Source organism: Pan paniscus, chromosome 7, assembly GCF_029289425.2.
Source record: "Pan paniscus chromosome 7, NHGRI_mPanPan1-v2.0_pri, whole genome shotgun sequence".
Lineage (NCBI taxonomy): Eukaryota > Metazoa > Chordata > Mammalia > Primates > Hominidae > Pan > Pan paniscus.
In genome coordinates, this window is record NC_073256.2 from 82147136 (window position 1) to 82219224 (window position 72089).

At 41.9% G+C, this 72089-nt stretch overlaps 2 protein-coding genes and 1 pseudogene across 5 annotated transcripts; all 3 read left to right on the plus strand.

The window, feature by feature from the left end:
* The first annotated feature begins 19554 nt into the window (after positions 1-19554).
* RRS1 (ribosome biogenesis regulator 1 homolog) lies at positions 19555-21340 on the plus strand. The gene has a single exon (XM_003831367.7). The coding sequence runs from the start codon at positions 19743-19745 to the stop codon at positions 20838-20840; it is 1098 nt and encodes a 365-aa protein (XP_003831415.1). The 5' UTR covers positions 19555-19742; the 3' UTR covers positions 20841-21340.
* A 1703-nt stretch (positions 21341-23043) lies between these two features.
* Positions 23044-59339, plus strand: ADHFE1 (alcohol dehydrogenase iron containing 1). 4 transcript variants are annotated; one of them, XM_003831364.5, is made up of 14 exons: positions 23046-23189; positions 30770-30807; positions 33394-33440; positions 34958-35011; positions 35186-35340; positions 35797-35993; positions 37844-37921; positions 39442-39547; positions 42488-42640; positions 44592-44690; positions 47353-47431; positions 47606-47702; positions 50837-50994; positions 58798-59339. In XM_003831364.5, the coding sequence occupies exons 1-14, from the start codon at positions 23131-23133 to the stop codon at positions 58879-58881; spliced, it is 1404 nt and encodes a 467-aa protein (XP_003831412.3). In that variant the 5' UTR covers positions 23046-23130; the 3' UTR covers positions 58882-59339. The 4 variants fall into 4 exon arrangements, with proteins under 4 accessions (XP_054972588.1, XP_003831412.3, XP_034822059.2 ...); XM_008956727.4 differs by lacking the exon at positions 23046-23189 and adding an exon at positions 23206-23505; XM_034966168.3 differs by lacking the exon at positions 33394-33440 and having other exon boundaries at positions 23125-23189.
* A 10312-nt stretch (positions 59340-69651) lies between these two features.
* Positions 69652-72089, plus strand: part of LOC134730876 (adenylate kinase isoenzyme 6-like) — a 3616-nt pseudogene continuing 1178 nt past the window's right edge.

The following is a 72089-nucleotide window of genomic DNA, read 5'->3' on the forward strand; positions in this document are numbered from 1 at the left end:
ATAGAAAAGAAAGATATAATGGAGAGTATCAATTATGCTGAAAAGTGTTTTTTTGCAACTAATAAGACAAAAAACCCTCCGGTAAGATTGATCAAGAAGAAAACACAAATGGCAAAATGATATAAGGAATGAAATGGTAGCTATAACTATAGGTAAAGAGAAGTTTTTTTAAAAGAGACTATTATAAAACTTTTATGCCAACTAATTTGAAAAGTTAGAAGAAATTTCCGGGCGCAGTGGCTCACGCCTGTAATGCCAGCACTTTGGGAGGCTGAGGTGGGCAGATCACAAGGTCAAGAGATCGAGACCATCCTGGCTAACACGGTGAAACCCTGTCTCTACTAAAAATACAAAAAAAAATTAGCAGGATGTGGTGGTGGGTGCCTGTAGTCCCAGCTACTCGGGAGGCTGAGGCAGGAGAATCGCTTGAACCCAGGAGGTGGAGGTTGCAGTGAGCCAAGATCGTACCACTGCACTCCAGCCTGGGCGACAGAGTGAGACTCTGTCACAGAAAAAAAAAAAAAAAAAAAGAAGAAGAAGAAGAAGTGGAAAAATTCCTAGAAAAATATATCTTATCTAAGTTGTTTTGAAAAGAAGTCAAATGACTTCATCTTTTAAAATAGCATCAGAACATTAAAATCTATTCACAGTAAATACCAAGCCCAGATTTTATATGTGAATTCTATCAAACTTTCAAGTACCCAGATGTTCCAACGTGACACAAATTTCACCTCTTTCAGAAAAAAGAGGAATACTTCCCCACATATCCAATGCAGTTACTATAACACTTATATCCAATCTAGACAAGGATAATACAAAAAGAAAAAATTACAGGTCCACCTTACCATGAACATAGATGCAGAGATGCAAACCAAATGTTAGCAAACCAAATCAAGCAGCATTTTTTTTTTTTTTTTTTTTTTTTTTTTTTTTTTTTTTTTGAGACGGAGTCTCGCTCTGTCGCCCAGGCTGGAGTGCAGTGGCGCGATCTCGGCTCACTGCAAGCTCCGCCTCCCGGGTTCACGCCATTCTCCTGCCTCAGCCTCCCGAGTAGCTGGGACTACAGGCGCCCGCTACCACGCCCGGCTAATTTTTTGTATTTTTAGTAGAGACGGGGTTTCACCGTGTTAGCCAGGATGGTCTCGATCTCCTGACCTCGTGATCCGCCCGCCTCGGCCTCCCAAAGTGCTGGGATTACAGGCGTGAGCCACCGCGCCCGGCTCAAGCAGCATTTTAAAAAGATAATACATTGTGATTAAGCTGGGTTTATCCCAGGATGCAAAATTTATGAAATGTATAAACATAATTTACTGCATTAACAGATTAAGAGAGAAACCCATATGGTAATTTTCATTTATACAGAAAAGTTTTGATAGTATTCAACACTTATTTATTTAAAAAAAATCTCTGCAAACTAGGAGTTGAGTAGAATTTCCTCACCCTATACAGGGCATCTACTACAAACCTGTAGTAAACATCATTCTCCATGGTGAAACAGTAAAGAAGGATTCCTTTTTAAGGATTCCTCTGAAAATCAGAAATAAGACAAGGACACCTACCATTACCCATCCACTGAACTTTACACTGTTGGTTCTAACAACTGTGGTAAGATACAAAAATTAAAAGGTATAAGGTTTGGAAAATAAAAACCAAAAATACCATTATTGGCAGATGATATTATTTTTGTACCAAATACACACAAATAAATTATTAGACTTAATAAGAGAGTTTAGCAAGGTAGATGAATATAAAATCAATATTCAAAATCATTATTCAAAATCAATTGTACTTTTTTACACCATTAACAGTTAAAAACATAGCCTATTAAAAGATATCATTTATAATAGAAGCAAATATCTGGGGTGCCTAGAAGCAAATCTGAGAAAAGCCATGCAACACCTTTATGGAGAATTATTGAGACATTAAAGAAAGCCTAAATAAATGGAGAAATATGTCATGTTAATATATAGAAAGATTCAGTAATGTTGAGATGTCATAACTTCTCCCCAATCTCATGCAGATATCCCAACAAAAATCTCAACAGTGCTTTCTCAGGAACTTAAACCAACTCTAAAATGTGTATCAAAGAACAAAAGTCTAAGATTAGAAAAGGCATTTCTAATAAGAAGAATGAAACGGCATTTTCCCTACTGGATAGCAAGACTTATTAGGAAGTTATACTAATTAAGACAGTATTGGCATTGATGCAGAAATAGACAAAATAATGAAACCACATAGAAAACTAAGAAACAGAACTTTGTATATGTTAAAATGATATATGACAGAGATGGCATTCCAAGTTATTGGAGGAAAGAATGGACTTTTAAATAAATAATACTGCAATGACTGTGTATAAGGAAATATAAAAACTGGATCCCTATTTTACACCAAATACAAAAATCAATTCTAGATATATTCATGCGTAAAAGATAAAACTTAAGACATTTTCTAAGAAAAAAGGATAATATATTTATGATCTCAGAGTAGAGAATATTTATTGTATAAGACAGAGAAATCACCAATAAAAAGTTACTTTACACAAATGTGACTATAATTTTTTTTTTTTAAGACAGAGTCTTGCTCTGTCCCCAGGCTGGAGTGCAATGGCGTGATCTCGGTTCACTGCAACCTCCACCTCCCGGGTTCAAGCGATTCTCCTGCTTCAGCCTCCCAAGTAACTGGGATTACAGGCGTGTGCCACCATGCCTGGCTACTTTTTGTATTTTTAGTAAAGACAGGGTTTCACCATGTTGGCCAGGCTGGTCTTGAACTCTTGACCTCAAGTGATACACCCATCTTGGCCTCCCAAAGTGCTGGGATTACAGGTATGAGCCACCACGCCCAGCCAGACTATATTATAATTAAGAACTGCTGTCCATAAAAGATTACTATAAAGTTATAAAGTAATCCACAAACTGGAAATCCGTGTGTGTGTGTGTTTGTGTGTGTGTGTGTGTGTGTGTGTGTGTGTGTATACTACAGAGCTCCTATAAACTAACAGGAAAAGAGGAGGAAAATGAAAAATAGTCAAAGGATACAGAACTATGGAAAATAAATATATCACGAGATGCTAATTTCACTAGTAATCAGAAAAATGCAATGAAAAACAAATGAGATTTTTTTTTTTTTTGACACAGGGTCTCTTGCTGCTGCCCAGTCTGGAGTACAATGGCACAATCATGGCTCACTGCAGCCTCAACCTCCTGGGCTCACGTGATCCTCCCACCTCAGCCTCCCAAGTAGCTGGGACCACAGGCATGTGCCACCATGTCCAGTTAATTTTTAAAAATTTTTTTGTATAGACAGGGTCTCCCTATGTTGCCCAGGCTGGTCTCCAACTCCTGGGCCCAAGCGATCCTCCTCCCTTGGCCTCACAAAGTGCCAGGATTACAGGCATGAGCCATGCTGCCCAGCCAAGATGCCATTTTTTTAATCCACAGCACAGGCAAAAAAATTAAAACATTGATACTATTCGAAGTTGGCAAGAGTGTAAATTGATACAGTCCTTTTGGGGTTTTCTTGGTTTTTTATTTTATTTTATTTTTTATTTCATTGTATTTTATTTTTTATTTCAATAGGTTTGGGGGGAACAGGTGGTGTTTGGCTTCATTAATAAGTCCTTTAGTGGTTATTTCTGTGATTTTGCTGCACCCATCACCCGAGCAGTGTAACCTGTACCCAATGTGTAGTCTTTTATCCATCACCCCCCTCCCACCCTTTCCCCCGAATCCCCAAAGTCCATTGTATCATTCTTATGCCTTTGCATCCTCATGGCTTAGTTCCCACTTATGAGTGAGAACATACAATGTTTGGTTTTCCATTCCGTGAGTTACTTCACTTAGAATAATGGTCTCCAATGCCATCCAGGTTGCTGCAAATGCCATTATTTTGTTCATTTTTATGGCTGAGCAGTATTCCATGGCATATATATACTGCATTTTCTTTATCTACTTGTTGATTGATGGCATTTGAGCTGGTTCCATATTTTTGCAATTGCAAACTGCGCAGCAATAAACATGCGTATGCAAGCATCTTTTTCGTATGACTTCTCTTCCTCTGGGTAGATACCCAGGAGTGGGATTGCTGGATCAAATGATAGACCTACTTTTAATTCTTTAGGAATCTCCACACTGTTTTTCATAGTGATTGCACTATTTTACATTTCCACCAACAGTGTAAAAGTGTTCCCTTTTCACCACAGCCATGCTGACATCTATTTTTTTTTTAATTTCTTGATTATGTCCATTCTTGCAGGAGTAAGGTGGTATTGCATGATAGGGTCCTTTTGGATAATAATTTTGGAGTGTTCATCAAAACTAAATATGGAGTACCCTTTGATCCCACTATTCTGTTACTCAGGTATCTATCCCAAAGATGTACGAAGATATACAGCATATGCAAACACGTTCATTGCAACAGTGTAAGAATGAGAATGACTCTAATGTCCATCAGTAGAGATAGTTAACTAAATTACAATGCATTCACATTATGGAATGCAATGCAGTTATTTTAAAATTTAGTAGATTTAAACATACTGATACTGAAATAGCTGTAAGACATTCCCAGAGATCATAATGCTCACCAAATGTTATATTTACTCCTGTTTCTAACACCTCTTGCATTTAAGCAAGTCCACATGATTAGTTCTGGCCAACAGGCTTAGAAAAAAGGTAACGTGTCATTTCTGGGCCGAAACAGCAAAAACCTCATATCCTTCTCTGCAGCTGCACCTCTACTATGACAGCAACCAAAGAGGGTGCAGTTTTTAAAAGCGAAAACTCAAAAAGCCTAGGACCCTGAATAACTCTGTGAAGCAGCGATGCCCCACCAATCCATAAAATATGAATAAGAAATAAATTGTAATTGTGTTAAAACCACTGGAACTTTGTCATCAATTTGTTACTGTAATACAACCTAGCCAAACCTAATTAATATTTGTTAAGTGGTGGGGAAAAGCAAATCACAGGAAAAAAATTAAAAAGTATTATCCTATAAATGTTTTCTAAACTATATGTGTGTGTACTTTCTTATATATGAATGTAAATTATCAAAGGTTAACAATTTTTATCTCTGAGAAGGGGAAGTCAAAATCTCAGGAAGAGAAGAGATAAAATGATAAGGAATTCCATGCTTCTGTACTGCCTGAATTTTTCAAAAGCATATTTTACGCATTGCTTGTATAGTTAAATATTTTCTAAAGAAAAAAGCTAGATTGCTTTTTAAATATAATCTAGGATTGCTTCCAAATCTTCCAACGTTTCACATGTACCATCCCCATTAACATCTCTTTTCTACTCTCCTCTCTTCCTCAAATTGGAGAGTGGAAAACTCCAGACTAAGAGGCTGGCTCTTCGATATAAACGACTCAGAACCCCAACTGATAGCCTTTTCAATGATGCTGTGTGGGAAACAAGTTAGCATTATTACCGAACAGAAAGTTTACAGTTTGCATCACTTTTCTGACAATGCCTGGAATTAGCAAATTAATTAGACTCAGAATTAGAATCCATTCTTGTTTTGTTACAAGCATAATTATATCCCACTATCAGGAAAGATTCTTCTAGGCCAACCTTCAACATTCATGATTAAAGTCTAAGTCACTCTCTAATGAAGGATGCCTTGCACAATTAGAGTAAACTGGGGGAAAGTGCATATGATTCTTTCCTAAAGCATCGATTTCTAGAGATGCCAATCCTTCCCACTGATCCTTTTAACACTTTATTCTAAAGTACTCTTCCCCTAGGTTTTCTGCTATTTTCCTATCTTCACACTAAGAGGTCTGTGACATTATCAGTTATTGCAAAGGAAGCTTTGGGCAAAGTAAATGGAGAAGTCTTTTTATCTTTAAAAGGTTATTTGGCTAAGCAGTTTTAATATTTTTCCTAAATAAGAATGTAGTATATTTTATGGGATATGTAGTTTACTAATGTATTTTATTCAAGTCATCTACAACCACCTTTACCTCTTTTAAGTTCCTTCTGAAAGACTTCAACAATAATTCACATTCTATTTTAGGTATTTGTCTTTATGTGGACTTCCATGGAGTTAAGCTAATGGTCTTTTGACTATTTTTGAATATCACAATCTGGTTGGGATCATTTGCATATGAGATATTTTTAGAGAATAGTTTGAACCATAAATTTTAAAACTCCAGTTCTATTAAGCTGAGATTTTGATAACTCAAAATGAAGGAAATGTGAATGCCTGAAGACACCTACAAAATAGTAAAATAGCAGATAAACCAATCTGCTATTTAAAGGATGTAACAACCACATTCAATACCAAGTTCAATACTAGTAATAAAAGCTAACATGTAACAAATACTTTCTATGTGCCAGACATGGTGCATACATTATCATATTTAATCCTCACAATAGGATGAAGAAGATATTGCAATTTTTCTTCAGTTTACAGATGAGAAAAATGAAGTCTATACAATTTAAATATGTTGGTCAGTGTAGTAGTTTGCTAGGGCTGCCCTAACAAAGTAACACAAACTGAGTGGCTTAAACAATAGAAATTAGACCAGGCGTGGTGGCTCACGCCTGTAATCCCACACTTCAGGAGGCTGAGGCGGGCAGATCACTTGAGGTCAGGAGTTCGAGGCCAGCCTGACCAACATGATGAAACCCCATCTCTACTAAAAATACAAAAATTAGCTGCGCATGGTGGCATGCGCCTGTAATCCCAGTTATTTGGGAGGCTGAGGCAGGAGAATCACTTGAACTCAGGAGGCGAAGGTTGCAGTGAGCCAAAATTGCACCATTGCACTCCAGCCTGGGTGACAGAATAAGACTCAGTCTCAAAAAAAGAAAGGAAGGAAGGAAGGAAAGGAACTTTCTCATATTCTAGAGTCTAGAAGTCCAAAATCAAACTGTCAGCAGGGTTTGTTCCTTATAAGGACCATGAAGGAAGGATTTGCTCCAGGCCTCATTCCTTGACTTATAGATGGTTGTTTGTCTTCTCTATGTCTTCACATCATCTTCCTTCTTAAGTGTGCACATTCAAAGTTCCTCTTCTTCTTTTTTTTTTATTTTGTTTGGGTTTTTAAAATTATTATTATTATTATTATTATTATTATTATTATTATTATTATTATTTTAGAGATGGGGTCTTGCTCTGTTGCCCAGGCTGGAGTGCAATGGCAAATGTCAAAAATGTTGCATGAAATAGGACAGACATAATTTTGAATTCATAGTTGAGCTTTCATGAAAGGAAAAGATAGTTTCAGAGACCAAAAGCAAAGAAAGAACTAAAAACTAGAAAGAATGTTACAGCAGCCCTTGGAGGGTGGAAAGGATGGGTGCTGATCTCCAACACCTAGCGATCTGGATTTAACTGCTCATGGGAAAAGACCTCGGGCCACATGAGGTGGGAAATTAGAAACAACATCCCCAAATAGGCCTAGATGAAAGGGTAAACTAAAAAAATTAAAAATCCAACCAGTAATGGAAGGAAATTATAATAAAGAAGCTTGAATGGCATAACCTGGATAGGGTGTGAAAAAAATATTTTACCTGCGCTTGAGATGATGGATCCCCCATTTAACCTGATGTGATTACTACGCATTGCATGCCTGTATCAAAATCTCTCACATAACCCATAAAAATTAATTTTGAAAATATTTTAACTCAATTTTGCTATGGGCTCCTTCTTATGTGGGTTTGGGGCTTAGATTTACATAACCCAAATGATCTAGGAGCCCCTAAACCAAGTTATTAATTTTTAAAAAAGGTTTCCAGCTAACAATGAAGCAAATTCAAAACTTCTCTGAGAGGACATGCCCTTAATCCAGATTACATAGGATTCCCACAGATAAAGCCTTGCCAAAAACAAGTGCATAACTCAAAATTACCAAACACATGGAAAGTCAATCAACATACACAACAAAAGCAGTATTAGGCCTTCGGGGTCTTTAGATAATAGAGCTAACAGATGGAGACCATAATACATGTTCTAAGTAAAGACCTAAAAGACAAACTTTAAATATGAAAAAAGCCCAAGATACTATGTGAAAAGAACAGACTTGAAAACAAAACAATTAGAATTTTTACAAATCAAAAGTCTAGCGTGCTCATTAAAAGTTCAATTGATTATTTATTTATGTATTTATTTATTTTAGAGGCAGGGTCAAACTCTGTTGCCCAACTTAGAGAATCACAGCTCACTGCAGACTTGAACTCCTGGGCTCAAGCAATCCTCCTGCCTCAGCCTCCTGAGTAGCTAGGACTACAGGCACATGCCACCACACCTGGCTAATTTTTATAAATTAAATTAAAACCGCAATTACTTTTGCACCGACCTAATTTTTTTTTTTTTTTAAGAAATGATGTCTTACTAGGCTGCCTAGGCTGGTCTCAAACTCCTGGCCTCAAGCTATCCTCCCATCTCAGTCTCCCAAAGCACTGGGATTACAGGTGTGAGCCACTGCACCTGGCTCTCAATAGATAGTTTACAAAGCAGTTAATATAAATATGAAGGGAAAATTAGTGAACTGGGAAACCAACCTGAGGGAGTACCCTGAAGACAGCACACAGAAACAAAGCAAAACAAAGGCCTAATGTATTTATTTATATTCCTGAAAAAGAAAAAAGAAATGGCAGGGCAAATACTCAAAATGAGAAAGACTAATAATGTTAATGAAAGACATAATCCCTCTGGTTCAGGAAAGAGAAATCCTGAGTATGGTAAATACAAAGAAATCCACAGTTAGAACTATTTTGGTGAAACCACAGAACCCGAAGACACTGCGAAGACCTTGGATGAAGCCACAGAGAAAACAGAAGTAAGTAGACAATGAGATAGAGTTTTAGGTGCAAAATGTTTATTAGGGATCAACTCCCAGGAGAGGAAAAGGGTGGAAGGAGGACTGAGCGGAGGGAGAAATCACACTGTGGTGTGGCCTGACAAGGCCTCAGCCAACCCAGCAGGGAGCTCAGAGGAAATAGTAACCTTTCAGAGTGTCCTGCACTGGGCTGAAACGGTTGGCCAGGTCTGTCTATCCCTGCCACGCTCAGTTGCAGAAGGCAGGTATTCCATAGAACATGATTTCAGGGGAAGCAGCTCTCTGCAGCTGAGACAGATCTGAAAAGAGCTGACAGGTAGAGGCTGTGTGATGGTCACAGTCCTCCCCATCTGGACAGGAAGTGCCTCCTGGAAGAGGGATCTGGGAGGCACATCTCTGCATCTAACATAGGAGTAATCTACATGGAATGACAATTCAACTGACAGATTTTTTAGCAGCAGCAAGAAAACAAAACAAAATAAAACAAAAGATAATGGGATAATATCCTCAAAGAACTGAAAAAAAAAAAAGAAAAAAGAAAAACTGGCAGCCTGGATTTCGAATCCAGCCAACTTACCATTCAACAGTGAGGGTGAAATAAAGCCACAGGAACAAAGACTACAAGTGTTTACTACCAATTGACCCTCACCAAAAAAACTACTAAAAGATGTGTTTCAGGAAGAAGGAAAATGAACCAAAAAGGAAGGGCCAAAATGTAAGGAGTGATGAGCAAAGAAATATATAACCATATGTCCAAATTTCACTATATAAAATAGTGTTTTGAAGATGATTAATCTGTAGTGCCTAAAAACAAGATGGAACTAAAACTCAGGAAAATAGTAGTGTGTATGAAAAAGAGTGTCGTCAGAGTTAAAGCATTCAAAAATTCATATATTTGATAGGAGAAGGGTAAAGTTGTTTAACTTTAGATTTAAGTCAATTATGCTGTCAACACTTAAAGGATCACCCCAGAAGGATAGAAATACAGTGTTCAATTTCCAAACCAGTAGGAAGTTAAGGTTAAAATGTAAAAGAAAACTCAAGCGAGCTATTAAAACGCAGGAGCAGAGGAAAAAATAGAAATAGAAAAGTCCAGGTAGACAGATAGCACAAAATAAGATAGAAATAAATTCAATACATCAGTAATTACAATAAATATAATCTAACTGTATTAATTAAAAGTCAGATATTGGCAGTTTTTATATAAAAAACAAATCAACAACAAAATTCAGATATATATTGCTTAAAGAGACATATAGCTAAAGCAAAAGGATGCAAAGAGGTTGGAAACAAAAAATGAAAAAAGATGTACCAGGTACACACTAACTAAGAACAATATAGCTATAGTGTCATTGAAAGCATTTTCAGGAATAAAGATGTTCGCTATGTTATAATAAAAAGATAAAAGGAAAACACCACCAGGAAGATTCAGCAATTCAAAATGTTACGCTTTTAATATTAGAGCATCAAATACAGAATGGGAATTTATAATCAAAGTAGAAAGTTTCAACACATCTTTCAGTAACTGATAGATCAAGAAAACACAAAATTAGTAAGAACATGGAAGATTTAAATAATAAAGTTAAGAAAATACCATTGTGGTTATGTCTTCACTGGTCTAAAACCTTCCATGACTCCCTATTGCCTATAGCATCAAATTGAAATTCTTCTTCTTGATCCTAAAGTTGCACCACAGTTGGCACCATCCTGACCATTTGCCAAGCCTATTTCTTACCTGTCCCCAATACAAATCATCTATTCTAGGCAAATCAAATTGCTAGTGAACCAGAAAGAAGAAGCTTTATCATGTAGTGTTTATGTGCATGGACTCTGAGATCGGACTGCAAAGGTTCAAATCCTGATTCTACAAACTATTAACTGCATAGTAACTTAATAACTTAATCTTTATGACCCTCAGTCTTCTCATCTATAAGATGAGGATATTGATAACATCTACCTCTTAGGCCTGTTGTGAGGATTTATAAAGACAATCAGTGCCTGACATATTATACTTGCCATAAGAATTAGCTACATGCCTTTATTCATATTGTTACCATCTACTGGAATGCTCCTTTCCTTCTCCTATCTATTAAAACTCAGGCTCCAAAGCCAACTCAGGAACTTCCTCTTTCATAAAGCCTTCACCAGTTACTCCCTCCAGCCTTCATTTATCTCCCTCTCCTACAATACAGTAGTTCTTAACCTCGTGAAAGAGGGATAGGGAGTCACAGATGCCATTGAGAATCTGATGGGGAAAAATCTTCTACTCATAAAAATGCACATGCATACACACATTTGCATAAAATATCAAGGGATTCATGTCCCTCTGAAGCTCACCCATGGAACCCCAATTACGAACATCTGACTTCAAGTCTATGCTTCACCATCATCTACCCTGTTCTCCTGAGGCCATCTTAACAAAAGTACAGACAGCTAACAAGGAGCTGGAAGAGGCACAGAGAGAAGCTGGTGAAGCTCACTTCATACGTAAGGAAATTCACAGAGAGATAAAGTGACTGGCCAAAGCCATATACAACTATAGAGTGACAGAGATGGAGCTGGAGGCTGTCTCCTGACTACCCCTATAGAGTTCTTTGCAAGTGTGCTTGATGAACTAATCTCCAACTCACAGAACTCTAAAACTAAGAAATCATGTTAGCCCATTTTTCAGGTGGGGTGATGATCCCTTAGGGAATTTGTCTCCAGGTAATCAGGCCAAAAGTCACAAGACTCATACTCAGAATAATAATTACTAAACATACTAGTAATGTTTTGTTTTTGTTTTCTTTTACTTTACTTCCTTGTATTAACATTTCCTCACTAACTTTCTCTGAAGCAACATCAAACTAGGAAGCACAAACCTGTCCCAATGTTATTATTTGGGGAAGGTAATTTTGAAGCTGTCTTTAAAACTTGTCTGTAACTGTAACAATCAGAGGACATCATCAGTTCTAGATCTTGAGCTAGAAAAGAGATAGTCAATCCAAAATCTTTCCATTCTCAGATTCAAGTTTATAAACATAAATATTTTATAAATATCTCCTCTATCTTCTTCTCTATGACATTTTTCCAGAACAAGTAACAAACAATAAAATGGACTATACGCTGTCCATTCTCTCTTTAAGGGCAAGCAAAGAAAAAAGAAAAGAATTACAAATAAGCTATGAAACACAATAATCAGCCTCCACATAATTAAAAACTGATTGACATCTGTATAGTCACAGACTCCTTGTGCACACAGGAAGCTGTTTCACTAAGTGAAATCATACAATCAGCCTAGGAAATGAGATAAATGACTCAGAAAGAGGGGGAGGTTTGTAAAATGAGATATACTGGAAAAAACTTTAATCAACAACTAGGAAAGAAAGCACTTTATAAGAAAACAACATTGGAGCACCTGAAGTATGTAGGTTTGAAACAAAAGAAAAGGATCATAGAGATGAATTGTAAAGGCCACCTCTTCAAAACCCTTCATTCTCAAGATAAATAAGGGGAAGCCTGAGACCTAAACTTTGTTTCCTTTGAAATTCACAGGCTTTCCAGGGAAGAAAATCCAGGATACACCATAAGAAGTCAGCTTCCTCAGCTAAAAATTCACAGTATTTTGGATAATGAGGCAAGGCAAATAAACATTAGGAAATGCCAGGAACATTATTTATACATTCTAAATAAGTCCTATTTAGGCCTGGGGGAAAGCACCTACGCTACAAGCAACTGGATCTTCTGCATCCCCAAGAGGCCCAGGGAGCTGACAAGACTGGTGCACTCTCAGTGGCTGACAAGTACACAGTGACACCTACTTGCCACTAAGAGGTTCTTTCCTTTGCTGTCTTCTTTTGGCAAATAAAAACACTTCAAAAAGGAAAAGTGTAGGCTACAGAACTGACCACATATGTGGTCAGAGTTTTGGTTTTTCTATCCATTGTTTTCACTTTTCATGGATGTGTTCTAAAAAATAATGGGTTGATAATGTTTAGAAATAATTCATGGTTAAGAAGGGCCAGGAATTTGTGTTTATTAGGCATAATCACAACTTCATAACTTCCCTGTGTATTCTTAATATTGCTCTAGTGGGAAGTTTAAAAGAAAGATTTGATTGGCAGTCACTTCATTTAGAAAGGATTGATATTTCATACATGGTCTATGACTACAAAGGCAAATTGAAGGCTGCATGGCAACAAGGTTGCTTTCCTTAGGGGAAAGGTATTCCGGACTCAGCTGCCTCGTCTGGAGTAAATCTACTCTAAAGCAATTTACAAAAACTGTTCAGGTGTTACTGATTAATAAAAACCCAAAAGGATTTTTTACTCATTGTAACTTTAAATTCATAAATTAAAATGTAATTAAAATGATAGATTAATAAGCAGATCTAAATATTCTGTTATTAGATTCTTTGCAAATATCCCTAAAATTCTGGAAATTCAGCTTTCCATTTTATATCAATCTTTCATCCATGTAGCTGATCTGCTTATAGAAGTAAAATCTAAAGACCAATACCAATCTCATTCTCTTAGGATACAATGATGATGTTTTATGAATAAAAACTATCAGCTAGTGGTGCTTACTTACAGGCGGTAATAAGATTGTGGCAAATGCAAAAAAACTGCATCTAGCAATTTTTGGAAAATAAAAACCATTGTGTCTTTTACAGCATTGGAGCTCAGAAAAACAATGCCCCAAAGTAAGGTGCTTTGGTATGCTGAGTACTTTGAGCCGAAGGATACTGGAAGGACCCTAGAAACAAAGTCTCTCTCTGGGCTTCTCCTGCCCTCCTGTCTCCTGGTCCCCCTTCTACCCTAAGGCAGGCCATAGAAATCAGAATTCCTCTGCCCCACAGTGGGTCATAGAAACTAAACATATTTCTCTCAACTTCCATTGCCTTTCTGCATATGAGCTGGCCATAAAGAAATTCTCTGGTCTACCTTGTCCGATAGTAGATCATAAAACCCTTATTCCAGAAGGGGTCCTGCTCTATACCAGGGAGGAAGGAATGCCAAACAGAGAGGCCAAGAAGAATCCAAATAGACAGGCCTTGCTGGGTTGTTCCCCTTCAATCTATTACATTAGATTATTTCCTTTTTGTCCAATCCCATTTTTACATGGTTGTCCACTCTTCATTGAATCTAAGCATAAAAACGGACAGTTTTCCCTTGGGTCTTTGAGTCTTCATTGTGAAGGCTTCCGTGTCACGCAAAATTCTGACTGAATAAATTTGCCGTGCTTTTGTCTTGTTAACCTGTCTTTCATTATAGGAGTGTCAACCATGACAACCCCCCTCCTTTTTCTTTCTTTCTTTCTTTTTTTTTTGAAATGCTCCATTGGCCAGGCTGGAGTGCAGTGGCCCAATCTCGGCTCACTGCAACCTCCAACCTCCCAGGTTCAAGCGATTCTCCTGCCTCAGTTTCCTAAGTAGCTGGGATTACAGGCGCCCGCCACCACGACTGGCTAATTTTTGTATTTTTAGTAGAGAAAGGGTTTCGCCATGTTAGCCAGGCTGGTCTCAAACTCCTGACCTCAGGTGATCTGCCCACCTCGGCCTCCCAAAGTGCTGGGATCATAGGCATGAGCCACCACTCCCGGCAGCCATGACCCTTTTGAGGGCTGAAGAAAGGTATCACAGCATTTTCACCCTGCAACAGAGACCAAAACAACTTAAATCAGTTCCAAAAGTCTACCATCAATTTTACTATCCTAAAATCCAATGTTCTTTATAGGTGAATGTACAATATTTCATCGTTTTTCTATCTGCTTCTACATTAACTACACAAAATGCTGTATCTTCTTTGTTCCTCTTTAAAATAAAATAATAAACTTTTAGTACAGGTTTCTCACTAAGACTGAAATACATAAATACAAGTTTTGTCTATGATTAAGAAATTTTTTTCCTTTAAGTACTTCCAAATTAAAATCACAAATCAGTAAAAATGAGCCATGTGGAAATAACGTAAGCATTTCAAGGGCCCTTTTCTCCTATTTTATCAAATTACTGGCACATTGAATTTCCTAGACAAAAATACTTTTATAAACTATGTTCACAGCAGGATTAAAGAATGGTTGAATCATCCCTAACAATTTCCGCTACCAAAAAGAGGCAACAGAAAAAACAGACATTTAGAAAGTAAATCCAAGTTAATGTGGCATCAAAGAATGAAAAGGAAATTTCTTACAAAAATGTTTTACTGACCAAAGTAGTTAGGTTTTGAGGGAACATGAAAGGTATTGCTTTCATGGCTTTAACCTTCTTATTCCTGCTTTGGGAAAAACTCTCCCTTCCAGGTTCACTTTACAATAATTGCTGCTTTTTCTGCCCTGCACCTCACCTCACTTTTCCCTTTCTTGAGGAATGTTCTTAAGGCTCTAGAGAGAGCTAAGATAGAAAATAAGCGTGGGAAAGAAATACTTGGAAAACAAGCATAAGGAGGACTATCATGACATGTGACTACAAAAAAAGTTGCTTGGGGCCAGATCATAAACATCCAAGACCAAGAATAGTCATTATTTCATTAAGGAGAAAGGAGAGTCTTTGAGAAGAGTGATTTGGCCAGATGCACAAAAGGTAAAGCTTCAGGACTGCCCTGAAAAGAGTATGGAAGCAGGAAATGTTGGGATGCTCCTAGGATGGTTCCCAGGATATCAGTCAGGGCAGCAAACAGGCAGTGGTCAAGCTGGGTAATTTAAGAAAGATAAACAAAGAATACTTGCAGAGATGTGGGCAGTTTAAGGAAACTGACAATAACGGTAGTGCTGCATTAGCAGAGAACTATAATCACTCCTAGGCCTGCAGCAACCAAGGGAGCAGCTAGAGGAGCAGGAGGAAGATGGCTGCGTGGACAGGGCTACCTGATGGGAGCTGTGGCCTTTTGATGGACTTTTGATGGCAATCTGCATACGTGCCCTCACTCTCTTCATGCCTTCTGATCTTCTGTCACTGCCCCTGCTGGCTAAACCCAGTTGGAAGCCAGGGACAGAGTGGAGAAAGAATATGGAGAAGCAGATGAAAGAGATCCAGTCTAGGAAAATAGTGGCAAGGTCATGGCAGTGGGAATGGAAAAGGTACAATATAGAGATAAGCCAAACAAGACTTTTACATTGATTGGATTTGGAGATAGGAAGAGAAAAGTCAAGGATGATGTCATAGTTTCAAGCCCAAGCTCTAGACTAGAATGATGATAACATCAACTCAATGCCGGCATAGTGCCTCAGGCATCAAAGGCCTTCTATAAACATTTCCTGGGAGAATAAGAGGGGAGGGATGGATGGATGGATGGACGGACGGACGGACGGATGGATGGATGAAGGAGAAGCAAATCTGGGAGATGATGATGTGTTATGTCGTTTTAGCCATATTGAGTTTAGAATATGGCGGAAAAGCCCAGTAGGTAGTTGAAGATTAAATCCTAGAGCTCTGAAAAAGAAAGAAAAATGTACCTGTAAGAACCAGCTGCACAAAAGTGGTAGCTGGCACCATGCAAGTGGATGACATGTCACAGGGAGCACATAGAGAGAAAAAGTGGGATCTGATGACCAAACTTAGGATCTCTCTGTATTTACGGGATATAAGGAAGAAGGGAAACCAACAAAAGAAAAAGACAATATATACCACCATTTGCTGTACTATTAATATATATTCATATATATTTATACATCTCTGGTGGGCCTCCTTTTTCTTTTTTTAATGAAGGAGGTTTTTATTTATTTATTTCAGAATCAGGAGACGCTCTGTTGCCCAGGCTGCAGCGCAGTGGCACCATCACAGCTCAGTGTAACTTCAAACTCCTGGGCTCAAGGGAGCCTTCCTCAGCCTCCTGAGTAGCTGGGACTGCAAATGCATGCCACTACAGCCAACTAATTTTTTTACTTTTTGTAGAGACAGGGTCTCACCATCTTATTCACGATGGTCTCAAACTCCTGGTCTCAAGGGATCTTCCTGCCTTGGCCTCCCAATGTTCTGAGATTACAGGTGTGAGCCACCACGCCTGGCCAGAGCCTGCTTTCTCTGGACACTGTATAGTCTTGCCTAAAATAAGAATGATACAAATGCAACCTGGAGACCACAACTTACCCACTTACCTCAGTAAGATTTTTTTTTAAGCCCGAAATCCCAATCTTACTGTTTTTGCTCACCTTGAATCTAACACAATCAATAGCAATAACCTTTAATTAGATAACCCTATAATGCTTATGCTTTTAAACAATCATTTTATTGAATGCCTAATATGTGCCCAGCACTATGTGGAAGTAAAAATCAGTCTCTAGTCTTCAAGGAAATTAAAATCAGTTTAGACTATAAAAAACCACTGAATATGGCTGGGCGCGGTCGTTCACGCCTGTAATCCTACCACTTTGAAAGGCCAAGGTAGGTGGATCACTTGAGCTCAGGAGTTTGAGACCAGCCTGGGTTACATGGCAAAACCTGGCTCTACAAAAAATACACACACACACATGCACACAAACAGCCAGGTGTAGTGGCACGTGCCTGTAGTCCCAGCTACTTAGGGGGCTGAAGCAGGAGGTCCACTTGAACCCAGGAGGTTGAGGCTGCAGTGAGCCAAGATCGTGCCACTGCACTCCGGCCTGGGTGACAAAGTGAGACCCTGTCTAAAAAAAAAAAAAAAAAAAAACACTGAACATAAAACAGAGTTCAATTAAGAGCTGACCTGTATGATCCAGATCATACCATTTAACACTTGTCAACCTATGCTCTTTTTTTCCCAATTCAGAAGATTGACAGAGAAGCTAACTCCTACATAACTGGTACTTCCTATTAAAGGTCCAATGACGTTACATTATATAGTCAATTTCTTTTTACCTTTCTTCCCCAGTATTCCATAAGGTCTCAGTTATCTTTGCACCTAGTGTCTGGCACATGGTAGCCATTCAATTAAATGTTTGTCAAGTGAATGAATGAATGAGAAACCAAGCCAAGCCCATAGCAGTCATATCAATACACTCAACTCTCTCCTATGGCAAATCCCAAAGGTTTAAGGCTCAAGGCAGTTAGCTAATATGGTCTTTGACCTAGCCTTGGCTACATGGGATGACTGATGTTAAAGCCTTGATGCTGAATGTTAAAGTAGGTTCAAGGGAAAAAAAAAAAAAAACAGCAAATTCTAAAATGCTTCTGGATGAGAAAGGCTAGCACAATGCTGAAACTAAACTGAGTCTATTTGCTAATTGCTATTAAGTTAATTTCATTGGTTAATTCTCCAGCATAACCCCCTCTAGGATAAACCTGGCCCCCAGTGAAAGGAAAATAAACCCTGTAAACCACGCAATCAACAGTGCCTCTGATACTCAAATGTACATCCTAGTCACCTACAGATCTTATTAAAATAAAGGTTCTGATAAATTACATCTAGAGTGAGGCCTGACGTTCTGCATTTCCAACAAGCTCCCAGGGGATATTATGCTGCTGGTATGCAGACCACACTTTAATGAGTATCAAGAGCTTGGACGACATTGCAGAGAATAGATCTACAGACTTAAAACCAGAGTTAAGATATCTCTTGTTCTTATATTCCCTAACTGCATAACTTTAGATAGTCATTTCACCTCTCTGAGCCCTCCTTGTTTCATCTGTGAAAATAATATAGTTAATACAATAATTAATAACATAGTTAATACTAATAGCTAACACATACTGAGTTCTTACCATGTAGCAGAAACTAATGTTTTATGTTTGCCAATTTATAAATAAGGCTTAGATCAAACATTCTCTCCAAGTAATGGTGACCTGATACCTGATTGCAGGCCGTTTGACTCATACTTAACACCATGTAGCACTTACCTCCCAGAGCCTATGAAAATGAAATAATAATCGGTATTTGGCTAATTTGTACTGAGTACTCATACGCTCCAGGCCCTCGTTTAACCCTCCCTTGGACGATATTAACTCATTTATCTTATAACCACCCTAGGAAGTATTATTATCATTATCTCGCAGGCCTTAAAATGTCCTCAACAAGTAAAATTGCTGAAGGACCAACAGTGGCACAGTCAGGATTGGAACCCAGGCAGTGTAACTGCAGAGCATGGCTTAGTTTCAGCATTGTACTAGATTAATTGAACTAGACTAGGTTCTGTAACTGCAGAATCCCGGAGCTCCAAGTCAGCTAGCTCACTAGGGTCGGTGCACACCCGCGCCCACTCGGGGTGGCTTCATTGCCAGTGACTCCCAAAACAAAACGAATCTTCTACAATTAGCTCTATGTGTATCTTTGGGATGTCATCTTTCTCGGGCCACAACTAGGAACCCTGAAAGCCGATTATGACTCCAGTGAAACTATTTGGCCCTAAGAAGGGTGATTGTCTAAACATCTTCACAACGGATTTACACTGAAATTGTAACACGCACTTGATTGGAACCCCACACCACAGGCAGTCCCAGGAATTTGTACCCGCCCCGGTCCCGGACCGCGCCCCTGGACAAACCCTCCGGCCCGCCCCTCCGGATTGAGCCCCAAGACTGTCCCCGGACCACCATCCTAAGACCACTCCCTGAACTGCCCCCCCCAAGACCGCCCCCCGGGACCGCCCTCTCTAGACCGCCTGCGAGACTGTCCCCGGACCGCCCCCTGGACCGCCCCCTAGGCGGCCCCCCGAGCTGTCCCTGGACCGCCCTCTAGACCGCCTCCCGCCCCGCTGCATCCTGGGAATCGTAGTCCCAATCCTGCTCTGGAACTAGCCGTGCGGCCTGCTCGGGCCAGCTCCGCCTCTATCTGGCGCCAGCCTAAAGGTCCCGCTTCTAATCCCATCATCTCTCCATACCGCCCTCTGCCGGCCTTTCCTCTGGTCGCCCGGATTGCGAGCCGCTTCCGGGCGCTCCGGAAGCGAACCTTTCTTTTCCGGATTGGGCATCCCGGCATCTGCACGTGGTTATGCTGCCGGAGTTTGGGCCGCCACTGTAGGAAAAGTAACTTCAGCTGCAGCCCCAAAGCGAGTGAGCCGAGCCGGAGCCATGGAGGGCCAGAGCGTGGAGGAGCTGCTCGCAAAGGCAGAGCAGGACGAGGCAGAGAAGTTGCAACGCATCACGGTGCACAAGGAGCTGGAGCTGCAGTTTGACCTGGGCAACCTGCTGGCGTCGGACCGGAACCCCCCGACCCGGCTGCGGTGCGCCGGACCCACGCCGGAGGCCGAGCTACGGGCCCTGGCGCGGGACAACACGCAACTGCTCATCAACCAGCTGTGGCAGCTGCCCACGGAGCGCGTGGAAGAGGCGATAGTGGCGCGGCTGCCGGAGCCCACCACACGCCTGCCGCGAGAGAAGCCTCTGCCCCGACCGCGGCCACTTACACGCTGGCAGCAGTTCGCGCGCCTCAAGGGCATCCGTCCCAAGAAGAAGACCAACCTGGTGTGGGACGAGGTGAGTAGCCAGTGGCGGCGGCGCTGGGGCTACCAGCGCGCCCGGGACGACACCAAAGAATGGCTGATTGAGGTGCCCGGCAATGCCGACCCCTTGGAGGACCAGTTCGCCAAGCGGATTCAGGCCAAGAAGGAACGGGTGGCCAAGAACGAGCTGAACCGGCTGCGTAACCTGGCCCGCGCGCACAAGATGCAGCTGCCCAGCGCGGCCGGCTTGCACCCTACCGGACACCAGAGTAAGGAGGAGCTGGGCCGCGCCATGCAAGTGGCCAAGGTCTCCACCGCCTCTGTGGGGCGCTTTCAGGAGCGCCTCCCCAAGGAGAAGGCGCCCCGGGGCTCCGGCAAGAAAAGGAAGTTTCAACCCCTTTTCGGGGACTTTGCAGCCGAGAAAAAGAACCAGTTGGAGCTGCTTCGTGTCATGAACAGCAAGAAGCCTCAGCTGGATGTGACGAGGGCCACCAATAAGCAGATGAGGGAGGAGGACCAGGAGGAGGCCGCCAAGAGGAGGAAAATGAGCCAGAAGGGCAAGAGAAAGGGAGGCCGGCAGGGGCCTGGGGGCAAGAGGAAAGGGGGCCCGCCCAGCCAGGGAGGGAAGAGGAAAGGGGGCTTGGGAGGCAAGATGAATTCTGGGCCGCCCGGCTTGGGTGGCAAGAGAAAAGGAGGACAGCGCCCAGGAGGAAAGAGGAGGAAGTAATAGTTTCTAACTGTCGGACCCGTCTGTAAACCAAGGACTATGAATACTAAATGTTAAGTTCTAGGCAATTGTACGGGGACTCAGAAAGACCTGGCCGCTGCCTTCATTGAGTTTAAAGGGACAGGATTGCCCTTCCCTCAAGAAAGTATGTAAGTGTTGGACTGCACAAATTAATGTTTTTCCCACAACCGAGACTTTGGAGATTAAGAACTTATTTGAGGATTTAAGAATTAGGGAAATAATTTGGTGGAAACCGGGAATGAGTTCTATTCTTAAACAGACTTTTTTTTTCTTTTTAATGTTGGATATACGGTGAGGTAGAGTTGGCCATATTTCAGAGACTTAGATTGACGTATATGTTTCTGCATTATTTTTACAACAAGTTTGTGTATCAGAGCGGGAGTGCGGGGGAGGGAAAGAAAACAGTTTCAGAATTGAATAGGCAAGTGACTGTTTTAAAGATTAAGTAATAAAGATGTCTTATCTAGTGTGACTTTTAACTTTCTGACTACTGGGTAGAAATTGTACTTGAAGCCAGTTACCTGGATACCTGGTACAGATTATTTTTGTTTACTTTCTGAAAAACACAAAGCAGGCCGTGCGCAGTGGCTCACTCCTGTATAGTCCCAGTACTTTGGGAGGCCGGGGCGGGCGGATCACCTGAGGTCAGGAGTTCGCGACCAGCCTGGCCAACACAGTGAAACCCCATCTCTACTAAAAATAAAAAAATTAGCCAGACATGGTGGCTGGTACCTGTAGTCCCAGCTACTTGGGAGGCTGAGGCAGGAGTATCGTTTGAACCTGGGATGCGGAGGTTGCAGTGAGCCCAGATCATGCCACTGCACTCCACTCCAGCCTGGGCAACAGAGGAAGGGTCCATCTCAGAAAAAAAAAAAAAAAAAAAAGCAGTTCAATTATAATGGTTTCAGTGATACAACTTTTAAACTTATACTTCTTTTGGTATCAAATATAATATTCAAAGTAGTAAAACTGATGTCTGTTTTTTAAAAATATTTTATGCCTTTCAACACTGAACACATGGATTTCCTGTAAATGATCAATTTGGGCTTCATTGACTAATGGTAATAATCCTCATTAATCCAGAAAACACTTAAATCTTTCTCTACGTTTATATCCCCAGTTGTTTGTGTGTGTGTGTTTGTTTTTAAGCTTGACGTCAGGTATAGTTTTGTTTGGGGAAGAAAGAAACAGACCCATAAGATCCTTAATTAGGACATTATTATCTTTTTTTAAGTTCCAGAGTAGATGTGCAGGATGTGCACGTTTGTTACATAGGTAAACGTGTGCTATGGTGGCTTGCTGCACCTATCAACCCATCACCTAAGTATTAAGTCCCTCTGCCCCCTTCTATCCCCTGCCCCCAGGCCCCAATGTGTGTTGTTCCCCTCCCTGTGTACATGTGTTCTCATAGAACATTATTATTTTTTGATTCATTTGTCAAGTTGGCCTGAGCTGGTTTGATTAGGAGGTGAAATGTTTATATAGCTGTCCTTGGTCTTCCTGTCCATCAATCTTTTCCAGTTTGATCTCAGTAAATTCATTTCTGTAAAAATATTTCCCATAAAGGATTCAGATTTCATAATAACAGATTACTAAAAATGCAAATGTTTAGTTGTTACTGTCTTTGGATACTTTCTGATAAAGTTGAGCTTTATATTAATCAGCTTTTCCACTGGGACATGGCAGATATGGCACAGCCAAGCCCTCCCGGAGCATAGTCTGATCATGGCAAGTTTTAACTATTGATGTATGAGTTTTAACTATTGATTTTGCTTTCATCAAAAGCAAAGCCATTCACACAGTATTTAACAAAAACCCTCGGGCTCTGCTAGGTTCTTGTTTACTGTTAAAACAGTTTAAAGGCAGGGTCTTGATCACTTAAAATACTCTTAGAAGGGAAAGTAACATTTTAAAGGATTAACAGTGGGAAAAGAATATCCCTGTTCCTCTTCCTTCCCCCAAGTCCTCAACATGTGAAAATAGAGTTGATAAGTAAAGAGATTTAAGGCAGGACCCGGGGCCTACGGAGCAGTTTCCTTCTACGGCAATTTCAAGGGTGGATGGTGCGAGCGCCGCTGGGGCAGCTGGGGTTCTGGTTCTTACTCCGTGGGAAAATGGCCCTGAGCCCGACTGGGTTGAGGCTTAGACAGGTGACCCCGCGGAGCGGGTGGGCCGGCGCGGCCGAGGGGCGGGAGGCGGGCAGCCTCCGTGATTGGCCGGCGGAGGGGGCGGTGTAGGGACCCGAGGAGGGAAGAGGACTCCAAGCGCCATGGCCGCTGCTGCCCGGGCCCGGGTCGCGTACTTGCTGAGGCAACTGCAACGCGCAGCGTGAGTGCGGGGCCGGCGGGCGGGCAGGGGACCGCAGGATGCCCACGCAGCCCCCTGGGTGTGACCCGCTCGGATCCTGCGCAGTGTTCTCCGCTTACTTTCAAGAATTCGGAGAATTTGGATACCGCCCTGAGCTCCCACCGCGCGCCAGGCGGAACAGCGAGGTCACAGAGTGCGCGATGCAGCCTCGCAGGGCGCAGTGAGGCAGCCTTTACTCTGCTTGTCTACCGTTAAGGAAACTGAGGCCCAGAGAGGACCTGGTCCCACATCGTAGCAGGCAGTGGAGAGCTTGGCACGGTGGCCAAGACAAATTCATGTATGCAATTGACACATATTTATTGGGCATATATTATGTGCCAAAAACTATTCTAGGTTCTGGGGATACAAAGATGAAAGGCTCTGGAGCAGTTTGAGGTCTAGTGGGGAATGGGATGAGGGGACGAGGCTAAAACCGGCTATAGCAGACTGGGTGTAGAAGGGAAGGATGGATGTGAGAAGTCGCAGAGTCACACTTCCTGGCATGTACAGGGAGTCAGGGTATTCAATGTCATGACACGCCTGCCTCCCAGCAGAAATGTGAGGTACATCCTGGTCACCTGATAAATACTTGCTGACTGTGCAAGTGCACAAGTCTGCTTGGGAAACGTGGAAAAGTTTGAGCTCACAGGTGCAGATCAGTAGGAGGAAAGGCGAGGGACTGGAGAGGAACGTCAGGCAGAGAGAAGAGCAACACCAGCGATGGAGATGCAGTCCCAGGACACAAAAGACAAGTAGACCTACCTTTATAAGAGGAGGTAAAGATGGAGAAGACGGCTGATAAAAGACCATGAATAAGAATATAGCTAATATCATGAGCCCGGCAGTGTCTTACACACTTTGAATGGACTATCAGTATACTAGTAACTCTAATCCTTTCACTGACCCTATGACACACGGTATTGTCATCCTCATAGATACGGAAATAAAGGCATGGAGAAGAATTTGTCCAGTGTCACACAGCTAAGCAAATGGCACAGTCATAATTTGAACCCAGATACTCTGGCTTCACAGTCCTTGTTCTCAGGCCTGTAGTAAGGAATTTGAATTGTGTGCTGTAGATAATGGAAAGCCATTGAATAATATTTCTCACCATTAAACACTGATACCTTAAAATGTCCCAGGACAAAAGAATTACATGGCCAAATAAGTTTGAGAAGCTCCTTACTGCTGTATTGCCCTCTTGGAGAATCAAAATATACATTAGACGTGCAGGGCTCCAAGAAGCTACAAAAAATACTAAAGCTGTGTTCAAATTTTTGGTTGTAAACCTGTGTCATCATAGAACTCTTTGTCACACAACACCATTTATATCCCATGGAATCAGTGTCACACACAGCATATGTTTTTGGAATGGTTGCATGAAAAGGGAGTATGGCATAGTCAGAACTGTGTTAGCACATTCTGGTGGAAATGTGGAGTGAAGAGGAAGGACTAGAGGTCATTGTCCTGCTCCAGCCTGAAGATAATGGCTTCATGCACAGAGAGGCAGTTCCTTGGGTAGATAGAAATGCTGAGAGGTTGGTTAGAATCCACAGGATTTTGTATCTGAATAGTGAAGAGTTGAGATTTCTGGCTTGGGCATCAAGTAAACAGTGGGCTCATTTACCAAGGCAGGGATTGTAGGAGAGTTAGTGTTAGGAGGAAAATGGCAACTTCAGTCTAGGGCATTTTGAGTTGAGCATGCTTCTGGTACATTCAGATGGAGACCCCAGTAGGTGATTGAATGTATTGTTCTGGGGCTCAAGAGTGAGCTGGGAACACATCCATCCATGCGTATGGAGGACAGTTGAAGCCTTAACAAAACTCTAACCTAGAAGGAAACAGCTGAGGGTGAATTCCTGGGGAGCAGCACTGCCACAGCAGGAGTAGCAAGATGGTGCTTTCTTCTGCACATGCTTATTATTCTAATAGGGTAAACATTTTAAAAGTGGGAGATTTCCAGTGAAAATCTTGGGAAATTGGAAAATGGCATCATTGGGCACATGTTTCATTTGGGCAAAGTGGGCTAGGGCACGGGGTGATGTGTGGCCATTTCTATTGGACAGAGCATGCACTCTGGGCTTCTGCCCAACACATTCCATAGAGCAGCTGCGCTGACAACTGAATGGAGGGGAAAGAACCAGCACTGAAGGAGACAGAGGCAAGGCGTGCACTGGCCAGAGAGGTTGTGGGAAGGCCCTGGAGGGCAAGGGTCACATTCTGTCTCCAGATGTGCAGCCCTGCACAGGGTGGTGGGTGCCCATAGTCCTAGCTACTCAGGAGGCTGAGGCAGGAGAATCACTTGAACCTGGGAGGCATAGTTTGCAGTGAGCAGAGATCAGGCCACTTCACTCCAGCCTGGGCTACAGAGCAAGACTGTGTCTCAAAAAAAAAAAAAAGATGTGCAATGCAGCCCTGCTTTGACTGTGTTATCTCTGGGGTACAGCAGGGAACAAAACAACCTAACCACACCATGCATGGGGCACAGGGGATAGATGACAAACTAGTTAGTAAAATTGAGAGTACATTAGCTGTTGAAAGTTATTACAGAGAACATAAAGGAGGCTGGGATGTTGAAGGAAGGGATGCAATTTTTGAGGTGTTCAGAGCAGCCCTCACTATGTTCGTTTCCTACAGCTGTTGTAACAAACTACCATGAACCTGGTGGCTTAACACACATTTGTCTTCTTAACAGTTCCAGAGGTCAAAAGTCTGAAATGAGTTTTACTAGGCTGAAGCCAAGGTGTGAGCAGGGCCACACTCCCTCTTGAGTAAGGCTCAGAGGTGCTGCAGAATCCACTTACTTGCTTTTTTCCAGCTTCTAGAGCTCTACCTTCGGTTCCTTAGCTTGTGGCCCCTTCCTCCATCTTCACAGCTGGCACTCATCTTGCTTCAGTGCTCACATTTCTGTCTTTTGGGTCAAATCTCCCTCTGCCTCCCTTTTATAAGGCTATGAGTGATTGCATTTAGGGCCCACACAGATCATCCAGGATAATCTCCTCATTTCAAGATTTTTTTTTTTTTTTTTTTTTTTTGAGACAGAGTCTTGCTGTCACTTAGGCTAGAGTGCAGTGATGTGATCACGGCTCACTGCAATCTCGAATTTCTGGCCTCCTCAAAGATACTCCCACCTTAGCGTCCCAAGTAGCTGGGACTACAGTGCACAACATCATGCACAGCTGATTTTATTTTTTGTAGAGATGGAGTCTCACTATGTTGCCCCAGCTGTTCTTGAACTCCGGGCCTCAAGCAGTCTTCCCATCTCGGCCTCCCAAAGTGCTAGGATTATAGGTATGCGCCACAACACCTAGCAAGATTCTTTTTTTTTTTTTTTGAGATGGAGTCTCGCTCTGTCGCCCAGGCTGGAGTACAGTGGTGTGATCTCGGCTCACTGCAACCTCCACCTCCTGGGTTCGAGCGATTCTTCTGCCTCAGCCTGCTGAGTAGCTGGGATTATAGGCACGCACCACCACACCCAGCTAATTTTTGTATTTTTAGTAGAGACGGGGTTTTGCCATGTTAGCCAGGCTGGTCTTGAACTCCTGACCTCAGGTGATCCACCCGCCTCAGCCTCCCCAAAGTGCTGGGATTACAGGTGTGAACCACTGTGCCCAGCCAGGATTCTTAATCATATCTGCAAAGTTCCTCTTACCATATAGGGTAACATTCACAGATTCCCAGGATTAGAACCTTATCTTCAGGAGCGATTACTCAGCTGACCACACTCACTGAGAAGGTAATGGTTGCAGAAAGACCAGTGGATGCAGAGAGCAAACCCTGTGGCCTTCAGGGAAGGTAGGCAGAGGTGAAGCATACCTGGGTGTGGAGCAGAGTGAATAAGGGGGAGATGGGAGTGTGGGGCCAAGGGTGACCCCAAGATTTTCCGGCACGAACAACTGGAAGGATGAAATTGCCATTAGATGGGGATGGGGAAGGCTGTGGGAAGAGCAGGCTTGAGAGAACACCAGGAGCTCAGTCTTCCATAGGGAAAATGTTGCCACTTCATAGACATCCAAGCAGAGATGCCAAGTGGGCAGGTGAACCTGGACTTCGGGAGAGATGCCCAAGCCAGAAAGATAAATGTGGAAGGCATCAGCATCAAAGGTATTTGAGACCATGAGACCAGGGGAGGTCACTAAGGGACTGAGTGTGGAAAGAAAAGAAAAAGTTCCAGGACTGACCCCTGAGCCGTCCAGGGTCAGGAGTCAAAATCATGAAAAGAAATGAAAAGAAATGAAGCCAAGAGCAGCCAGTGCGATGAGAAGAAAACTGAGTGGTGCCCTGGAAGCCAGGGAAGAACATGTTTCCAGGAAGGAGGGAGTGAACAGGAGGATGCCGCTGACACATCGGGTACCGTGAAGACAGAACTGAACTGAGCAGGGTGGTTAGCTAGTGGAGGGCATTAGTGAGCTGGGAAGCTGGTCAGTTGAGTCGGGGTAAAAGCTGATGGCAGGAGGTTCCAGAGGGAATGGGAGAAGATAAATCGGAAGAATGGCTATAGCCCGCTGAAGGGAAGGAGAGAGGTAGAAGTGGGAGTGGGAGAGGAAAGAGGAACAAGAGGTTTCTGGTTTTGTTATGTAAGATGGAGGAAATGTGCTTATGAATAAGCTAAAAAAATGCTGGTGGCTGATGGATAATGTCTAATAGGGAGGGGGATTTTGATGATTTAGGGGACAGAAGGGAGAGCTGCTGGCAGTCCTTGAGTAGATGAGAGGGGCTGCGATTTAGGGAATGCAAGACAGATTGGGTTTTGCTGAGAGTGTGGCTAAGAGGTAATCAGTGATATCAGCAGGGAAGCCAGAATAATGGGGCCAGAGCCAGGAGGGCAGGTAGATGAGGTCCTGCTCTCCCCAAGCCTCACTCTGCTTCTCTGAAGGAGCCCAAAGAAGCCCATCAGTGCCTTCAGGCCATCCTAAGAAGGCGGGAACCCACAGCCTGCCCCCACCCCCCTCCCCCAGGCCCTCTGTGTTGGCATGCCAGGAAAAGAGAAGAGAGGGTCAGGGGAATGAAAATGTCTACATTCACTTATTTATTCATTTACTCGCTCATTTAATCAGTACAAAAGGCTTACTTTATGCCTGGCACTTACTTGGTGCTAGCCACAGGGGATAAAGTTGTGAGAAACAGTAGATCCTGCCTGGGCATCACTAAATTCACAATCCACAGGCAGAAAGAAGCAGAAAAACAGCACCAGTGTGGTACGTTTTAACACGAAGGGAGGCTCCAGAAAGGGTGTCTCTCTGCAGCCTCGGGCCTCAGGGAAGGCTGCCCAGGGGAACTGACAGGAAAGAACAAAAGTTATCCAGAAGAAGAGGCAAGGAAAGTATGTTACAGGCAGAGGAAATAATAACGGCAAAGTTCTGGAGGAGAGAGAGAGACTGTGGCTCATTCAAGGAAAAGAAAGATGTTAATTTTTCCGGGAGCCCAAACCCAGAGATGGAGTGAGTTGAGGGGCCAGTCAGGCAGGGGCAGGCCTGAACTGTATGTGAGAGCCATGGGGAGCCATTGAAGCAGCTTTCAACAAGGGAGTGACATCATTGGAAATATGCCCCGACTACAGTGTGGGGAATAGAGGTGGCAGAGGTGGAGCCACGAGAAGCCAGTTGGGAATTTGGTAGTAATACACATGAGAGGTGATACTGGAACCAGAGAGTAGCAGGTTCCCAGGAAAACTGGGTGGGCTTGAGTGGAGACATGTTTGAGGCCTTGGTGCATAATGAGCTCTAAAGGGTGAGGGAGGAGGAAGGGTCAGAATGGCTGAAGGCAGCCCAGGACAGAAACGAACATTTAAGGAATGGGCAGAGTGGAAAAGGAGCCAGTAAAAGAACAATTAGAGGAAGCCCAGACAAGTAGGGGTCCTGGGAGCCAGGAAAAAGTTCCACCTGCCGAAAAAGGTGTGGCCACGCGTTTCATGCTGCTAGAGTGAGGTGCTACGAGGTCTGAGAAGTGAGGACACAGCCAGACAGCTGGACTTGCAGACACAGCAGCCTGATTTCAGGGGCCAAAGAATGTGTCCGAGACCCAGAAACGAAGCCAGCGAATGTAGGTCGGGAGGAGAGAGAGGGAGAGTGAGCCCGCCAGAGGGGGTAGGAGGTGGAAAAGTTTCAGGCGCAAAACTCTTCAATAGGCTGAAAAAGATTGAGTGAGGGGGAGGACTAGGAAATACAGGACAGGTAGAGGTCCCGAGAAAGCAAGAGGGGACAGGATACAAACCACAAGTAAGAAGTAGAAATAATGAATTGAGATACCCTCAGAGCTTGGGGAAGAAAAAAAAAGGTGGGGGGGGAGTGTAGGAAGGAAGCAAGGGTTCCCAGGAGCGTTCACGTTGGAAAGTTTTGAGTTTGGATTTTTTTTTTCCTTCCCTCTGGCTCACTTTTCTTGTCATTAGAGGGCATAAAGCAGGGAAAGTCTTCCAACCAAAGCCCACCGTGAAGGGACAAGCCTGGCCTGGCCCGCGTCCTCTCCCCCGGCGCGCGCGTCGGGAACCACTAGATGGCAGCCGCGACTCGCGCCAGCTCTCACTCGCCCCCGCGTCTGCTTTGACTTCGCAGTTCGAATTTTTGAGATCTGGACGGCCACTGAGATCAACCCTTTTCCTTCCTCCCCAACCTTCCCCCTCGGGTGTTTTAATTCCAGATTTGAATTTTTGGCGGGGAGAAGGAAGTGATGCACTCAAGTATCTACCGAGACCCAACCACTGGACAAGGTCTTCTGGGCAACCCAACGAAACATAAAACCGTCTTCCCAGCCTCGATCAGAGAGCGAGCAGGAGAAAGAGAAGCCAGAGGAGAGATTGGGACTGTCCAAGAAATAGGAGACGGCCAGGACAGGAAGAGGGACCACAGCCAGGGGAGGGAGGGTTTCCAAAAAGGAGGACGTGGGAAATCTGTAGAGAAGTCGACCGAGAAGTGAGATGCGGTGGCGACCTCGGAGCGCGCCGGGTGTGCGCGCTGCTGGGGCCTCTGGGGAGCGGCGCGGCGGGGACGGAGGAGAGCTCGGAGCCCGGGGCTGCAACTGGGCAGAGAAAGATGGGGACCAGGGAGGTCTTTGGGTCCAGGAAGTTTTCCTGGAGGCTCAGGTCTAGAGCCTGCCTGAAGAAAAATTAGACATCTTGAAGACACTGGGAAATATATAAGGCAAGTTCCCAGCATAGGGTAGTAAGTAAGAAGAGGCACACAGAGTTAACCTTGGGCCGATTTGGTCAACGCTCCTAACCCAGTAAGAGCTGGGGCTTCATGGAGACCAGAGACCCCCATCTTAAACTTGCATGTACCCCCAGAGCGTTTATCTCAGCTGCCCGCAGGCATTTGATAGGAATTGCTAGAGTAAATGAATTCGTGAAAGAATGATGCTACAGCGCTGGGAAGACGCTGAGTCAACTTTTTGTCCATCGTGATTTCTGGGTCTATATATATTTTTTCTATTGTACAGTGTCTGCCAAGAACTACCAATTTGATAGCATCTTAGCACTAGACTGCAATGTGAGTTAGCTTAAGGCTTTTCATTTTTTGGTCTCTATTTTCACCTTAGGTTTTTCTTGCTGTCGTTTTTATTTTCCCTAGGTGCCAGTGCCCAACTCATTCTCATACTTACTCCCAAGGTAATACTTCTGTATTTTTAAACTAGCCACAATTTTGGTTTCTGCATTTGGCATTATAATACATTTGGGTAGTGTATGTAAAGAAAACCAAGGCATGTGAGAGCAAGGTCCATGAAAACAGTTACCATTTCACTGTGAAATTGATAACACGTAACTCTATACAAAGTTAGCTGAATGTATACTACTAATCACGTGTTTGTTTGTCTCAAATATCTATTTAATGCTACTTATAACGCTTTTCTCTTTTAATTACTTGCCAAGTCTAAAAATGCACAGATAGGATTTTAAGAATGTCTGAGTTTGTCAAACAGAATTAATCAAGATGAAGTCTTTGGAAGGTTCTAAGACATCTCTAAAAACTGGAGGCTAAAGAACAAGAACAAGGTGGTTCCTAGAAAGAAAAACAAAACTTGTTTGTATCAGTCTTTAAAATAATATTGTATTTAAAATAATATTGTATTTCCTAATACTTAAAAATAATAACAAACCTTCAGTTACCACAACATCTTAGTCATTACCAAACACCAAACACTGTGGTCCACAGAGCAGCAGGAAACTCAACATAGTTTCAGCATGTCCTAAGAATGTCACATGGATTGCTGACACAACCACTGATTTTGTCTCTTCTAAGGTCAGATCTAAACATTAAGGCAAGAGTTGGAAAGGAAAGAGGCTGACCATCCAGGATCCTAAGCAGAAACCCACAGAGAAGCCTGTTGGGGAGTTAGAACAGAGAGAGTAACTCACCAAGGGCTTTCTCTTGCCCAAGGAGTGACTCACCCTTCAGGACAAGCCAAGGGACCTCCCTGTCCATCATTAACTGCCATCTATGAGACAGAAACATATCCAACCTTTAAGGCCCTTCTGAACATATACAGAATTTTGTCTTCAGCTGATTTTGTCAAATTCTTAGTTGGTTTCAACAATTAGTTAATTTCCTATTTGAGGGAATAAAATTAATAATTTACAGAAAGATATTCTCATTGTTTTCCAGGATCATATTTATGTCTTTAAAATTTAGTAACAGAAATATTAGATTTTTATATACAGAGAGAGAGACAGGGTCACCCTCTGTCACCCAGGCTGGAGTACAGCGGTACAGTCGTAGCTCACTGTACCCTCAAACTCCTGGGCTATCCTACCACCTCAGCCTCCCACGATGTTGGGATTATAGGCTTGAGCCCCGGCACCGGGACAGATTATTTTTTTTAAGCCTAGAGGAATCCAATAAGTTTGAGTTTTGGTTAAGGATGCCTTTGCACTCAGGGAGCTGAAGGTAGATTGTTGTACAGTTCTGATCTATTTTCCTTAAAAAAGAAAAAGCATAGTGAAAATTGTTCTGTAGACTTTATCGTATGACTGACCAGTATTGATATAAATAAGTAGATAAAAACAAGGATAAAAATCTTTAATTAGGTCCCTTTCATTGTTCCAATATGACGGAAAATCATTTTTACCATAATTAAAACCTAATCCTTTGCAAGGAAATAGCACCTTATAAAAATGTTTATTAGGCCGGGCACGGTGGCTCACACCCGTAATCCTAGGACTTTCGGAGGCCAGGGTGGGTGGATCACGAGGTCAGCATTGTGAAACCCCGTCCCTACTAAAAATACAAAAATTAGCCAGGCATGGTGGTACACGCCTGTAGTCCCAGCTGCTAGGAAGGCTGAGGCAGAAGAATCCCTTGAACCTGGGAGGCGGAGGTTGCAGTGAGCCGAGATCCCACCACTGCACTCTAGCCTGGGTGACAGAGCGAAACTCCATCTCAAAAAAAAAAAAAGGTTTATTAAATTTCACCAAGATAAATAAGTTTTTTATATGCATAAGCTTGAGAAATGTAAATATCTTACTGTGATAAGTTATCCCTATGAATTAAAAAAAACAAACAAGTTATCACAGTTGCTATAAGAAGTGTAAGCAAGCCTCTAATTCATGAACTTACTAATAGTTGTTCTGTAATAGTAACCCAACTCTAAACCAGGGGATTTTTTTCCTAGAGGATTGTTACACATTATATTTTCAAACACATATTTTAAATATAATGCAAGAAATGTTTTATTATTTTCACAAATTAGGCTCAAGTTAGCATTATATTCTATCTTTTTTTTTTTTTTTGAGACGGGGTCTCACTCTGTTGTCCAGGCTGGAGTGCAGTGGCGCGATCTCGGCTCACTGCAAGCTCCACCTCCCGGGTTCACACCATTCTCCTGCCTCAGCCTCCCGTGTAGCTCGGACTACAGGCGCTCGCCACCACACCTGGCTAATTTTTTTGTATTTTTAGTAGAGACAGGGTTCCACCATGTTAGCCAGGATGATCTCGATCTCCTGACCTCGTGATCCACCTGCCTCAGCCTCCCAAAGTGCTGGGATTACAGGTGTGAGCCACTGTGCTTGGCCGCATTACATTCTATCTTAAAATGCAGGTATTGATTTTAATTTGATGTGCAACAGTGAAACCTGGAAAAAATATATTTTTGGTAAGACTTCAAAGGAAATACTTATGTTCACTGCTGGATTTTACTATCAATAACATTTATGCTTTTTTTTAAAGACCCACTTTGATTCTAACTTTTACATTTCTAGCCCCTGGACTTTCACCTTCTGGGAAAACAACAGATTATGCCTTTGAGGTATATTCACTCAATCCATTATTTCTTTTATGAATGACTAGAAAAAATAAAACTAGAATATTTTGCTAATGAATTATTATTTTATTTTAAATCTGTTATTAATTCACATTCCATAATCTCTATTTGATCAGACCATATTTAGCAAAATACCTGGTTGGTATAATGGAATATAAACCTTCTGAGATCATGGCTAATGTCTAGAGTGCTGTCTTTGTAGAGTCACTAAAATAGGATAAATTCCCAATTCTACAAATTCTCCAGTATATATATGTTATGTGTTAAATCTTTAGTTTTTTAATTATAACAATCCCAAAAGAGGTCAAAGTAAAGTAACAATTCTGATGCAGTTTTATCACACTGTAATTACATAATTACTTATAATTATTTGTTTAAGTCCCTGTCTCCTCCTAGTCCAGGAATTTTTTTTTTTTTTTTTTTTTTTTTTGGAGACAGTCTCACTCTGTCACCCAGACTGGAGTGCAGTGGTGTGATCTCAGCTCACTACAACCTCTGCCTCCTGGGTTCAAGCGATTCTCCTGCCTCAGCCTTCTGAGTAGCTGGGATTACAGGTGCACACCACCACACCCAGCCAATTTTTGTATTTTTAGTAGAGACAGGGTTTTGCCATGTTGGCCAGGCTGGTCTCGAACTCCTGACCTCAGGTGATCTGACCACCTCGGCCTCCCAAAGTGCCAGGATTACAGGCATAAGCCACCGCGCCTGCCTTCAGGAATGACTAATTAAAATGTCACCAGGGGCCCGACAGTTAACCAAGAGATGACCAGGCTGGGTGATGCCATGGTGAGCTCACTGAAGGCACAGGCCCCATCTAAGGTGTGACTCCACTCAACCTTATAAGATCACTGCCATATGGGAATGCATTCCCAGTTTGCTGGATTATTCAAGAGAAAGTGAAATTCAGATGGTCTTATTAAATTTTTTATCCTGATTTTTAAGCATTATTAGTCAATTCAAAAAAAAAAGAAATTTAAACATAACACAGATCAAATAAAATATATTTCAGGCCAAACATGACCCATCATCCATCAGTGTAAAAGCCTTTCTCTCACTCATAAACTTTATGAGGCCCTGTGTCTCTTATTCATAGTTGAGTTACCAGAGCCTACACAGTGCCTCGAACATAGAAGACAGTAGCATTGACTGGGTGGCAGGTATGCAAGGGTGGGTGGATGAATGGAAAGTAAGACATTTGAGAGTTATTTTACAGGTGGAGATGGAGGAAGGTAGGCATTTGAAACTAAGGGAACAGTTGAGAGTTTATGATGTGTTTGGGAAAAGACAAGTCATTCAAATGTGACAGGAGCTGAAGTTTGCTTAAGGAAGTGTGGTGCGTCCACACTTCTTTAAGTGAGACCAGGTGGGAGATGACCTGAAAGACCATGCTAAGGAGTGTATACTTTATGCACTAGGCAACAAGAAACCATTTCAGGTTTTTAGAAATGGACTGGCCAACTCTCAAATACTCCTTACACCTAAACCTTTTTATTTTTTTTCAGATGGCTGTTTCAAATATTAGATATGGAGCAGGAGTTACAAAGGAAGTGGGAATGGCAAGTATTCAAGATGTCTACGGTCTCCTACTGTAAATGTTACATATCTCACAAGACACATGCTAAATGACAACAATCACATCCTCTATTTTTAAAAATGTACAATGTGAGTTTGCCAGAAGAGTCTATTGCAGTTCTAGTGGAGTTGAACCTAACTTATAGGTTTTCTTGTAGGACCTAAAAAACATGGGTGCTAAAAATGTGTGCTTGATGACAGACAAGAACCTCTCCAAGCTCCCTCCTGTGCAAGTAGCTATGGATTCCCTAGTGAAGAATGGCATCCCCTTTACGGTTTATGATAATGTGAGAGTGGAACCAACAGATGCAAGGTATTCTTGTATTGTTGTTATTGTTTCTTTACTTTAAGCAGAAGCTAACTGTTGATTAAAACTTGCCCCCAACCAGGTGTGGTGGCTCACGCCTGTAATCCCAGCACTTTGGGAGGCTGAGGCAGGCAGATTGCTTGAGGTCAGGAGTTCGAGACCAGTATGGCCAACATGGTGAAACACTGTCTCTACTAAAAATACAAAAATTAGCCAGTCATGGTGGCAGGCACCTGTAATCCCAGCTACTCGGGAAGCTGAGGTGGGAGAATCACTTGAACCCAGGAGGCATAGGTTGCAGTGAGTCGAGATCGTGCTACTGCACTGCAGCCTGGGCAACAGAATGAGACTCCGTCTCAAAAAAAAAAAAACCCACAAAACTTACCCCAAGCCTTAGTTAATGGCATGGCAATTTATTTCTGAAAAATATAACATACTGGTTTTTATTTTCTCTTCTCCAAGCTTCATGGAAGCTATTGAGTTTGCCCAAAATGGAGCTTTTGATGCCTATGTTGCTGTCGGTGGTGGCTCTACCATGGACACCTGTAAGGCTGCTAATCTGTATGCATCCAGCCCTCATTCTGATTTCCTAGATTATGTCAGTGCCCCCATTGGCAAGGGAAAGCCTGTGTCTGTGCCTCTTAAGCCTCTGATTGCAGGTAAAGACTGTTTATTTCTTTGTTTGTTTTATTTTGCAATTAGCAATAGATCTTAAGAAAGATGCAAGCCAGTCCTTTTAACATACACATTTCGAAAGCTTTCTGGTTTGTTCATTTCAAATCAATGCCTTGTTTGGAGAACAATCATTCATTTTAAAATTCTGATCTTCATTATTGTATAGATAAAGACAATTGGGGTCAGTGGAAGGAAAGTTTGCAGATTTAAGCTATGGGGTCACCATGTGGAAAAGGGGGAAGGTCATCACTGACATATGATGAGATCCCTCTGTCAGCAGCTTTGTCCTTTAAACTGCTCTCTGTTTTGTCCCATTTTGCCAGCCACTGTCGAATTTAAGGAGAACATTAGCTGTTATTTTTCTGGTGTTGACTCAACCCTTTCTTCTACATAATGGCTCTTCAGCTGACCTCAGGCTTTGTCTCTTCCCTGGGACATGTGGCCAGCATGGCCCATCACGCTGGGTGACATCTGCTCTGTGGCTACCCAGGGCACAGACGTACAAATCCAAATCAGAATAGCTCATTTGTTCCACAGGGGACCTTGAGATTTTCTAGTCTTTTCTTCTCTGCCATTTTTATGGCTGCTAGCATATTACTATTTAAAGTTTTATAGCTAACATGCACTAACTGGTAACTGGGACATATCCTCAGTTTAAAGTTTTGCCCTTTCTTCTCCCCTCTCCTGCCCTATTGTGAAGAGGCATTGTGATGGGATGTGAGTAAGTCGATGGCAGATGAACTGCTGTGTTGTGAATGAGGGATCAGCAGGGAGCAGCATAATTGGTGTCTGGCAAATGGAACCCTCTGGTGAAACTGTGTCAGCATCACACAGAGGGGTGATTAGTAAAGTTTAGAAACTTGACAGAACCACAAAACCACGGAGCCCAGCAAAGGCAGAGCGTCACTGTGCTTGCTGCCAAGAGGGAATAAAGATGTCTTTTAGAGACAGCAAATATGAGTTTTGTTACCAGAGGTGCTGGGCAGCCTGCATTGACCCAGCTGCAGCTGCTTAAGCTCTGGCCCCCAAGGAGCCTGAGGTTCCCAGAGCTCACTGCTATTAATACAGCACAGTCATCACACACGTGCATGATTAACATACATACATGTTAACAAAGACACAGAAGTCATACATGCATGTTAACACAGGTACAGAGATCACATGCACATTAAACACACATGTATGTTAATACAGACAGACACCATATATATTAACACTTATATTTATGCAGAAGCAGGCAATATGCATATTAAATGTGACCATGTTAATGCAGACACATAATGCATATTAAACACACATGCATGCTAAACATGCACATATGTTAATGCAGACATGGACATCATACATGCATGCTAACACAGATACAGAGGTCACACATACATATTAAATATACATACATATTAATACAGACACAGACATTATGCATATTAAACAACATAAACATTCATCCAGCAGTCATGATACATGTCAAACATGCAAGTGCATTAATGCAGGCATAGACATCAATGTACATGCTAAACATACATGCATGCCAATATAGATACAGACCTCATGCATGCCTGTTAATGCAGATACAGACATCATACACATTGGACTTACATGCATGATAACACAGACACTGACATCCTCCATGTTAGATTACATACATATTAATGCAGACATAGACATCATACATGTTAGGCTTCCATACATGTTAATTCATATATATCATGCAAACAAGAGGGTCAGCAAAGTTTCCTTCTCTAATTTTGTTCCTCAGTCCTAAGGCTGAATTAGGTATCTCCACTAACCTTTATTTAGATGCTTTGTTAAAATTAATATTATTTTGTTCAAGTGCCAACTACCTCAGGAACCGGGAGTGAAACTACTGGGGTTGCCATTTTTGACTATGAACACTTGAAAGTAAAAATTGGTAAGAACCATACTTTTGAATTATCTCCCTTACCTTTCAACTCCACACTCTTCTTTAAATCCTAATATTTAAAAATCAAGCAGTTATGATACAGTTAGAATAAGCCCCAATATTCTATAGAAGAGTAAGGTGACGAAAGTCAGCAACAAAGTATTGTATATTTCAGAGTAGCTAGAAAAGAGGACTTGAAATGTTCCCAAAAAGTACTCAGAGTGATGGATACCCCACAGAGCCTGACTTGATCATCACACTTTCTATGTATGTAACCAATACTCACATGTACCCTATAAATATGTTAAATATTTTGTATCAAGTTTAAAAAGAAAGGAAAAAATCAAGGAGCCAAGGAAAGGGTTTGTATATATACACATTTTCTTTCCTTTTCCAAGTACATATAAAAATATGAAACAATGTAATAAACTTCTTGAGAATTACTGTTGAAAGCATATTGAAATGCCATGAATCTTAATTGGCCATTCTCTGCCCAAGTTACTGACTGTATACCAATGATAAATGGCTGTTTCCTTTCTCTGACATATTTTTTACATTTTAAATCAATTTTATTGAGATGTGATTTTTGTATAATAAAATGCACACATTTTAAGAATCTGGTTTGATGAGCCTTGACAAACATATATGCTCATGTAACCACCACCCCAATCAAGATACAAAACATTCCCACCACTCCAGAAAGTTTCCTCATGCTCCGTCCCAGCCAATCCCTCCAGTCCTTTTCCCAGGTAACCTCTGTTCTGCTTTCTGTCTTCTTAGTCATTTTTATGCCGTCTTCTCTGTCTCAGACTCTTGGCTAATGCGGTAGAAATGTCTCTCTTTTTAGTCTGGCTCAATATCCTGCTTTCAGATCTTCGTAGCAGAATAAATTGACATTTAACTGCACACTTTTAGTAACTTTTCTTTTTAAAATTAAATTGCACTATCCTTTGACATTTCTTAAGTTGATGATAATAATGGCCAACACTTACATTCTACCTTACAGTTTCTAAAGACTTTTACCTAATATTCTCTCATTTGATCCCTACAACAGCTCAATGAGAGCTGGAGGCCCTGTGCTGTTATAGTCTAATCTTACAGAGAACTCAGAGAGGCTAAGTGACTTGCCCAAAGACACAAAGTAAGTTGCAGAGCGAGGACCAGTGGTGTGCTAGTAAACTGGCTCTCTGGAATTTAATAATAAACAAGTAAGCCCTGACATGTAGTGTTGGCCCATTTCTGTGGTGTAAATACTCTCACCACGGCCAATGACATCACTCATCCAGGAGTTGGAAAGAGATGCATACACATGGCCCTTGGAAACCAGTAGGAGCCCGCTCCAACACACCACTGAAAACCCCAGGTTTCTGACTCTAAATCACTTTCCATTGCTCCTTACTGCCTTACTACATGAAAATGAACCTTTTCTCATATTTTTATGTTTAGGGTGATTTATTATCCTGAAGTCATTTGCCTTCCTAAAATGATGCCCATGGCTTTAGCCTCTACTGAAAATCCTTATGTTTTAGGCATCACTTCGAGAGCCATCAAACCCACACTGGGACTGATTGATCCTCTGCACACCCTCCACATGCCTGCCCGAGTGGTCGCCAACAGTGGCTTTGATGTGCTTTGGTAAGTGCTGGTGCCTCCTGGAGGGGCTTTTTTAGTACTGGGTCTATGGATAGTATTTTGTTGCTCAACGCACACGCTAAGTATTCATTGATTAGCACCCCACAACATCCCTAGCTTTGGCTGTCATTACCCCCTGTCCTAAATCAAACATTCAAGCTTTAGAGGTTGGTGACTAGGTGACATCTGGTGTGGGCCACAAACCTGCTCTTCAGGATGGATCCCCCCCAGCCACAGCCAGGGACATAGAGATGCCGCTAAAGGGGCAGTTGGAGCTGGTGTGCAGCATCTCAGGGGATAAAGGGGCAGTTGGAGCTGGTGGGCAGCATCTCAGGGACACACCAGCTACCTTTATGGCCTCACTAACTAGGCAATGCCCAAGGCTTCATGTCATGGAAGAGGGCAGGGAACAGAGCTAACACCTCCAGAGCACCCCCAGACTGTGCACATTGTGTCAGCACCTCACATACATCACTTCACTGCAGCTCTGTGTGATACAGGACCTTTGTTTTATTGAACAAGAAAACTGGGTTTGAGATGTTTAGTGACTTGCCCATAGTCTTACTGTATGTTCCCTCGGCTTCAGCTGCATTGTGCCGATGGCCCCCTAATCAGTATTTCTATCACAGACCTTGCTCCTGAGCTCCAGGCCTCATGGAGACCCCACAGGCACTTCACATTCAGCATGTGCCAAATGACCCTCGTTCATCTATGTGCACATGCACATTTTTTTCACATTTTAACACCTCTGAAATCAGGACATAACTTAAAATCTGTGGCATCACAGTATGTTTTCATCCTCCGTGGTACCTATTTTAAAAACGGTGCAGGCTGGGCACAGTGGCTCACGCCTGTATTCCCAGCACTTTGGGAGGCCAAGGTAGGAGGATCACTTGAGGCCAGGAGTTTGAGACCAGCCTGGGCAACAAAGTGACACCTCATCTCCACAAAAAAAAGTTTTACAAATTAGTCAAGCATAGTGGCACATGCCTGCACATCCCTGTACAGTGACTGTCACATCCTAGGTACTTGTATACTGCTAGTTCACACAAGCAGGAGGTGACAGAGTTAGAACTCACATCCAGGTCCCCCAGGGCCGTGGTCTGCTTCCCTCACTATGTTATGCTGCCTGCCAAGAGACTGTAGAAAATTGTGTCTAACTCCATACTGGTCAATATTGTCAGAACTTTGATGAGATGTCCCCTAATAACCTGGAAATGAGGGGAATAAGGTTATCCTTCCTAACTGTAAAGTACATAATAAATACATCATGACCCAAAGCAGCCACCCTTAAGTGGGTGACTCACAGACCCAAAGACTTCACTGTCAATCAAAGTGGGGAGTGGGCTCAGAAGGCAGGAGAATAATGGCAGTTGCTCTTTCAAGTACTGCCCAAGGGAAAGAACACCTGGCCTGAGGAATCTGCCCGTAAGGCCCAGTGGCCTGTTCTGAAGGTGGACAAGCCATGTATTAAATCTTCGAGGTAACTCCCCTCATTAGGACTCCATGGACTTCTGATCATAAAGTGGCCATCCTAGGGCTTGACTGTAGGGAGAGAAGGTGCCATCTGGAAGACTCTGATGTCTGCTTAGCAGTTATATTTCTTGTTATAAAGCATTAAGCTGACTTCCAGGCTTTACACATAGTTTCTGTGAGCTTAGCTCAGTGAGTCCACCCCTGAGAAACAAATCTGCACTTGGATCTGGGATCTGATGCAGTCTAGATGTGCTGCAAGGCAGAGGTCACACTCTGACTACAGTGGCCTCACCGGCCACCCCAACTTCCCCATGTGGACACCTCATTCTTGCATTATTCACACATTCCCTACTTAGAACCACAAAGCCTTCATATCCATCTACAAACTAATTTCCAAAACAATTTTCTAATGATTTGTCCAAAAAATATATCTGCTTCTCATATGTAGAAGAGAGTAATTCCTCCATTCTAGGGAAAACGAAAACTGTAATTCATGCAAAACATGGGGTCATCTCCCTTCACAGTCAAGTGAAAGGAGAGTGTCCCAGAAACATTACAGAGGCCCCCATGGGGAATTATACTGAAAACTATAATTCATGCAAAACATAGTTCATGTTACACTGTGTTTCCAGTGCATCACGGATCTAGACGGTGATGTCTGTTCTCTTCTGCAGTTGATGAGCTAGAAGTCATGGCAGGCCAGCAGGTGGAGGCAGCTATGAAGCTTAGTTCTTGAAGTAGCAAACTCTGAGTTTACGGTACATAAGAGAAAAAGATCTGCTCTTTCTTCAGGCCAAGAATTAATAATAATAGTGAATACTAAGGTGTACAATGTGCCAGGTACTCTTCTAAATACTTTACATGTGTCAACTCATCGAATTTTCACAGCCACATCATGAACCAGTACTATTATTTATCCCTGTCTTAGAGTCAGGGTAGTGCCTCACACCAGGTCCACAGCAGGAATATCTTGTTCCAGGATTGACATCTGGGCAGCTGACCCCAAAGTCTATATTCTCACTCATTACACTGTAATTTTCATAGGAGTCTGGTGTAGCTATGACCCACTTTTGGTAATATGGTATTTGATCAATGCAAGGTATAAAATGGTAAATATCTTCCATAAGGAAGTCATTTTTTAGATTCAGTGCTTTTTTATTGCTCAAATATATAATTCAACACCATAAAAATGTATTGACACTAGAAAAGGTCCATATATAATTTTATACATACTACTCAAAAATACTGTAATGCTGTTAATGTAAACTCAACTGTATTAATTTATATTATAAGTAATGACTGTTGCAGGCAAGAGGTGGGCTGGTAGAATGTACTGTGATCATCAGTGTTAGATAATATATCCACTGTGGGTTGAGTGCCAAACAGCTCCAAGCAGGTTGTGATCTAAATGGAGGGAAGGAGGAAGACGATGCTTTCCATCTGTGTACTTTCAATATTTCTTTTTAGCCATGCCCTGGAGTCATACACTACCCTGCCCTACCACCTGCGGAGCCCCTGCCCTTCAAATCCCATCACACGGCCTGCGTACCAGGGCAGCAACCCAATCAGCGACATTTGGGCTATCCACGCGCTGCGGATTGTGGCTAAGTATCTGAAGAGGTATGTCACCCCGAAGGGGATAGAAATAGAACAGGAGGCCCACATTCTGCCAGCACGTGAAACATGACATGCCTGAGCCTGAAATATCCTGAGCAGGTCTGTTCCAGAAAAGCAGTCAGTGGATGCGCAGAAGCCCCAGACACCAGCAGCCTCGGGAGGGACCCAAGGGACAGGCAGATGAAAACTGGGTCCTTCAGTCCCTAAAAGGCAAAGGCAGCCAGGGGACAAACTAGGAGCCAAGCTAGGATGAGGGGCGGTGTCCTTTGAGATTTGGCTCCCCAGGGCAGAAATGAGACCCACACTGGCAGATGTTGGCTATGCCCATCCAGGCCCTGTCCGAAGACACACAGAATCCATCCTTTGAGTTAACTCAAATGAACTAAACTTAAGAAATAAATGTGGGCTGGGCACAATGGCTCACACCAGTAATCCCAGCACTTTGGGAGGCCAAGGCAGGAGGATGGCTTGAAGCCAGGAGTTGGAGGTTGCAGTTAGCTATGATTGCACCACTGCACTCCAGCCTGGGTGACAGAGCAAGACTCTGTCTCAATTTAAAAAAGAAAAGAAAAGAGTAGAGATTGCTGTCCCAGGAGATATAAAAGGCAGAAAATGTAAAAAGATTCCTAAGAGGTTGTGAAAGATTTATGAATACAAGTATATACATACATGTATAGCCATAGGCTACAGGAGAGCAAATAGCAATCAGGTCCTGAGACAGCAAAGATATACTTAGGATGAAAGCTGATACCTGAGATATTAGGACATACTCAAAGTCAGACTCACGTTTGTATTTATACGTAATGGACAGAATGGCCACAGGTAGGCTAGGCCTAGACGTGAGCACGGTGCTTCCTCTGGCCTTGAGCTAGAAGCTCCACTGACAAAGGAGCCTTGGAATTGCATTTGTAGCAGAGCAGCAGGAAGGAACCCAATACTATTTCAGGTTTGTGGGGGACTCCCAGGACAGCACAGCAGCACTTGACTAGGTCCAAACAGACACACATCATGGAGAGCCAGTTTGTTTGACAGGGACAGAGGCTTGGCAGTGGCACAGTGGTGGTAGATAAGGAGAGATGGACAGAGGAAAGGCTGAAAGCTCCATCACCTGCTACTTCGCCTTGTCATTGGGGGAATAAGGAACTAACATGGGGTTTCAGAAAGGAGGCAGGATCACCCAACCATTCCACACGAAAGGAACATTTCAAATGAAAGGGGAAAAAAAGGCTGTGTTTTTTTTATTTCGCCACAGGAACTCTTACGCAAGGCAAAATTGCAAAAAAGCCCACATGAAAAGTAGGTTCCCTTGACAGTCTTCAGGCTTCTTCCCTGGGGCAAGGTTTTAGCAGTGAGTGCAGGAAGGCTGTGCACAATCAGAAAGGGGCTTTTGAGAACTGACTTTTCCAAAGTGGCATTGGGGACACCCAGAGCAAGCTAAGGCTCATTCGACAATAACATCCACTTCCTCAATAATGTTGGCATAGAGGTGCAGCAACCACAGATATAAAGAGGCCCCCAGTGGGTCCAATGGGAGGCAGTGTCTCAGAGAGAAAGAGCGCTGGCCGGCAGGTAGCCCCGGGCATCTGAGAATGTTTACATCCCTTCACAGGGCCGTCAACAGCACTGACAAATGAAGAAGAAGAATGAGTCTCAGGGCACCTTCCTGGAGTGGCCCTCGCCATCCAGGGACCAGCGCGTTGCCTCCCCCGGCGCTTTTACATCACACGAGCAGCTGACAGCGTATTTATTATGCCTTTGCTGAAACAGTTGATGAGAAATATGTTTCCCTTCAGTTTTCATTTAGAAGACAAGGCGTCGTTTGAATAACTTGCCTAATTTTTCTTCCTACCGAGTAGCATTTTTTTTTCACCATATCTTTCCCTAAGGCAGCTCCTTATTCTGTAGGAATTGCCAATGTTGATGTGTTATTGTTAGGTATTTATATTATTCACAGGGCTGTCAGAAATCCCGATGATCTTGAAGCAAGGTCTCATATGCACTTGGCAAGTGCTTTTGCTGGCATCGGCTTTGGAAATGCTGGTGTTCATCTGTGGTGAGCAAGTCTGAGATTTCATTTCTTTACTCAAGCTATTGCTTTAAAAAATTTTTAATGTTTATAATTCAGGACAGGTGGTAAAATTTAAATATGCTATAGAAGGAAGAAATTTAACTTTATGTTCCTAAATGTATTCTTCTTTTTCTTTTTTTCCTTTTTTCACCACCAGCTAAAGTAGAAACTTAAATGTATTCTTAAATTGAATGTGGTTCCTAAATGTATTCTTTTATGTTCCTAAATGTATTCTTTTTCTTTTTTCTTTTTTCCACCACCAGCTATAAAGTAGGAACCTAAATGTATTCTTAAATTGAATGTGGTTTACTGGGTTTTTTAATAACATATTTTTAAGGTATAATTATCATACTATACAATTCACCCATTTAAAATGTACAGAACATTAGTTTCTAATATATTCACAAAGTTATGCCACCATCATCAATTTTAGAACATCTTATCACCCCAAAAAGAAATCCCATACCTCCTAGCTGTCATCCACCAATCCCCCCACCTTCCCTAATACTTAGCAACTACCAATTTACTTTTTTTCTTTTTCTTTTTCTTTTTTTTTTTTTTTTGAGATGGAGTCTCACTCTGTTGTCCAGACTGGAGTGCGATGGCGCAGTCTTGGCTCACTGCAACCTCCACCTCCCAGGTTCAAGCAATTCTCCTGCCTCAGCCTCCTGATTAGCTGGGATTACAGATGTGCACCACCATGCCCAGCTAATTTTTTTATATTTCTTAAGTAGAGATGGGGTTTCACCATGTTGGCCTGGCTGGTCTCAAACTCCTGACTTTAGTTATCCACCTGCCTCCACCCCTCAAAGTGCTGGAATTACAGGCATGAGCCACCACGCCCAGCCTACTTTCTATCTCTGTAGACTTCCCCATTCTAGACATTTCATGTAAATGGAATCATAGAATATGTGGTCTTTTGTGTCTAGCTTTTTTCTTCTCTATGGACATAGGTTTTCCTTTCTCTTGTTATATAGGTAGGAGCAGAATTGCTGGGTCATATGGTAATTCTGTGTTTAAATTTTAAGATACTGACAGACTGTTTTCCACGGCATCTGCGCTGTTTTACATTCCCACCTGCAGTGGGTGAAGGTTCTGATTTCTCCACATACTCACCATGTGTTGTGGATTTTTTAAACTTAAATGTAGGATTTTTCCCCCAATCTGCCACAAAAGAAAGGGATCAGAATGCTTGTCAATAGCCCAGAATTAATCTCTTTGATTGAAACTTTATTGGTATGTTGCTTTAAATTGAAAACCATTGAACTTTAAAAATTAAGAATAGGCCTTTGCTAGGGCGAGCGCAAGGAATGATCAGCCTCTGATGATCTACCACTGATGGGAGCATAAACTGGCAACACCTTTCCAAAAAGCAAGTGAGCAAAATGTACCCAGAGCCTGAAAAATATTTATGCCCCTGGGCCCACCAATTCTCTTCTAGGAATCTAGCCTGAAGAAGTACCCATGGCTGGGCACAGTGGCTCACGCCTCTAATCCCAACAATGGGAGGCTGAGTTGGACGGATCCCTTGAGCTGAGCCCAGGAGTTCAAGATCAACCTGGACAACATGGTGAAACCCCGTCTCTACAAAAGAAAATACAAAAATTAGCCAAGTGTGGTGGTGCATGCCTGTAGTCCCAGCTACTCAAACACCTGTAGTCTCAGCCACCCTGAGGCAGGAGGATCGCTTAAGCCAGGGAGGTCAAGGCAGCAGTGAGCCAGAATTGCACCACTCCAGCCCGGGCAACAGAGCGGGACCCTGTCTCAAAAAAACCCAAATAAACAACAACAACAACAAAACTATAATATTTTCCTATTTGTTCATCAATAGTTCAAGAGGATATAAAAATTTTTTCACTGAGCGTGGTGGCTGGATCCTTCCTCACTTGAGCCCAGGAAGTCGAGGCTGCATTGAGCTATGATCACACCATTGCACTTTAGCCTGGGTGACAGAGTGAGATACCGTCTCTAAAAAAAAAAAGAATTTTTCAGTAAAAACAAAAACCATGATGCCTTTTCTTGATGTCAACTAAATCTAATCAAATCCTTAAGGTAGAATTTAGCAAGAGAAATCAGTCAAACCAGAACTGATTAACATAGCCGGTCAGGCTAGAATAATCATTTCTGACTGGACTCTGTGAGTATGTAACATTTGAAGGGATCTGTCAGTTACTGGCGGGACAGATCACCGGTGGGTCAAGCTTGCACGTCATCAAATACAGCACATCCTGACTCACAAAATTCCCCCGACATCATCTGGGAGCACACTGCCAAGGAACTGCCAGGGAAAAACAGAAAACACATGCCCAGAGCTTATTACAGAAACTTCGAAGTGAATGACCGAGTCTTTGAGATCGTAATGTTAACTAATGGGTTCAGGGAGCTACTTCTGGATCAATACTTTTTAATGTCATACAATTCTATGAGCATTTGAATTTGAGCATTTTCAGAGGTTTTGTTAATGAATGCACTACATGTCCTAGACATCATAATATATCCTTATATCCAAGAAAACAGAACATATCACTTTTTCAGGTAATGATACTGTCTAGAGGCCGTGACAGGCATCCCCATAAGAGTATCTTTCTATTGTTGACTTGAATTTTGATAACTGTGTATGAACATAAGGATTTTCTTTCTTTTCTAGCCATGGAATGTCTTACCCAATTTCAGGTTTAGTGAAGACGTATAAAGCAAAGGATTACAATGTGGATCACCCACTGGTGGTAAAATCATAAGAATAAATTATTTAATTAAATATTATAATCATCCCAATTTCCATAAATATATTTGCCAATTCTCGCCTGCTTAGAGTATGGGGTAAAGTAACTTAACATCTAGAATATGCAGGGAAGAACAGCTTTGTCATCTGCCGGTCACCGCATTTCGTTTCTCCCCAGCCCCATGGCCTTTCTGTGGTGCTCACGTCCCCAGCGGTGTTCACTTTCACGGCCCAGATGTTTCCAGAGCGACACCTGGAGACGGCAGAAATACTGGGTATGAACCATTACTCAAAATTCTGTGACCGGCCAGGCACGGTGGCTCCCATCTGTAATCCCAGCATTTTGGGAGGCTAAGTTGGGTGGATCACTTGAGCCCAGGAGTTCAAGACCAGCCTGGGCAACATGGCAAAACCCCATCTCTACCCAAAAAAAAAAAAATAGGCGTGTACAGTAGTGCAAGACCATAGTCCCAGCTACTTGGGAGGCTGAAGTGGGAGGATCACCTGAGCCCAGGAAGTTGAGGCTGCAGTGAGCTGTTATCATGCCACTGCACTCCAGCCTGGGAGACAGAGTGAGACTCTCTCTCTCAAAAAAAAAAAAAGAACCATAAAGGACAATACCAAAAAATATTGCTTTGCGATAGCTTAATAATGAAATGTCAGGCTGGGCACAGTGTAATCCTAACACTTTGGGAGGCTGACGTGGGAGGATAGCTTAAGCTCAGACGTTTGAGACCAGCCTGGGCAACATAGTGAGATCCTGTTTCTTTAAAAACATTTTTAAAATATAAATATATGATTAAAAATGTCAGTGACTTGACCAAAGCCCTATCTAGCACTAAAATTCTGTCATTATTATGTTTCTGAGAGTATTGAGTCTGTTACGTTTGTAGTAATACTGTTTCCTGTTTTTATCTCAAGGGAAAGTATAATTATTTTTATATTTTTAATGTTATAAATGACTTTTGCTATGTTCGATAATAAAATGAATCTGTATCAGGAAGCAGGAGTAAATTCCTAATTATAGAGAATCAAAACAACTGGAAACTTTTTTTCACCAAAGCCTGCAAAGGTCCTGATCAATTAGAAACTTTATAAAAATATCCTGAAAGAGGAGTCTGTTTGCCATACTGTAGAATAAATAATGTCAATAATAAGATATCCACAGTACCTTTTGAATCTTACCAGAAATAAAATGATATTCAGGATAGCTTTAATGGTAAGTAAAATGTTGGTGTTTTGCTAATACAAGAACTCTTTTAAGTAGACTTGAATATTTTATTAACTTGCAAAACATCTTATTCCTCCACTTGTGTTTAGTTAGGGCAAGAAGCGAAAGGCTGAAAAGAAAACTTCATTATGCTCTCCTAGCCCAGCCGTTGGAGAGATTATTTCCAGGGAGGTAGGAAGGACCGCAGACATCCTCCTGCAGGAGCTCCCACTGAGTCCCAGGTGCTGTGCTGGGAATGTTAATGACACAAGCCCAGGGCAGAGAGGGGCCAGGGGCTCCATTTCCCAGAGGGTGCTGAGGGGAAACAGTGCAACTTTGCCAAGGATCTGTGTCCCTTTTCTCTTTCGGACTGGAGATGTTGTTCAGCCATATTTTGGGACTCAGCTGCCTTTGTATATATTCAAAGCATGTAAATAAGAGAGAGCGCAAATCATAGGCTACATTTATGATAAATGGGAAAATCTTAGAGAACTTAAAGTTAACACTCCAGGCAACTAGCAACACTACTGAGAAGGGAGTTCCTCTGTTAGACAAATTCCAGGCTGGAAGAACCCACTGATTCTTCCTTCTTGAATGGGAAGTTTTGATGTTATCTACACTTAGCTATCCCACACGATGAAATGTTTTGATTCTCCATGTCATCTTAGATTTCTTAGCTTAGAATACTGATGTATTCTTTTTCCTACCATCTCTTTTTTTTCTGTAACACTTCATAGGAAAATGCAGAGGTTTCTATGGTGTTTTATGGCAGCATTCCCAGGAACATTAAAACTTCATAAACTTCGTATCATGTGTCACCGCTCCACCTAATCCATATTTTAGCTGCCGCTGGGTAATACAGACTGGTCTTGTCAGGCAAGGTTTACCTTTCATCCGGCTGCTCTCCCAGCCAGCCCCGTATCTGGTTTTATTCATACCTTTTCCTGGATTCCTAAGAGTTCTCACTGTCATGGAAGAGAAAGCTAAAAACCGATTTAATAATGTGCTTCAATATGGAGGTGAAAGTAGTCACGATCTCCTTTTGAACAATACAACAGAAAGTGGACTTAGACTACTGTGGGAGGCATTTTGCATAGACTTCATATAATGCTACACTCTGTAGAGGGCTTTACTTCTTGGCAGTGAATGTGTTTGGCTAGAATATATGAGAATGTAGGGTGCTAAGGGTTGTGAAATCAGTTCCCTTCCTCTGGGAACTTTCTCTGTCACCCTGCCTGAGGGCAGAACCTCCCGTGTGGCTCTTCCAGATTGCCATTTCCATGATTATGTGCATTATTTTTTAATTTTTATTATATATATATATATATATTTTTTTTTTAACAGAGACAGGGTCTCACTGCTCAGGTTGGTCTTGACCTCCAGGACTCAAGTGATTCTCCTGCCTCAGCCTTCCAAAGTGCTGGGATTACAGATGTGAGCCACCAGGCCCGGCCTCTTAATTACTAATCATGTAAAAATTCTGCCCTTATGAATCTTCTTTCATCAATACCATTATTATCTGCATATGAAACGCTGTTTTCTGAGAGCCTTCATGTTCTTGGTCCTGCCCAGCTGGTTCTATAATATTTATTTAGAGGAACCTACCCTGCCCTTTGGCAACAGAATCTAAAATTAAAAGTTTTATAGCTATAGAGGACAAAAATTTTCTTCCCTGTTCACACATAATCCATTTTTATCATGCTTATTTTCTTTTTGGTGGTTAATTTTAGAGCTTTTGTACTTCTGTAAGCTTGTCTCACAGGGTGTTTGCAAAGGATTTGTCTTTTTCTAAGATGTTGCTGTGGGAAAAGACGTTGAACACATCATACACCTCTAGATGTCAGCAAATTCCAAGCCTTGAAATTACATAAGCTGTGTGTTCTTCAAATATTCATTCCTCCATCCCAGCACCAGCCGACTTTCTTGCCTTGTTCTGCACCTTTCTTCTTGTCTTTGTTCCTCTTCTTCCTACCACACAAGGGGCGAGTATGTAGGACTTGGCAGCCCCTCCGAAATGTCAGAGCTAAGTGAGCTCCCCCAGCCAACTTGGGCCCTCCTGGGGAGGCACACGATGGCCCCGTGCTGGGCGTTAGGGAGACCCCGTGGGTGTGCATGGTGTATTCACTGATCTTGTGACTGAACTCCACCCAGAGCCCGTTTCTTCCTCTCTCCCTACAGTCAGCACTTTATGTCTTCTAGGAGCCGACACCCACACTGCCAGGATCCAAGATGCAGGGCTGGTGTTGGCAGACGCGCTCCGGAAATTCTTATTCGATCTGGATGTTGATGATGGCCTAGCAGCTGTTGGTTACTCCAAAGCTGATATCCCCGCACTAGTGAAAGGAACGCTGCCCCAGGTAAGACCGGCACGCTCCTCACTCCCTGCAAGGAGCCTAGCGCCTCCAGAAAGACATGCTGCATTGATGGCGGGCTAGCAGGGATGGAAACCAGGGCTCCCCGGTGGTTCTCGGGTCTCCTCCACAGCAGACAGCAGTTCTGTCCTTTCCTGGTGCAACAGGGCCAGGCCCTCGCCTTTCTGTTCATCCATACAGCTGTAGCTGAGGTGAGGCTTTTATGAAAATTTTCATGAAGGGATGGATCCTTTATGAAAATTCAAGGCAAAAACAACCAAACTGATCTTGAACTATGGCAAAATTTCCCTTTTCCCCATTTCTGTTCTTTGAAGGGCTCCTATAAATAACTATTTGAAGCTGTTCCAAAAGGGCCACCAATATTATTTTCCATTGTAAAAGAGTTCCAGGTCTCTACTATTTTGTGAAGAATAGGCATGGCCTTTCAATTAACAATATCACCAAATTGCTTTCGATGAATGTGGAAGATTGTATACTTGATATGTATCTGTGTCACTATGGGTCTGATTTCATTTCTTAAATTTTTGTGAAGAATGTAAATGGAGCTGCATCTCTAATTCGGTAGAATCATACTAGGTGTAAAGTTTGCTCTTCTGAGGTTCTCATGAAGAACTCTGATCCCTCAGTGGACCTCTCTTGAGCTAGCACATCAGATCCTAATAGGCCAAGGTCCTGTTCATTGCAATTCACCATAAAGCAGAGAGCTCAGAGCATGAGTGCTTGGTTGGTGGACCACACCATAGTCGCCATGCCCAGAATACTCCTTTAGTCCTCTTGGCCAATATGGGAAAGGCAGAGGTCACCTCAATGCTATGAGGGTATAAGGATAAGGATCTTCTGCCACAGGCTAAGGCATTCCCTGACCATGGAACAGAGTTAGCAGCTGAAACATCCACTCACACAGCAGCCTGCTTGCCACAAGTGCTGGTGCTTTTCCCTCACCCCACTCCAAGTAGGCAAGGGCCTCAAACTAGCTTCTTCCTCCCCACTTCGCTAGTGCTTAGAATGTTGACAGCCTCACCACTCACTTAAGATAATATTTGTATAGATTGTGTTCATAGACTCATGTGTCCACAGGAGCCAGGTAGAGAATAGCAGTGAACAATGTCATGTAAGGCCTTAGGGAGTGGCGGGGACTTTGGTAAGCCAGAAAGCACGTGACCCATCTAATTGGGTGAGCAGCTCAGCTACAGTTTATCATCACCAAGCAGAAGATCAGATCCCAATGTTGGTAGAACTACCAACTCTCAAGAAAAATCAGCAATCCGGATATTTGTGTTGAATTCCCTGGTTTCCAATGCACAAATGAAATGTAGTCCGTGAACCACCAGTTTCCCTGATTTGGATTCAGGCTCAGTGAATTCAATTGCATCTACAAATAGAAATGAACAAGAAACAAAGGAGTCTCAAAGTATAGGAGAGACCCTGGGCTAACCCACAAACCCTTAATTCTAACCCATACGTCCAAGGGACCAAATCACTAAAAAAATCAGACTCTCTAACGCCCTCACAGTTATTTTATCCAAGCCTACCAGCCTGTAAGTTCTGTGAGGGCAGGAATCTGTCCGCTTGGCTCATCCATTTTCCATTGCACCTAGCACAGGCTAGTAAACATGTTAAACGAACACATACCTCCATTCCTCTCCTCCTAAGTCCTCTGTCTAGGTAAGCTTTAATGGCTGACTCAGGATAACTTTTTGAAAAGTTTCCTTAGACTGACTAGGACTCAACCAAAGACAGGCGAGCCATGAAAGCTCAGGGACACCCTAGACTGAGTGGTCATAGTGATTTTTTCCGGGGAGAGGGACAGGGCTGGAGTGCAGTGGCATAATCACAGCTCACCACAGCCTTGACCTCCCAGGCTCAAGTGATCCTCTGTCCTCAGCCTCCCGAGTAGCCAGCACTATAGGTGTGTGCCACCATACCAGGCTAATTTTTTCAACTTTTTTGTACACAATAGGTCTCACTGTGTTACCCAGGCTGGTCTTGAATTCCTGAGCTCAAGCAATCCTCCTGCCTTGGCTTCCCAAAGTCCTAGGGTTATAGATATGAGCCACAGTGCCTGGCATTCACTGCAATTTTAATGTAGCTTCTGGCTTTATGGCATGGTCCCAGTGACACTGTCCACCCTGCAAGGGGCCCTCCAAAAGGTTCTGTTTGTTTAGCCCAGGAAAGTGTTCAGGAAAATGTGTGGGTCCATCTCTAAGAATGGTATCCATGATTTTCAGATGAAACTGTCTGATACCCTTGGCCATTTGATTGCTGGCCATCAGTACACACTGACAGGTGTTTACTCTTCTAATTCTACTGTGGTCAGACTGTCACTTTCTTTTGTTTGTTTTGTTTTTTGTTTTTGAGACAGAGTTTCACTCTCACTGCCCAGGCTGGAGGGCAGTGGTGCAATCTTGGCTCACTGCAACCTCTGCCTGCCGGGTTCAAGTGATTCTCCTGCCTCAGCCTCCCGAGTAGCTGGTATTACAGGCACACACCACCATGCCCAGCTAATTTTTGTATTTTTAGTAGAGACGAGGTTTCACCATGTTGGCCAGGCTGGTCTCAAACTCCTGACCTCAGGTGATCTGCCCACCTCAGCCTCCCAAAGTGCTGGGATTACAGGCGTGAGCCACCACAACCAGCCCAGACTGTCACTTTCAAAAGCTATTCCACGTAGCAGCAGATCCAGCTTAACATTTGAGACCACTAAAATAGCACTAAATTAACACTAAAATAGCAAGTTAATTAGATATCATTCTGAATGCCTCAGTGTACATGCAATACTGGGAAATCACAGATAGCAAAACCTTAATTGGACAAAACCAATTTCTTAGTTTTACAAAAATGGGAGGTAAATGGAATCTTTTGGATATAAGTTCTGTCATAAAGTAGGAAGCCAGATTTTCCTCAGGCTGTATTCATAAAGCACCCCAAGGCATCTGTTGCCTTTTTTCCTCTGATCATGTTTTCATGATTCAGAGAAATATAGTTAATTTTAATTAAACTAGCCCTAGGTTCATTTGGAGTCTACATGATTGAGATATGTGTATATTCACAGATTGATAGGACTTTGGTAGGAATCTTAGAAATAAGCTTGTCCATTTTGCAAATGAATAACTACTATGGAATTTTGTTTGTTTGTTTGATGGCAGTGACTGTTTTACAGGAATGCTGTGGCCACTTTAGAGTTTTACACATGCAATAGACTAATCTTTGCTTATTAGTATCTCCAGGATTTAAGGTAGTGAGAAGAATATACTGGCTCCTCCAAAGAACGTCACCAGAAAGGTTATTCAATGTAGTTGACATTTGATGAAGGTTCTTTTCTGTTCAGCAGTGAAGGATTGGTTTTCTCTGGAAGGAACAACCAGGCTAGTATTCTTGACCAAACACAGCCCATACTGGTGGCAGCTAATAGCAGCCCTGTGTACAGAGGCTTTCAACTGCCATAGCCAGGCTGCAAGGGGAGCAGGCAAGAATATATTAATCTTCCAAGCTGGATTTCTGAAACCCCTGGAAAGAAACATTTACATTTCAAATCAAAACATTTCATTACTGAGGAGCGCTGTCTACCCAAATGAGCACTTCCACTCCCTGGTAGACAGGCCAGCTGAAATGTTGTTATTTCATTAATGTGCTAAAAGTAGATGTCTGAATTTATTTCGTTCCCATGTTAATGAGTTGTCCTTCACTCTTACATGCCTATAAATAATAGCACATCATTGCTTAACATATCTTAATTCTGAGAGAGTTTAGCTTTTATATGGCAGAGCTAATATGTATAGGGACATATCACAAACTTTATGTCCTTGTCCTGTTTAACCAATCACTGGGGGCCAGAAACGCGAAACAGAAACTCAGCTCAGGCTTGGCTTCAAATACTTCTAAGAGTCCTGCACTGCTCCACCAGAGATAAGCAGGATCATGTCAAGGGCCTTTGAGCTCATCAGATAAGACTCTCTCCCATTATGAACAACATAACTTGCCATCATCTGCAGTTACAGCAAACACTGAACTTCAGTTCTTGACCCTGCACAAACACATACATAATGAGACCCTCTGCCTTGCTATGGATTTCCAAAATTCCTTAGGGTCTCTTAAAAATCTGCTGGGATGTGAAACTTCGTCTTTACCTCACCCATACTCATAGGCATTGTCCCTCACCCCTCTCTCATCTGTCCCTCTATCCTTTCTTCCTTCTTTAACTTATCTTTTAAATTGTGATAAAATATGTATAACATAAAATTTACCATTTTAACCATTTTTAAGTGTACAATGCCATGCCATTAAATACATGCACAATGTTGTGCAACCATCACCACTATCCATTTTCAGAACTCTTTTTTTAATCATGCCAAACAAGTGGTATGTCTGTTAAACACGAATTCCCCGTTCTCCCCTTCTCACAGCCCCTGGGAACCTCTGTCCTACTTTCTGTCTCTATGAATTTGCCTATCTTAGGTACCTCATGTAAGTGAAATCATACAATATTTGTCCTTTTGTGACTGGCTTATTTCACCCAGCACAGTGCCTTTAGTGTGCATCCACGTTGTAGCATGTGTCAGAATTTTATTCCTTTTTTATAGCTGAATAATGTTCCATTGTATGGATATACTACATTTTGGTTATGCATTTACCTATTGATAGACACTTGGGTTGTTTCCACCTTTTGACTATTATGAATAATGCTGCGATGAATATTGGTGTACAAGTATCTATTTGAGTCCCTGCTTTCAATTCTTTGGGGTATATACCTAGGAGTAGAATTGTTGTATCATATAGTAACTCTATGTTTAACTTTCTGAGGAACTGCTAAACTGTTTTCTATAGTGGCTGCACCATTTTACATTTCCATTAACAGTGCACCAGGGCTTCAGTTTCTTCACATCCTCAACAACACTTGTTATTTTTCTTTTGTGTGTATGTAATAGCCATTCTAATGGTGTGAAGTGGTATCTTATTGTTTTGATTTGCATTTCCCAAATGACTAAGGATGGTGAGCATCTTTTCATGTGCTTATTGGCTATGTATATATATATTCTTTGGAGAAATAACTAATCAAGTCATATGCCCATTTTTGAATTGAGCTGTTTGAGGTTTTTTGTTGGTGAGTTGCAAGAATATTTTTTTTCTTTTTTTGAGACGGATTCTTGCTCTGTCATCAGGCTGGAGTGCAGTGGTGCAATCTTGGCTCACTGCAACCTCCGCCTCCTGGGTTCAAGCAGTTCTCCTGCCTTAGCCTCCTGAGTAGCTGGGACTACAGGCGTGCACCACCACACCCGGCTAATTTTTGTATTTTTAGTAGAGACGGGGTTTCACTGTGTTGGCCAGGATGGTCTCAATCTCTTGACCTCATGATCCACCCGCCTCGGCCTCCCAAAGTGCTGGGATTACAGGTGTGAGCCACTGTGCTCAACCAGAATAATTTTTATATCCTGAATATTAATCCCTTATCAGATATATGATTTGCAATTTTTTAAAATTTTGTTGTCTTTTCACTCTCTTGACCATGTCCTTTGATGCACAAAAGTTTTAAATTTTTATTCAGCCTAGTTTATCTGTTTTTTTTTTCTTTTTTCCCTGTGCTTTTTCTTTTTTTTCTTTTAGAGACAGAGTCTTGCTCTGTTGGCCAGGCTGGAGTGCAGTGGCGCAATCTCGGCTCACTGCAACCTCCACCTCCCAGGCTCAAGCAATTCTCCTGCCTCAGCCTCCTGAGTAGGTGGGATTGTAGCTGCCCACCACCACACCCAGCTGAATTTTTTTTTTTTTTTTTTTTTGTATTTTTAGTAGAGACAGGGTTTCACCATGTTGGCCAGGCTAGTCTCGAACTCCTGACCTCAAGTGATCCACCTGCCTCGGCCTCCCAAAGTGCTGGGACCACCGCACTGGACTCCCTGTGCTTCTGGTGTTACATCCAAGAAATCATTGCCAAAGCCAATATTCCTGAAGATTTTTCCCTAATTATTCTTCTAAGAGTTTTAGGGTTCTAGCTCTTACATTTAGGTTTTTGATGCATTTTGAGTGAATTTTTTTAATACATCCATCCATCTTTTCATTCCTTTTACCAGACAAATACTGACTGAGTCCCTATCGTATACCATGCATTGTACGGTATACTAAAAGAAGGAAAATAAAGTCCCTTTTCTCCTTTGTGAAGCTTACCTTCTAGTGAGGGGAGACAGTGAACATCTATAAATAAGATATAAATGAAATCATTTCAGATAATGATTAGTGTATGAAGGAAAACCTGCATAAGGAGATAGAGAGTGATCTCACGGGGAAAGTGTGGAGAGATCTCCAGCCAGGGTGTTGGGAAGGTGCATGATGATAGGCCAATGCTTTCTAGGCAGAGGGGAAGGGCCCTGAGGCAGGGTCAACGTTAGCACATTCAAGGAACTTAAAAGGGATGGTGGGACTAAGTGAGGTGTTAGAGCTGGGGCAGGAAACAGAGCCAGATCGGGGTAGCCTTAGAGGCCGTGGTTTTGTTGTAATTGCCACGGGCATTTATCTGCAAGCATTAAACACAGGAATGGTAGGATTCAGTTTATACTGGAAAAAAATCACTTTGGCTGCTGTGGGGAGAATGACCTCTGGGGGGCAAGAATGGAGCAAAAGTGGAAACAGACCTTTTAGGAAGCTTCTCAAGCTGGACAGGCGAGTGATAGCAGTGCCCTGGATTCCGGTTGTGGTACCACAGGAGGTGAGAAGCGCTCTGACTGGGGCTTCATTTTGGAAGTAGGACTGACACTCTTGCTGATGAGTTGAACTTGCAGAGCAAGGGAAAGGGGAATCAAGTCTGGCTCCTGGGTTTTGCCTGAGCTACTGGGTGTCATTTCTGAGATGAGAAAATGGTAGGAGCGGTGGGGTGGGAGAGTCAGAGTTCTATCTTGTATATGTGAACTTTGAGACTCCAGTATCCCCCTCCCCACCATCTTCACTAATTCAGCAGATAACTGTTGAGCATCTACTTACTATGTAAAGCCCTCCGGTAGGCGCAGGGCAGAGAGCAGTGCACACAGCTGAGCCCCTGGCCTCACAAGCTTCCCTTCCACTAGCTACACTCCCAAACACATGCCAGCAATAGAAAACATGCCCAGAGACCCATGAAAATGGAACCTCAAAATGGACATTCCTCAGTTTCATGCAGGTGCCAGGGGAGTCATCGCTGTACATTTTAGCCCCTGTCCCCGAGAAGCTACTGACCAGAGTATAAATAGAAGTAGGATGTGCTGGATGTCTTCGCCGAATTGACTCAATAATCATTGGAGAAATTAACAAATCACTGGATTTGCTTGGGAACGTAGAGATAAAACCTTAGTTAATAGAAAAAAACGGAGTCACTTGTTGCACATAGCATGAACATTAATGTTCTACTGAAGTCCTTTTGAATATGCCTTAAGTCCAAGTTGCAAAATACATGGTCTTAGACATCGGGGACGACCCAGTTCTCTCTCAGAGCTCTGTGTGTACAGAGAACCTGGCAGAGGTGGTTGACTGACCTAGTTTTGTCATGATAAGGGTGTTTTCCCCAAGATTGGTTTCGGCAGAAGGCTGTTGCCAGGGCGTAAGGCAAGGGGCAGTGGCTTTCGAAAGCTCTGTGGGGAAAGAGGTATGATGTGATAAACCTCTGAGATGGGGATCAACTCATATGAAGTATACAAGAAATACCGTTTTTAAAGATATGGCATTTATCAAGTCATTGATTCTTATGACCAAGTTAATTTCCATAACTTTGTAGCTTTTACAAACTGCCTTTTCAAAGCCCTGGGTAACTTCTTTCATTTACTGTTTCAGGAAAGGGTCACCAAGCTTGCACCCCGTCCCCAGTCAGAAGAGGATCTGGCTGCTCTGTTTGAAGCTTCAATGAAACTGTATTAATTGTCATTTTAACTGAAAGAATTACCGCTGGCCATTGTAGTGCTGAGAGCAAGAGCTGATCTAGCTAGGGCTTTGTCTTTTCATCTTTGCGCATAACTTACCTGTTACCAGTATAGGTGGGATATACATTTATCTTGCAGGAAATTCCCCAAAGCTCAGAGTCCAGTTCCTTCCATAAAACAGGCTGGACAAATGACCACTATGTTAGACCCCCAGGCTCGACTTCAGGGGTCAGTGTTCCTGTCCCAAACCCCACACAGAATACTCTGCCTCTGCTTCATGTAGCAAATGAGCAAAAACTCAGTATCTATCAAAAGTGTAAATTATATTTCCTATGCCTAGTAATTCACTTCATGTCTAAAAATTTATCTGATAGAAACACTAGCACCAGTACATACAGAAGCATGGCAAGGATGTTTCTGGCAGCACTTTTCTAATAATAAAAGATTTGAAACAACCTTAAGTATTCATTATTGGTATATAGATCACTTATAGTATACTAGACAGTGGAATACTATGGTACTGTTAATAAAGATGAAGTAAATCTCTTGGAAATGTGTCCATAATATACTGGGAAGTTGGCAGAAAGCAAGCTACCAAATAATTATATGTTAGTATGATCTGATTTTTACTTTTTCAATTATACATAAACATATATCTACATATACATACAAAAGAAAGATACACATCAAAATTTAAAAGTTATTACTGGAGAAATGGAATTTGGGGTGTGGAGAACTAAGAGAAAATGTTCACTTTATTTTATTTATTTATTTATTTATTCATTTATTTTTATTTATTTTTTTGAAATGGAGTCTTGCCCTGTCTCCCAGGCTGGAGTACAGTGGTACGTTCTCGGCTCACTGCAACCTCCACCTCCTGGGTTCAAGTGATTCTCCTGCCTCAGCTTCCTGAGTAGCTATTTATTTATTTTTTGAGACAGGGTCTCACTCCTATTGCCCAGGCTGGAGTGCAGTGGTACAATCATGACTCGCTGCAGCCTCCACTTCCTGGGCTCAGGTGATCCTCCCACCTCAACCTGCTGAGTAGCCAGGACTACGGGCATGCATCACCATGCCTGACTTATTTATTTATTTATTTTTGTATTTTTTGTAGACACGGGGTGTCGCCATGTTGCCCAGGCTGGTCTCAAACTCCTGAGCTCCAGTGATCCTCTCGCCTTGGCCTCCCAAAGTCCTGGGATTACAGGCATGAGCCACCACTCCCAGCCTCATTTTTTATTTTATAAACTTCTGTATTGTTTGGATTTGTTACAACAAGCATATATTACTTTTCTAACATTTATAAAAGAGAAGGGAAAGGAAAGAAAAATGTCATTTTAATGTTTTAGGTCAGATTCGTTTTATTTTATAAAAATACTAGTAACATATTTAAAAGGTAAAAACAAATCCACAGGGGTAAAATATTAGAGACCAATCCTCTGGTGAATAAGTTGGTTTTTTTGTTTTGTTTTAAAAACAAAACAACAAAAACAAAAACAAAAAGCAAAAACTAACATCCTACATGGTTAGTCCCTCTGGAAAAATGTTTCTGGTGCTCTGAATACATTAATTCGAAAAGAAGCAGTTTTGTAGGTTACAGATTACAGCATGCAAGTAGAATCCAACTAGTGTGATACTCTTCCTCCCTTTTATTCCCAGGCTACAGAAACCTGGACAGCTCATTTTTCCTTTCAAAAGTTAACCCACTGAGGTTTTCTTGCCCAAGCTTTGGCAGTATAGGTCTCAGAGTACTTGCAGATTTACTCACATTTTAAATTGAATTAAAATTTTAATCTTATAAATGAGTAATATAATTACTTCAGGATTTTTTTCAAACAGATGAGAAAAGCATTACTGTGCCATTCAACTTGCCTAGGCCACTTGATCTCCATAAAGGTCTTTATTTTGTTGAGATTTTAAAATAATGTTTATTGGGGGTTTTCTCTAACTACAAACATAAAATATATTCAGTACCAAAAACTGTTAATACAAAGATAAACACAAAAGAAAATCATTGTTCATACTGCACCATCCAAAAGATAGCTATGTAAAAATTTTGTATATGTTATTCCAGTAATTTTGTATGCATAAATATATGTTGTATAACTAGCTATATATGTGTACATTTTTTACTTAGAAATGGTATTATTAAGGGGTAATTTTAATTTCTACAGAACATTCAAATTTTTTTATACCAAGTGCCCCAGACGTAGGCTTAAGATGGTGCCAGTAGAATTTCAGCTACACCTTGCAGATCATAGCTAGCTAAAATTTCTTCTAGCTCTTCAGGAGAATCCTGGAGATGAGGGCAGAAGCTGGGCATGAATGAGGCAGAGAACAGCTAAACTCTGCCAATCTGAGATCCTTCAGGAAACTTTAGTAAAAGTTGTTAATGAGAGTCTCAAAATACATTTAGCATGGCAAAAACTTATATGTATACACATACACATATATTTTTCCCTCACCACCCCCACCTCAGAAGCAGTCTAGGTAAGTTTGAGAACACTTATAATATATTAGGCAATGTGATATGACATTATTAGAAGAGCATTAGGCTAGGGTTCAAGGGCCCTGGATTTTGTTTCAGTTTTGTCTGAGTCTTAGTTCATTCAACTAAGGCCTCTTCCAGCTTGAAAATGCTATGAGGCCGGGCACAGTGGAGGCTGAGGCAGGAGGATTGCTTGAGTCCAGGAGTTTTGAGACCAGCCTGGGCAACATGGCATGGTGAAACACCATATCTACAAAAAATACAAAAATTAGCTGGGCGTAGTGGTGCATACCTGTAGTCCTAGCTACTCAGGAGGCTGAGGCATGAGAATCACTTGAACCTGGAGGGTGGAGGTTGCAGTGAGCTGAGACCACATCACTGCACTCTATCCTAGGCAACAGAGCAAAACTCTGTCTCAAAAAAAAAAAAAAAAGAAAAGAAAGAAAGAAAATGCTATGACTAGGTTTTATGTATTACCTGGTCCTTAATGTGAGATTTTTGAATTGGGAAAATTCGATGTAAAATAATTTGAGATACAAATATGCATTCTCCCCCCATCTCTCTCAAATGTTCAATGCCTTTGCTAACAGTAGCCAGACGTCTGAATGTGACTCGCCAAGAGGAGTGTTTGGTATTCATATTGATGATGACTCTGTAGAGGAAGAATTTAAAGGTCAAGCATGAAGAAACAGATTTAGGAAGACTTGGTGTTTTTATCTGGATACCCATCATTCTGGCCCTTACAATTAGAGATTATGGAAAAGGTGAGTTTTGTGACTTACTAGCTATTAAAAGAGGATAAGCTAGATTAGGCCCATTTCTGTAAATCAAACATTTCATGTTTCAGAGACAATAATTAAGTGTATTTTTTCTGATTCTGTATCCTATTTTTCTATAGATGTCCTTTAAGAAAAATTCTTGAGAGTCACAGCTCCGTTTATGTGGATTAAAATACCTACCAAGGCAAGGACATTTAATAGAATGGTATTCAAGAGTTTGGAAAATACTATGTTCATAGAACTATCATAATAACGGTGGCATTTTCACTTAAAATACATGCATATCCCTAATTTATTTTTTGATACAGAATACTGATTTGTTCCAAATAGGTCATGTTTCTATTTATTGTTGAGTGCCACAATAAATAGCTGGCTCGTTTTGCACTCCTGTCCCTCTCTATGGCATTGTTCGAGTAGCTGTGGACACAGCTGTGGGGTGTTTTCAAGTGGTCAGTGAAGTAAGTCTGCTCTTGTAAAATACAAACAAGTACAGTATCAAAATAGCGCGAACGCGCAAAAATTGCTTTCCTGGCCTTTTAACCCTGAGAAAGATTAATGGTTGTTTGGATTAGAAACTGTACCCTAATGAGGGGGCTGTTGCCTCTGGGGAGTAGGTATGAGAAAGGGGACTGTTCACCTCCAGGTCATCGTTGCACAGGCTGCGAGTCTCCGACGACCCGCAACACCACGCCAGACAGCTGCCCGGGCTCTGCCAGTAAGTGCCTGGTCCTCCGGGAGCTGTTGAGGGGACCAGGCCATCACCATCACAATGGCCTGGGGGAGGCAGTCTCCAGGGCCAAGCGCACTTTGAATGGACAGAAATTGGTTCTTAAAGCCCTAGGTTGAATTACTGGCAGCTGGGGGTGGGAGGGTCTAGTTTCTCGTGCTATTATTCTACCGTTTTTCAACCACTCCAATCACTCTCAGAATAAATGCAATCGCCTAACAAATTGCAATAACTGTTTTGAGATTTCGTCCCCTCTGAAATGCCTCATGAAGCTATGCGCACAACAGCTAACTTCAAAGTAACCCCACTTCATTCTTTCTGGCTTTAAGTTTTTGTCTTTTTCAGTTGGGTGTTTTAAATCGATTTTCCAATTTATAAAATTGGAAACTGATTAAAATAATCATGAGAGAAAAGGAAGAAAAAAACAACTAATCATCCTATTACCCAAACACAGCTGTTAACATTTGATATATTTCCTTTCCATCTTTTCCGTTTGGGTGGTGTAATCTCTTAACACATGACATTTTAAGGATTTTCTATGTTGTTGCATAATCTTCATAATCATATGCAAATGTATGCAATAGTTTATTAAATAAGAATTTAATAATTTATTCTTATTATAGGTCATCAAATTGCTTCCAAATTTTTATTCCTACCAATAACTTAGCAATGAATAGATGAATAATGTTTATATGGCATCTTTCACATTCTAAATTAATTTGGTAGGTTAGGTTCCCCTAAAGTCAATTTTAACATTACAATATAGATTTTTTTTCCTTTTTCTTTTTCTTTTTCTTTTTTTAAGAGATAAGGTCTCATTCTGTCACCCACAATGAAGTGCAGTACATGATCATAGCTCACTGTAACCTCAAACTCATGGGCTCAAGAGATTCTCCTGTGCCTCAGCCTCCCCAGCAGCTGGGAGTATATGCAAGCACCATCACACCTGACTAATTTTTAAAATTTTTTTGTAGAGATGGGGTCTCGCTGTGTTGCCCAAGCTGATCTCAAACTCCTGGCCTCAAGTGATCCTCCCACCTTGGCCTCCCAAAGTGCTGGAATTACAGGCATGAGTCACCACACCTGGCCTGATGTAGACATTTTTATGACTCTTGGTTCACAGTGTCAAGTTACATATAACTCAGAATTGCCTTAAATATTGCTTCCCCTCTCATTCAATCTTCTCTTCAAAATAAATACTAGTGCAAAGCAACAAGAAATGAAACAAAGTTCATTTGCAAGTATGGACCAGACAAGACTATTTGTGCCAACCTGCAAGTCAATAGTGGTTTTTTTTTTAATGTCAGTACAGCTTAACAGTTCACAGGGATTACAATTTTCAGATAAACTTAGGAAAATTTGGTGTTATATCCTTGCCTCTTCAGTGAAACTTTAAGACCCCAAATCTCTTTTTTACTTACTTTTTTTTTCTTCTAGAGCTCTCTATGGCCCCCTAAGCCTGTAGGTCTGTGTTATTACTTTCATGGTTTTCAGTTTTGCTGGCCAAGAAAAAAGACCCAAGGGAGTAACATATTATTTTCTACAAGGATGTTCTAAAACCACTCAGGCCTGTGAGTGAAATGATTTGCTGCACTGCAAGGGAGGTGAGTGAGACCAAGGAACTACACCCACCAAGATCCCTTCCAAGGGTCTAAGTTGCTTCTCTAATCAGAAACCCCTCAAACCTTTGCGACTGTGCACATAGGTCCCATGATGGCTTTGGCAACATTTACCTGGGACCAGGGTGAACTTCATACCATGTATTGCATATGAGAAAAGAAAAGAATGTTTGTCAAACAAACCACTATATTTTATTTTATTTTATTTTAGTGTTGCTGGTAGGTGTGTAGTGAGCTCTCAGTGTGTGTGTGTGTGTGTGTGTGTGTGTGTGTGTGCGCGGTTTTTTTTTTTTTTTTTTTTTTGGACAGGGTTTCACTCTGTCTCCCAGGCTGGAGTGCAATGACACGATCTTGGCTCACCACAACCTCTGCCTCCCGGGTTCAAGTGATTCTCCTGCCTCAGCCTCCCCAGTAGCTGAAATTACAGGCGTGTTGCCTCTACGCCCAGTTAATTTTTGCATTTTTAGTAGAGACAGAGTTTCACCATGTTGGCCAGGCTGGTCACAAACTCCTGGCCTCAAGGGATCCCCCCGCCTCAGCCCCTGAAAGTGCTGGGATTACAGGCAGGAGCCACTGCGCTCGGCTTCATTGTGGTTTTAATTTGTATTTCTCTAATGGCATGTGATGCTGAACATCTTTTCACATGCTGATTTGCTATCTGTATCTCCTTTTTGTTGAAATGTCTGTTCATGTCTTTTGCCTATCTTCTAATTGGATTGTTTTGTTTTGTTTTTTTACTGTCGAATTTTGATGATGCTTTATATATTCTAAATACAAGTTTTTTCTTAGATATGTGGTTTGCGAATCTTTTCTCCCAGTCTGTGGCTTGTCTTTTTATTCTCTTACAGGGTCTTTCACAGACGAAAGGTTCTTAATTTGATGAAGTTCAGTTTATCACCTTTTCCTTTTTATTCATCATGCTTTTGATGTCAAGTCAAAGAACTCTGCCTACCCATAAATCTCTAAGGTTTTCTCCCGAGTGTTTTCCTAAAAATTTTAGTTTCACATGTAAGTCTGTGATCTACTTTGAGTTAATTTTTGTATAAGGTGTGAGACTTAGGGGTGTGTGTGTGTATGCATGCACACATGAGCACACCTAGGCTATCTCCAGTATCATGTGTTCATTTGTTGAAAAGATACTCTTTCCTCTGTTAAATTGTTTTTATGCCTTTGTCAAAAATCAGTTGGGCATATTTGTGTGGGTCTGCTTCTAGGTTCCCTGTTTCGTTCCAGTGTTCCATGTGTCTGTCTCCACCAATACCACCCTGTTTGGATTACTACAGCTAAATAGTAATCCTTAACATTGGTAGAGTGATTCCTCTCCTTTACCCTTCTTTTCCTTTTTTTCTTTTCTTTTTTTTTTTTTTTTTTCTTTTTTGAGACGGAGTTTCACTGTTGTTGCCTGGGCTGGAGTGCAATGGCGTGATCTTGGCTCATTGCAACCTCCACCTCCCGAGTTCAAGTGATTCTCCTGCCTCAGCCTCCCAGGTAGCCTGGCCTATCCTTCTTTTTCAAAACTGTTGTAGCTATTCTAGTCCTGCACATTTCAATATAAATTTTAGGATAACCTTATCTATGTTGACAAAATATTCTTGCTGAGATTTTATAGTAACTGCATTAATCCTATTGATAATTTGGTGACAGCTGACATTTTTAGTATGTTGATTCTTCCAATCCAGAAATCCAGTATATCTCTGCATTTATTTAGGTCTTCTTTGATTTAATTAATCAACATTTAAAAATTTTCAGGACACAGATCCTCTACATGTTCTGTTACATTTCTATCTAAGTATTTCATTTTCTTTGGAGCAATTGTAAATGGTATTGTGCTTTGAATTTTGGTTTTCACGTGTTCATTGTTAGTATACAGAAATGTGATTGATTTTTATATGTTGATCTTGTATCCTGCAAACTTGTTGCACTACTTATTAATCCTAGAAGTTTCATTGTGGATTTCTTATGATTTTCTATAATTATCCACCTGTGAATAGGGACAGTTTTATTTCTTCATATCCAATAAATATGCCTTTTATTTCCTTTCCTGGCATTTTTGCCCTGGCATACTATTCTACTACTGTGTTGAATAAGAGTGGTGAGAGCAGATATCCTTGTCCTGTCCCCTATCCTAGGGGGAAAATATTCAGACTTTCACACTGAGTATGATGTTAGCTATAGGTCTTTTATAGATTCTCTTTATCAAGTTAAGGAATTTGTGTCATCTTTTAAAGGTGTTATAGTAGCATGGTAGCTTTTCTTACTCTCTGAAATTTATGCTTAGATAATTTACTGGATTTAGGTTATTTTTGTAATCAAGAAACAGAGCAATCTTTTCCATTTTCATTATAATTCTGTTAGGTACCCGTGCAGGTATTTCTGTTTGACAGACAAACTTTTTAAAAACAGAGACTGCAAGAGGTAAAATGTCTTGCCCAAATTTATATACAAAGGAGCATTGTCAGACTAGGTCCTAGGGCATCAGTTCAATTACATTTATTGTAAACCTAATACTCATAATATGATTGAACCCCTATGTGCCAGGCACTATAGCTGCTTTACATGTTTGTGTTATTTAATGCTCAAAACATAGCTATGCTGTTACCATAGAGATTTGCTCAGTCCCTGTTATGGACTGCATGTTTGTGTCCTCCCAAAATTCATAAGTTGAAGCCCTAATCCCTAATATTTTACAAATGATTATACCAAACCTTAGAGAGGCTGTATAACTTGACTACGGTCACACTACTAGCAAGTGGTAGCAAGTGATTTCGACCTAGACAAAGATCTTGCTCTTGACAACCACCTAGTGTCAACTCCTATGCCAGGTTCTGCAGCTACAAAGATGAATAAGACTCAGTTCCATCCCTTAAGGAGCACACAGTCCATCAGGGGAAACAATCATATTCATAGCTTGATTCCTGAAGAAGCAGCAACCCCAGGTGGTAAAATGCCTTACCAATATTAGAGGCACTCAGTAATATTTGTTGACTGAATGGCTAAGTGGAATGGCTGGCTTCTTGGACAGATCTAATGTTTGTCATACCTTATGTAAAAGATAATTCTTTCTAGCAGAAAGTAGAAAGAGTTCCTTAAACCCAATCATCCACCTGCCTCCAGTTATCCTGATCAGTTTGCACAACTGTGCCAGGCAATAATGACTAAAAACTCTTAAATATAAAGAAAGAGACTGCCATATCATGGAATATCAAAAGAGAAAAGATGGCATAAACTGGTCATCCAGAAAGAATAGCAAACTGTTCACTCACAGCTCCATGAAATAGTCAAGTTCAGCTACAGCTGCTGCCCAGGGCAGCTGTGATCTCAATGTTTCCAAAACTCCCACCATTTCACAAGACCTCCAACACCAAGCTCACCTCCCCTTCTTCCCACAGGGCAGAGACTCCAGGAGATGTTGTGGAGGGATGCTCTCCCTTCCCACTTATGACCTTCTTCTTTCGTGGCTCCTCATAGGCCTCCATTTACTCCTCTTCCTGTTTTTCCATTCTGCTATGCTATTACCACTGGGATTTACTCAGTCCCTGCTATGAACTGCATGTCTGTGTCGTCCAAAAAATCATATGTTGAAGCCCCCACCCTTAATGTGATGGTATTAGGAAGTGGGGCCTTTGGGGGGTGATTAGTTTTAGATGAGGTTATGAAGGTGGGGCCCCCATGGTGGGATTAGTGCCCTTACAATGGAGATAAGGGACCAGAGCACTCTATCTCTACCATGTGAACACACAGTAAGAAGTTGGCTGCCTGCCAACAGGGAAGAGCGCCTTCACCAGGAACTGAATCATCTGGGAGCTTGGTTTTGGAATTCCCAACTTCTAAAACTGTAAGAAATGGATAGTAAGCAACCCAGGTTATGGGTTATAGCAGTCCAAGCTAACTAAGACAGTCCCAAAGAGGAAAAAGAGAAATATGAGTTAACATTGATTCAAGTAGATTACACACGTTATATTCTAAGCACTTTACATATTTTTCAACCTTGTCATTTCAACAACCTTATGAGTTATTATCACACCTTCCTCTTCACCCCAAACACACAGACACACTCGCATGCCCCTTGATTCAGGCCCTCCACTTCTCACCTGGATTACTGCAATTGGCTTCCTAACATTTTCACTGCTTCCCTTTTTCTTTTTTTTTTTTTTTGTGAGACGGAGTTTCACTCTTGTTGCCCAGGCTGGAGTGTAATGGCGCGATCCCGGCTCACTGCAACCTCCTCCGCCTCCCAGGTTGAAGTGATTCTCCTGCTTCAGCCTCCCTAGTAGCTGGGATTACAGGCATGTGCCACCACACCTGGCTAATTTTGTATTTTTTTTAGTAAAGACGGGGTTTCTCCATGTTGATCAGGCTGGTCTTGAACTCCCAACCTCAGGTGATCCGCCCGCCTCGGTCTCCCAAAGTGCTAGGATTACAGGCATGAGCCACTGCGCCCAGCCCGCTGCTTCCATTTCTTAACCTCCCGCAATCCATTCTCCACCCTGCATCCAGGAGGGTTTTGATAAAAGATGAATTGTCTGACTACAGCTTTTCCTTACTGAAAAATCCCTCAGTGGCTTCTCATTGACTTCAAGAGAAGGTACATGGCCCCATCAGACAGGCAGGGCCAGCATAGTTTAGCCTCTTCCTCCATTTTCAGCCTCCTGTCTCCCCAGCTTCACACGCCCTCAGGAACCATCTCAGGCCTCCATAGCTTTGTTCAGGCTCTTACCTGTGCCTGAAATAACCTTCCAAACCTCATGGCAAACTCCTGCCCATTCTTCACTCCTTAGCCCTGTCACCTCTTCACCACCCTTCTCTCCAGGGAAGTCAAGGAACCCTAATTTGGGTCTCCTCTGAGCTCTCAGAACATCCTCTGCAGGCCTCCACTTACCACTCTGTGCTGTAAACACATCTTACAAGCATTTGTGTTTTTGTCTATCTCCCCATCTAATCTATTAAGAGGGGGAGACTGTCTTAATCATCTCAGATCCTTATCATCTAGCATGATAGCTGCCATATACAGCAGTACATTAAGTATTTGCAGAATAGAATGAAAAAGAGAACCACACAACCAGTCTTATTTCTTTTTCTTACAAATAACCTGATTTTTCATTGGCTAAAGTCTCTAATTTTTTTGAGTAAATAAATGTGAAGCCTGCATGCCCCAGATACTCAGCTATAACCAATGAATGATGACACCAAGGTCTCCTGCCTGTTACATCCTGATATAAAACCAATCTGGCAAAAAGAAAAAAGCATCCAAGGTCCACTTTTAAAAGTCATGGTCAGGCCAGGCACAGGGGCTCAAGCCTGTAATCCCAGTACTTTGGGAGGTCAAGGCAGGAGGATGCCTTGAGGCCAGGAGTTCAAGACCAGCCTGGGAAACATAGACCCCATCTCTACAGAAAAATTTAAGCACATGTCTGTAGTCCCAGTTACTCGGGGAGCCAAGGTGGGAGGATTGCTTAAGCCTGGGAGGTTGAGGCTGCAGTGAGCCATGACTGTGCCACTACTCTTCGGCCTGGGTAACAGAGCGAGACCCTGTCTCAAATAAATAAATAAATAAATAAATAAATAAAAATTTACGGTCCATAGTCCATTGAGAATGTTGGGAGGGCAGCCTGGGGGATCCACAGAACTGAGGAACCTCCTTTTACAAATCAGTGTACAGAGAACCCGCTAGCTAAACCAAAGAGGAACAACTTTATAAGAACAGACAGCTATTTATCCACACAAAAGAAAATCTTCCTACCAGTAGTAACGCTATTAACATCTCAGCAGCTTTTCCATTATAAATCTGACATTTCCTCCTTCTTCAAAGCCTAGTTTGAGTGCTTGTGATTTTTTGAAATGAGATAATAAAGCCATCAACACACAATAAACGCTATGCACTATCTATAATCGGGGGTCTCCAGAGTATATTTTGTGTTAAAGAAAATATTGAATTACTAGGCCTTTCTTTTTAAATCCCTTAAAGCCTTCAGCTTTAGAATGAAAGACTCAAACTCTTCTCTGGGATCTTAATTTTTATGTGGCTTCTTATTACTTTTTTATCCCTTCTAAAACTCTAAATCCCTTCAACATAGCTTTGGCCCCTTCCACAGCTGAACTGGCAGCAGGCTGATCTTTTTATTGGTGGGTAATGGATTTAGTTTGATTGCTGACACGGGAACAATGAGAGGATAAACAATTCCATTTGTGGCCATGAAATTTCCCATCTGTTGAGCGCGTTCAGGACTGCAGAGCGCTGGGCAGAGACAGATGAATGAGCCCGCCACGCCTGATGTTAATGACATCCATCATACAAGCTGAACATGTGGCTTCATAAATCAAGAGCTAATAGCAACTCTGGTTGCTCCTGTCATTAACAAGCCATCCGTTTAAATACATAAGAGTTTGCCATAACATTCAGCCTAGAGACCTGACTTGCAATTCTGATCTCACCAAAAAACCAGAAGTAGTAAAGAAAGCCAAAAAAGCATAAGTAAAAAAAAAAAAAAAAAAAAGTTCAGATCCACACTAAAATACTTACAGATGTAATCATACGATGTCTGGAATTGGTTACAAAATAAAATGGGATGAGGGAGTGGGTGGACAGATAGATGAAAAAGCTTGGGTAGTGTGTAGGTTAGGGTGTGTGAGCAAGGCACTCAAAGCCATCACAGCGAGGAACCATGTTGCTTCCAAACATCTTGCTCACCAGTAAACCAGAGATTGGAAAAACACACTAGGCAAAAAACCATCAAAATCAGGACTGAGGCCGAGCGTGGTGGCTCACGCCTATAATTCCAGCATTTTGGGAGGCTGAGGCAGGCAGATCACTTGAGGTCAGGAGTTCAAGACCAGCCTGGTCAATATGGAGAAACCCCATCTGTACTAAAAATACAAAAATTTGCCAGGTGTGGTGGCACATGCCTGTAGTCCCAGCCACTCAGGAGGCTGAGGCAGGACAATTGCTTGAACTTGGGAGGCAGAGGTTGCAGTGAGCCATCCTGGCACCACTGCAGTCCGGCCTGGGTGACAGAGTGAGTCTCCGTCTCAAAAAAAAAAAAAAAAAAAAAAATCAGGACTGAAATACAACATTAATGTGGGTGATTTAGCTCAAGAAGAGCAGTTGTATGATGGCTATGATGAAGAGTATGATTGTCCCATTTTAGATGAAGATAAGAGTAGTTGATGAGTTAGATAACCAAATGACAGAAGGGTAGAGTTATTGTTTATTACCATGTTGGTGACTTCTTCCCTGAACACTGGCTTCATATATTACAGTTTTTGTTCTGAGGACAGATACCAATGTACTGTATGAAAGACTTGAAGCAAGGGGTCATACTGAGAAGAAACTAATAGACAATACTCATTGTAAGATTTTTCAGGTTCTTTATTAATAAGTCACAGCATCCTGCAAGGAAGAAATTGTGCATCAGCTGCCAAGCAATAAACCATAAGAGCTAGAAAATAATATAGATCAGATACTGAAATGGATTGAGCAATGGACCAAAGATCCTAACTCTTGACTTATAAGACTAGCTGCTTTACAAATCACTCTTACTGATATCTCTTTGCTGACATCATAGAAATTGTTCAAGAATAAGTAACACTTTATTA

Coding starts and splice junctions, on each gene's coding strand:
- RRS1 (XM_003831367.7), top strand. CDS start 19,743: ATGGAGGGCCAGAGCGTGGAGGAGCTGCTCGCAAAGGCAGAGCAGGAC.
- ADHFE1 (XM_003831364.5), top strand. CDS start 23,131: ATGGCCGCTGCTGCCCGGGCCCGGGTCGCGTACTTGCTGAGGCAACTG. Junction 30,808..33,393: donor TTCTCATACTTACTCCCAAG/GTAATACTTCTG, acceptor TTACATTTCTAG/CCCCTGGACTTTCACCTTCT. Junction 50,995..58,797: donor TGAAAGGAACGCTGCCCCAG/GTAAGACCGGCA, acceptor TTACTGTTTCAG/GAAAGGGTCACCAAGCTTGC.